The following is a 65,513-nucleotide window of genomic DNA, read 5'->3' as shown; positions in this document are numbered from 1 at the left end:
CCTCTAACATAAGAGTAGTCAACCTACTACATAATAGTCTAAGAAATGAGGAATAAATAAATAGGATAGATGGGAAGATCAGGACTGCGGACGTCATGCAGCTACCTTGATTCTCCCCGGATAAGATGCTCGACAGAGAAAGTCTCACTCAGCCTCAGTGGGTGCACCTGAATCTGCACACGGGGTGCAGGGAGTAAAGTGAGTACTTCCAACTCAGTGAGTAATAAGTATAAATAAAGACTGAGGTTAAGAAATCCTGAATAGGCACAAAGTAATTCTATAAATACAGAAACTTGAACCTAGCAGCATAAAATCAGTAAAATCAGTGAAAACAATTACAGAAATATCACAGCAGATAAGTAAATAAATGACAATTAATAGTATGCAATGCAACACATAAACCGGTACTCTCCAGTACCCGCTGCGGCGTGCAGCCCGCTCCATTTATTTATCGTCGACGGCGCTCACTGGGGGTGTGCAGACTCCGGGAGGGGCCCCTTACGGCCCAAGCGCAATAATAAGCCATATCGTGGCCTCAACTAGGCCCTCGGCCTCATATCAATATCAGTATCATGCCGCTGCGGCGTGCAGCCCGATCCCATGCTCAGTCCAAAATCACATAAGCCTCTCGGGCACAATAATATAGAAATATTCAGCCCAAACTTCATTTAAAAATATTAATTAAGTTTCTAGTTTAAGAAAAAGTGGCTGAGTTTGCAAAACAGTATTAAATACCAGGACTGAGTTCAATGATATGCAAAAATGGTAAGAAACCGGTAATAATAATCCCTGAAGGATTTAATCAATTGGCACGAAGCCCAAACATAGCAATTAGCTCAATTAAAATGATGATAAGTGAATTTCAGTCAAATACGCAGTATATTCATCTACCGGGACTGACCAAGTCACAATCCCCAACGGTGCTCTACCCCACGCTCGCTACCCGGCGTGCAAGTCACCTCAATATAGCACTACGATGTGCAAACACGGGGTTTCAAACCCTCAGAACAGCATTTACATCTATTACTCACCTCAAGCCAGCCAAAGTCCTAGCTCGCTATGCCCTTGCCTTTCGAATTGACCTCCTCGGGTACCGAATCTGATCAAAACCACAACGAATACATCACAATATGCCAATGGGACAATACCCAATCGAAAACAATCGAAAAATAGCTAAAATCTCGAAATTAGCAAAAACCCGAGTCCCGGGCCCACTTCTCGAAAATCAGAAAATTTACCATCAACGGATTCCTTATCTCGCCACGAGTCTATACATATAAAGAACACCAAAATCGGAGTCCAAATGACCCCTCAAATCCCCATTTTAACTCTCTTAAGTTTCAAACCCTAATCACCATTTTTGACATTTGATTCCTTAATTTTTCAGTCTTAATTCATGTATTTGTACCATAAAATCGTGTTTTAGACTCAGAAATTCTTACCTCAATAAAGTCCCTTGATTTCTCTCTTCCAACTCGCCCAAATTCTCCAAGTCCGAAGTGAAAATTATGAACCCTTACGAAATTTCGCGAAGATGAAATAAAACTTCACTGACCAGTTATTTCCGCATCTGCGACTCCTTAGCCGCATCTGCGATTTCCGCTTCTGCGGTGATTGTACCGCTTCTGCGGATATTTCTGCTTCTACGTCTGAAACACGCACCTGCGGCTTCCGCTTCTGCGAACTAAGCTCCGCATTTGCGGATCTCATTAAGTCTCCAAAACCCGCATATGCGGTCATGCTGTCGCACCTGCGACTCCGCAGATGCGGTCACCAAATCCGCACCTGCGGTTCTCCCTGCTTCTGCGACTCTCCACCCGCTCCTGCGGTACCGCTTCTGCGGTCCCATTTCCGCAGGAGCGAAAATACCAGAAGCAGCAGCAAATTCTTAAGTTTTACAAGCCAAAACTTTCCGTTAGCCATCCGAAATCACCCCGAGGCCCCCGGGACCTCAACCAAAAACACAAACATGATCCAACACCTTATTCAAACTTGCTCGAATCATCAAAACACCACAAATAACACCTAAACCATCAAATTACATCAAATTCAAGCCTAAGTTCATCCAAATCTTCCGAAACTTGCATTCGATCAAAAACCCGACCAAAACACCTCCGAATCAACTGAAATTTTGCACACACATCCCAAATCACCTAACGAAGCTACTGCAACTCTCGGAATTCCATTCCGACCCTCGGATCAAATTCTCACCTATCAACCGGAATTCGCCAAAATACTAACTTCGCCAATTCAAGCCTAATTCTACACCGGACCTCCAAAATTACTTCCGATCACACTCCTAAGTCACAAATCATCCCCCGAAGCTAAACAAATCATCGGAATTCATATCCGAGCCCTCTAACACGTAAGTTAACGTCCGGTTGACTTTTTCAAAACAAACCTTCCTTAAAGAGACTAAGTGTCTCATTTCCTACTAAAATCAATCCAAATCAACTCGTTCACACCCAACACTGATAATGAAGCATAAATCAGCAGAAAATGGGGAAAACGGGGTGGTAACACACGTGACGACGGGTTGGGTCGTCACACTTCGCAAATGCGACTATTGCCGCAAATGCGAACCTACCCAGAATGTCATACACTTCGCAATTGCGAGAGGCATCGCAATTGCAATACCTGACCTTCACCTACTCACTTCACAATTGCGAGGCTGGTGTTCGTAATTGTGTAGAGACACCAGCAACCTGTTTTCAGTCCAAATCTTTTTAAAACACGTCTGAAACTCCGCCTGAGCCCTCGGGGCTCCTAACCAAATATCTGCACAAGTCTAAAAACATCATACGAACTCGCTCGCATGATCAAAATACAAAATAACATCTAGAACTACAAATCGGACATAAAAATGCATGAATTTCAAAGAAAAGTTAAAAACCTCTAGAATTGCGACCAAGCGTCCGAATCCTATCAAATCAACTCCAAATGACACCAAATTTCGCAGACAATTTCCAAATAGCATAACGGATCTATTCCAAGTCCCAAAAAAAATTTCGAACTCGATAGTCAAAAGTAGACCTATGGTCAAACTTGGAAAAGACTTCTAAACCTCTAATGGCCAATTTTCAGCAAAACAACACAAATCAACCTACGGACCTCCGAATTTAATTCCGGGCATACGCCCAAGTCCAAATCACTATACGAACCTATCGAAGCCATCAAAATACTGTTCAGGAGTCATTTTTCATAAAATTCGAACTTTGATCAATATTTCTAACTTAGACTTCTAAACCAAGAACCAAAGGGTCCAAATCAACCTGAAACCTTCTTGGAGCGAAACTAACCAACCCTGCAAGTCATAAAAATATAAATACACATGTGTGAAGCATAAAAAGGGGAATCGAGGATCATATACACAAAATGACCATTCGAGTCTTTACAATTATATACTGGAGGTTTGAAGATTTTACATATGAATTCAGTAAGATCCAGTGTAATATACTGGTGTTTTGAACTTTTAACATATGCTCCAGTATAAAATACTAGTTTTCAAACTATTTCATATGAAATTCTAGTATTAAATTCATCAAATATTTTGCTATTTAATGACATCCTGCATTTAATGTTCACAAATAATTCATTCTTAGTATCTAACATTTTATTCAGGACATTCGGGGAAGATTAGGCATTCAGATGTATTTTTCTAGTAAGAATCAAAGATACTTCCAGTATTATATGCTGAAAATTTATAGCTTTTACATATGAATTAAGAAAGGTCCAGTATATTATATTGGTATTTTGAAGTTTTAACATATGCTCTAGTATAAAATATTGGTGTTCAATATGTTGTCATATGAAATTCCAGTATTTTGTTTTGCAATTCATACATGATATCGACATGCCTTTAACTGTGTTCTTTTTTAATCAAACAAACATTTACGTGTTTAATCATAACATAAAGTACTGAAAATTAAATTACATTTTATATAGGCAAAATGGCCTCCGGGTTACTTAAATTTGCACCCATTTTTCAGCCCGGTAAAGGAACTTACGTGTTTCCCATTTTAACACCTCAACTCATTCATCTGCACAATTTTAAACCTCTTTGATCGTTTACTATGCTTATGTGGAAACAATGTAGCTGACATAGCAAAAATGCGTGCTAATCACACGTATGAAGCGCGTGTATATAATGAATATCAGATTTTTTTTACTAAAATTATAAACAATAAATAAAAGAAGGAAAAGCAAAAAATAAAAAATAAAAGGAGGAAAAAGCTCCTTTCCAGCTACTTTGGGACCCTCCCCTTTCTCTTTTCTCGTCCCTCTTTCTTCTGCAGCCATTCTCCTTCATTTCATCATCTTCTTAATTCCTTTTCTCCAAATTTTTCCTCTTCCCCCTTCATCTTACTCAAAAACCACCTTAAAAAATATCACCACCACCACTTTCATCACTGCCATCCCAAACACCACTTTCAACCATTAGTATCTAGAGCACATTTTTGCAATAAGATGCAAATAGATCATCAGAACAGACAGGCGGAATAAGGACGCCGAATAATGCAAAATTGAGGAAAGAAGTATATGGGTTGGTCGGAATAGCCATCTTGGGGATTTTTTTCATTTTTCTTTTTGATGGGTAAATAAGGTTTAAAATTTGCCCAAGCCTACAAACCACTCCGGCAAGTTTGCTGGTGCCGACAAAACTTCAGACAATTGCTAATCCAATTTCAAGGGATTTGGGATCTGTCTCCAAAGGAAATATAACAAAAAAATTAATTTTTTGCTAAATGAGAAGGAATCAGAGGGCTGGCAACACTTTGCAGAAATTTCCGGCGAGATACCAACTGGAATAGTGATATTGACGATGATAAAATTGAAGAAGAATGGTGAAGAAATTATGGAAATACTCATGCAAGGCCTTTGGTCACTCCTATTGATGAATTTTCATGATTTTTCTAGTTGATTTGGGAGGTTTAGAGTGGAAGAAGGAGGTGTTCATGGTGAAAGATGCTGGTGGCCACCCAAAAAAGAAAAGACATATCTTTTTCCCTAGAATTTTTTATAAAATGGTTAAATAAATATTAGGACCCACAAATTATACGTGTCAAACAATAATAGGTGAATAACACGATGTGTCAATTATGTCATAGCGATTGAGGTACGCGCTCGTTTGAGGTGCCTATTTTTTGTACTTTTATCAAGTTGAGGTGTTCAAATGGGAAACATGTAAGTTTCTTCGCCGGGTTGAAAAACAGGTGCATGTTTGAGTGGCCAGAAGGCCATTTTGCCTTTTATGTATTACACAATCAATCACAGAATAAATTGCTGGAAACTAAAGGATTTTCATATGAAATTCAGCATAATATCCAACAATCCAACATATTTTCAGTTACGATTTCAATGAGAAATGAGAAAAATTAAAGATTAACCCCAGAAGAAATGAAGAATCTCTTATTTTCCCTTTTTTTAAGATAAGAAAGGAGACAATAAGCCCGTCAACATTGAAGCTTCCGCTTTTGGCAGCTGTTAGGCAAGTGATGTCGTACGCAAGTCCGCACCTATATAAAAAGAATAATCACGAGAAGAATAATCGTGAGAGCTTACTTGAACCTGCAAAAGGAGGCGCGAATTTCTGTAGAAGGAGGTATGAGGTTATGTCGCGTAACTTTTATAAATATAGGAGGGTATTTTTGTCACATACGTCTGAATCTACTGGCTAAATGATTTTTAAATATGTGACTAAATGTGATTGACCAACCGTAAAAATGTCTATTTACAAAATTTTTGCTTATTAGTTGACATGCCAAATGCATTAAAAGTCTAAATAATTGTAAGAGTAAAACAAATAATTATATTTTAAGAATGCAAGTTGCAAATCGAGCTATGTTCAAAGTGAGTTATATTAAAGAAATAAAAAAGAAAGGAAAGGAGAGCTGAACAAGAAAGGTAGCAATTTTCTAAGACAACTTGCAACATCGTTGTAATATTCTGTGTTTGTGCGTATATATATATATTCCTTATTCATTATCGTGCCGAGGTAAACGGTCACCGTCCTTACGCACTTTCCCACCGAGTAATTGATGTGTTCCGACTTCCGGCGATCTCATCTACTCGTAAAACCCAGCAACTCACAAAAATCAGAGCTTTATTATAGTTGCCAGAACAAAGGAATATAGCTATGAAAGCTTTGTTATATCCAGACCCATTGATATCTCCAGTACCAATTACAAAAACCAGACCTTTTTTGAATCCTCAAACTTCCGTTCGAATTCCCATTAAACGCGTCGACTATTGGGTCGGGAAAAGCAGTTATTCGGCCATTAATGCTGTATTGAATTCTGCATCGATTGATGAACAAGAACCCGATACTAAGAACCCGGCTTTGTCAACTTCGTATCGGAATTCTGAGTTACCAAAGCCCAATCAGACTGTACTGGAAGCTCAAACCAAAGTTTGTACTGGGCCAACTCAAACCAGGCCTCTCACTGAGGAACAGGCCTTCAAGGTTTTGGACACCATTTTGAAATCAGGTTATTCTGATTTGACTTTGTCTCTCTAATTTTTATTCATTTCTTTTGTTTTTCTGGTACTGTGACATGTTTTAGGATTTACGCTATATAAACAGATAAAGAATTCTTTTTACACCATCCATCAGTATAATTATTACTTATCATTTTTTCTGGGTCATGAATCATTGCTATTGAGAACTATCCTATCACGACCCAAAACCCCGTCGTGATGACACTTAATGTAACCCGTTAGTTAAGCCAACACTTATAATCAATCAAAGTAAGACAAAAATAAAGGATAATCAGCTGTCATGATATAGATAAAACATATATAAGTATGACAACATCAACTAAATGCGAAAAATACTACGTCAATCTCCCAAAAAAACGTCAATCTCCCAAAAAAACCGGTAGTACAGAATTATGAGCTACTAAAAAGAGTACAACTAGGTCTCAAATATAAAATGTTGTCTAGAACAAAATAAACATTTGGATAGATAAGAAAGGGATTCCATAAGCTGCAAATCCAGCATAGCAGCTCACCACGAAGTCTCCAAAGCTAATCAACTAAGCACCCTCCTGGATGCCGCTAGGACCAATACCAAGATCTATACAGAAATGTGCAGAATTGTAGTATCAATACATAATTAACGCACACTCAGTAAGTAGCAAGTCTAACCCCAATGAAGTAGTGGCGAGGTTTACACGAAATATACATAGTTAACCTGTTAAACTCATAAAAATATATCGTAAATGGAGAAAACAACCAAGAAACCACGGATATAAATAGCAAGGTGGCCCTGTCAAGGAACAAGTATTAAACATACCGAATCCGTATATAAGGATGGTATGCACTAAATAGCATGTGAATGCATGCCTCTACGTGAGTTAAAATGTCTATGCGTGATAAAAACTCAACTCTACTTTAACCAACACCTCCTAGGTGCCCGACACCTCCTCGGTATCCAATATCACTGCTCACATATTGCCCAAAATAACATGGATAATCACATGACTCCAATTCCATTCGCTCGAGCATTATAGCTCCATAATGAATCATTAATATCTCAGAAATTAGTCATAAAACCGTATGGAATGTACATCGTGCCAAATCGTAATAACTGCATGGAATGTCCGATCGTGCCAACATCTGTCCATAGCAGAGTAATCATATGTACGGATATATGCATATGAACAAGAAATACACATGTATATTGCATATAGACAGAGAAATCAGCATGCAGAGATATATGCATGTGTATAAGTATGACTACCACTTAAGTTGCTTGGACACGGGTGCGGATCTAGAGGTCGATTCTTACGGATCCTAGTACGGATACGAGTGCGAGATCCAGCTAAAAATTCAAAAATATAAAAATTATGAGAAATTTCGTGGAATACTTACGTGTAGCTTGTAAAGTGTGGATTTCTTCTTTATTCTCAAGTTGTAGATAAGGGTTGATTTCCTAGATAAGATATGCTATTTTCTTCAAATTTACCCTAGCGATATCTCGTCTCAAATTTTTTCGTCTGTCGTGGTCAAAGTATCCAAAAAATTTTTACCAGTTCCGGTACGGATCCCATACCCATACCCATACTGGTGTTGTGTCGACACGGGTGCGGCACAACTGCCATGTCGGAGCAACTTAGACTACAACTACAACATGTAATTCAACATGCCAAATAGCCCATCATGTCCAAATGAAGCATCAAAAGGCTAGACATAATCTCTATCATAAATAAAGTTGCTCAATCAGTCATACAACAATTAAGGCATAAAACAAGAAGAAATATATCTCGTATAAGGCACAAAGAAGCCTAAATCTACCCTAAGGCCCAAACATGGTATAACCTTGGCACCGGCATATGCGCTCGTCACCTCGTATATATGTCACCCCCAAACACATAGTATTTATCATACAAGTCCATTTTAGGAAAATTTCGTCAAATCAAAATTAGCTAGGATACTTACCTTATCCGAAATAAGCCTCAACCTTCCATAATACCTTTTCTCTATCCTTGGCCTCCAAACTCTCCAAATCTAGCCAAATAATACTTAACGAGGTCAAAATATAGGTATAAAAACTAACTCCAGACAATAAAACTTCAATCTTTAATCAAATTTTAAAAGTCAACAAAAAAGTAAACCCGGGTCCACATGGTCAAACCCCGATTTTAAGGTCAGATCCATCGACGCATAACCCCACATGTCCAAATATGTGATTAGTTTCCAAATCCGAGTCCAAATCGGCACTCAAAACCTTAAAATACACTTTTCCAACTTTTGGACAACTCCAATTTCTCTTGTTCAATCACATGTTTTGATGTTAAATATAGCAATAGATTCATGTAAAAATCATATACTTAGGTTAGAATCACTTACGCCAACCTTGTAGATAATCTCTAGGCCAAAACCTTCCAAAACCGAGTTCCACAAGCTCTAACAACTAGAAAAATATGCCTAAAACACGAAATGGGGCTATTTATACGAAGGGCTGTAGAATTCTACGGCAAAATTTGGCCTACCGCGTCGTGAGGTGCGCCGTGGTAGGTCTGCAAACCTGTAACTTTTTTCTAGCTTTGCCCTTTAGCTCCCCCGAGATCCCGAAACACACCCGAGCCCCTCGGGATCCCGTCCAATCATCCCAACAAGTTCGTATACTCTCTACAAAAGCTTGTCCAAGGGCTCAAAACACATCTCGAAACATTGCAACTAAGAATCAAGCTCCAAACCAGATATGAACTTTCTTAAGTTTTTCAAGCTTCAAACTTCACAAAATAGGCCCGAATCACTCTCGACCCCTTCGGGTCACCTCTCAACCATCCCAGCAAATCCAATAACCTATATGGACTTTTCGAAAGGCTCAAAACACAAACGAAACGCAATAACACAAAAATCAACCCCAAGTCAAACTTATGAACTCTGAAGTTCTTCAAATTGCCAACTTTTAACCAAAAGTGCCGAATTCTTCCGACCCACCCGATACCCGATCCAAATATATGTACAAGTCCAAATTATCATACAAACCTATCAGAACCTTCAAATTACCAATGCGAGCCGGTTCACCCAAAATATTGACTGTTAAAGCCTCTAGTCATGAGCCAAGTGTTCCAAACTCCTGAACCTCTTGGGACCTCAACCACTCCTCCTCGCAAGTCATAAATCATCAAATGAACCTACGAGAAATCTCAAATAAGGGAATGGGGTTCTAGAACTCACTCAAAATGACCAGTTTGGTCGTTACATATCCAAATTAGCTTTTAAATGACCTCATCTAAATAGGTACTTTTTGCACCATCAGAAAATTAGAATTTAAGCTCGTTGTTTTACCTTTCTCATTTCCTTTTGAGTAGAACTTGTTTGTATATTCAGTATAGTGTGATATTACAGAAACAAGAGAAGTCTTATATTTCCTGGTATACTGCTCTAAAAGACTTAGCTAAGAACACTCAAAGGAACCATATATATGATCAAATTGGTCAAGATTATTGCTTAGTTGTTTGTGTTATACTTTATTTTAGGTCTGATGTTTGGTGGTTACTTTGGTTGGAGATTTATATGTACATGTAAAGACAAGAGTGAGATTGCATAAAATGCTGGTTTTAGAGAATCTAAGAACATACATGTGCACGAAACACATACATATATTTGTACACACATTATATATAGTCTACGGGTCTGCTTGCTTGTACCTCACTATTCCACCAGGTAGTTTTTGGGGTCAAATGCATAAAATGAATTATTTATTCAAGCGCTATGTCCAAAAGTAATGGTAATTAATTAAACTACTGCAAGAATTGTAAAACAAATAAATAAAATAAAGGATCGAACAAAACATATGAGCAATTTAGGGCAATAATTTTTTTTTGTAAAGGAACTTAGTGTAGAAATCAATAAGAGTGAGTATTCCACGGTTATAGGCTAGCCAACAATCTTGTTGAGTTATTTGTTTAAATTGACTAACGGAATTATCTAGTTCATTGGTTGACAAGGTTAATATTGCTCGTAAGAATCTTTCGAGTTCTTACTCGCCTATTCAAGTTAACCTAACGCCTACATTCCTATTGATTAAAATTAACAAGAACGGATTAATAATTCCTGTATAACGACCAAGCAAGACTATTAGGTAGACTTCTATCCTAACCAGGAATCCATTCCTCGAGGCCCAGGTTTAGAAACTTGCTCTATTCAATTCTATTTGCAATCTAAAATTCCCTCTCCCGTCTCCCGAGTTCAATCATAGATACACAGATAGTATTCAATAGTTGGCCAGACAATTAAACAATAAGCTCGGGATTGAATAAACACACCAATACGATAAATCTATATAATCAATTGAGACGTCAAACATCAACATTCATGTAGCACCCATAACCCTAGGACTAAGAAATTAGTTACTCATAATCATCTAATTAATCATACGAATGTTTGAAAAACATCCTATAAAGAAAAGATAAACGAAAGAAAAACTCTATTGAATCCTGGCTCCAAAGTGTTGTAGCCGTGTTTCTCCTTCACAAAGGCCAAACACCCCCTCAAAAACAAGTTTAAGGTCTATTTATAGGTGTAGGAAAAGTCTTAAGTGATTTTAACCAAGTCCAACCAAAGTTAGGGTTTCACTGTGCGTGTGTACTTAGGCGTCCGTCGCGTGCCTAAGTCTAGGCTCCAAAACTCCTTTTACTGCACACTACAGGTGTGCGTCGCTCGCCCAAAATGCGGCTCCAGTTCGTTCCATTTGCTGCTTTAATGTCTTGGATCGTGTATTCTTTGACTTCAATGATTGCTCCTCTTTTTTTTGGTAGTCCTAGGCTTTGTAACTCTTGCTTTCCAAGCTTCATGCATTTATCTTTCAATTCTTTTAGTAAATCTCTTCCACTTAATTATATAATTATCCTAATTCACCATATATCAAACAATTAGTATAAACCCCATAATTGAAAAAGCGGTAAAAATGCAAGTAAATTAATATCGAAACTTACACAAATAGGCCCAACATTAGTAGTTGTCACCTTCCGCCAGTATAAGTATTGGGTAACTCTACCCATTAAAGCTGTGACAGATGCTAAAGATTTACCCAGTTTCACCTTTGTTGAGATTTGAATGTTGGTTTCTAAAGTTGTTACTCTAATTCTTTGACTGCTATGTATCACCCATGGATGGAGAACCCTATAAATCTTGGCATTAGAATGATAGACCTATGGACATAGAGCATTCAGATAGCTGGCTCCAACTAGTTTGAGATTGTATAGTTGATATTTGATCTACCACTCTCAAGGCGATAAAGGAGGGAAAAGAAACAGGTAAAAGAAAAAAAGATATGGTAAGTAGAAACAGTCTAAGTAATCCCAACTAAGTATGTTTCAAATAATTCAGGTTCGTATTGTAGCTCATAGTTATCGATGGTTAGTACATCTGGTGTCCTGATTTTGGCCCCTCTTCCAGAAATCTGCATGCCGATGTTGCTTGATTTAAATCACGGCAAGTATACCTTCAGAAGATAAAATTGACAAGGTCAAAGTAATTTAAATGAAGCAAAACCACAAAAATTATTGAGGCATGAATTCCCATATCCCAGAGTAAAACTTGCTTTGCCATTAAAATGGATATATCTGTGTAAGACTTCTTGATGACTACTGAAGTTACTTAGTAGCATAATGTTTGATTTCAGCAAAGGGAGAGCTCAAAGATGAAGAACCAGTATCAAAAGCACAACTTGGGGCATTTTTTTCTGCAATGACCATTCGTGCAAATGCCTTCCCAGAGCCAACCCAATGGAGTGAAGGGGAAAGGCGTGCAATGAACCATTATTGGCCGCAATTGATTCGAGTGCTTCCCCAGGATACCATATTTATTGCTGATCCAGAAGGCTCGATAATGGGAGTTGGCAGTTCAATAGGCCCTCAATTCGTTGGTAATGGTACTGCGGAGATGAGACTCGTTGGTGCCCTTAGGGAAGTTTTGGCTGGGGGTCATCTTGGATATGAGGAAGTTCAGGGTGTTCTAAAAGATGTCCTTCCGTTGAAAGTAGGAGAAATGGAATCATCTAGTGTAAGTGAGTCACTGTTTTCTGCATTTATGATAGGCCAACGAATGAATCGGGAAACAGACCGTGAGCTGAAAGCCTACTGCCTTGCATTTGATAATGAACTTGGTAATATACTATTTCCTTTTGTCTAAAAAGAATTGGTTGTTGCTTGTTATGTGCCTGCTGCTAAATGACATTTCTTTATTATCTGCTTTAATCTTGTCATCATCCCTTTCAGGCCCTGCACCAGTTGCTGATGTAAACTCATTGACTCACTACGGTGAGCCTTATGATGGAAATACCCGCTACTTCAGGAGTACACTGTTTGTTGCTGCTGTTAGATCCTGCTATGGTGAATCTTGCTTGCTCCATGGAGTGGATTGGATGCCACCAAAGGTGTCATATGTGCCTATATGCTGTAATAAGATGTCCATTACTTAATATCTATTTCTAAAATTTATGTCTGATATATATACTGAAAAGATTTTACTAGTAGAAAACATGAATATGCAAGGAAATATTTACTTGAAGAGGCACCTGCTGCAAGAAGCTGTCCTCAAATAGTCGCCTTTAAATGACAATTTGAGTTTGCAGAAAATGTTATGATCCAATAATAGCAGATATATTTCTACATCCGTTCAATTTTTTTTTTGAAGCAAGTGGTTTAACCAAACCTCATTTTCTTATTCCAGGGAGGCATCACTGAAGAACAAATGCTGATGTTTATGGGAGCAAACACACACTTAACCCCCTCTCAAGCTAAAAAGCTTCTTGAGGTCCATGATTTTCCCGTCTCTTGATACCTTTTTTGCATTAAACTTGCATAAACTGTTGCAGTTTATTAGTAATCCAAATTGTATTCAGGATGATGAAGTTGGTTTTGCTTATATAAGTCAACGAGAAGCTCGCCCATCTTTGTACGTAGATCCAACCTTTCAGAAACCAAATCATTCTCTCTTTATTTTTGTTTTTTTCCTTTTATTTTTTGCTTGCACGTCCTAAAGGGAAAGATAATGCCTCAATTAACTTCCCAGCAACTGTCCTAGCAGTTGAAAATAGAAAGGATATATTTCTGCTATAGAATCTGCAATCTGGTCTTCCCAATTCTGAAGGCTTTTTAAAGTTCTAGGTTCATAAAATCTGATGGTTTGAGATATTCTGTATGGCTGTTCCAAAGCCTTTCCATATGTTGGACTCCTCCCTTCCTCCAAGTTCTTAATATTTCAGTTTCCCATCTGAACGTGGCCCCTACCGTTGAGTCTCTTCTTCACTTTTGACTTTCCTTGGCTTACTTAAAATATATGTGAGATATCATTATGTCTTCTATTTGAGTACTTTTACCATGCTCTTATATATTTGTTTGTTTGGGGGGAAGGCAGTTTCTTTTTAGTGCAAGACTGCAAGTATAAAACACTAAATTCTGATATCTAGCTAGGCTTTGATCAGTTACTCCATTCCTGAATATCGTGTAAAAATTAAGAAATAAAACTATATATTTAAAATATTTATGCATAAGTTATGCTTTTATTTTTTTCGAAATGGCTTCTGCATTTTTTTTTTTTTTTGAAATGGATAATATGTTACACTTATCACTAGGGGCTAAAAGTTTCAACTTTTTTGCAAAATTACTTGCCACTAATTGGCTGACCCCAAAGGTTAAGCAGCTAGTCAGTACTTCGTCTGTATTCATATATATATGTCCATTTAAGGCACATCTCACTTGTAGAAAGAAATTGTTCCTTAGATCATTGCTTTATGAATGTAACCTGTGTTAAACTTCCATGATAATAAGAAGCAGCTAACATGATGGTCCATATGTTATTGTCTTTGCAGATACTCATTGATAGGGTTAAGGGAACATATAAAGAAACGCCCACCACTGGCGACAGCTGAGAAAGTTCAACAAATTGTGCGGGTAGGTCGTGTTACTGTTTGTTTCTTTTGTACCAAATACAAAAAATGCATTTAAGCCTACGTATTTAAATTTCTAAATTTCAAGTATGTTATTATCTTTTTCTGCTTACTTATGAGCTTAGCTTGAAACTGGTCATGAATTAATTCAATCGACTCTCAATCACATGTAGGTTCTTTAGAAAGAAGTTATAGGCTCTTAGATGGCTTTTTCTTATCTCCAATTTGTATTTATAAATGCAGAAGCTCCTTGCAGCTTGGACAAATTGATCTTTAGTTGAATTGTTCTGTTTTCTCTTCAGGCTCGGGGGAAGGAAGCAATTGTTGCTGGTTTCTATCACGAAGGTTATGAAGAACCATTGTTAATGCTTATGAGGAGAAGGGGTGTGCATGCTGGTTTGGTTGTAAAGGTACTTCATGACCTGAAAGAAGATTTCTTTTTGGGTTGGGTGGGGCGATGGGGATGGTTCCCTCTGCTGTTTATTATCATTTCCGACCTGAGAAAACCAGTGGCAACATTGATTTCGCGAGTCATACATAATCTCTGTAGATGTTTGCATCTTTAGGGTGAGGAAGGTGCACTTTCAATGACGACGAGGTTGCGGACAGCAAATGCATCAAAAGGATTTCCTGTGAATTATTGCTCAGGGTTTCGTTCAGTGAATTTGGCACCTGCTTGTGCAGTTGATGGTACGTGTTTACCATACTGTCACTGATTTTATCCCTTACTTTCTATGTTGAGTTGCTAAATTCCTGCTTCTCCAAGTACATAAAAACAACATACCCATTCTAAAGAAAATAGACAATGAGGTAGCTGGTTTTAAGTATCTTTTCAGCAAGCTCAAGCTTTTTAAGATGTCGCAGGTGTATCACGTGAGAGTTTCAATATTGAGGTTAATGCCAAGGATTATGGCTTTGCTCCCACAGATACTCCAAGAACAGATAGATCTGTAAGCTCCGTCTCTCTTGTTCTCTTTCAAATGCTTTCTGTTCCCAGGTTTCACTGTTAATTTACTAGCAGTAAATTTGTCCGAGCGATAAGTGATTTTTATCATTTTGCATGTTACACTGATTGCTCTTTGCCATTGTATATATTGGGACTACTATCTTGGTAGACAGAAGTCAAGACCAGTTGCCTCAACTTGAGTGCTTCTCTCGTATTTCCAGCCTATTCTTCGAGCTTTGTCCTTCTGGTGGTAATGTAAATCAAGATGATTAAACCTCTGTTCCTTCCTAAATTTCTTTAGGTTGCAAAGAATATAGAGTTGGGTTTAGCAGCTTTACGTGGAGAGAAGGGTCCAGCATACGATAGAATTGTCTTAAATGCTGGTATGATCGATCATTTGCTTGGGTCTGATGGAGCTCAAGACATAAGTGCAGCTTTTGATAGAGCCAGAGAAGCCATTGATAGTGGCAAGGCCTTGACAAGATTCCTGAATTACATCAAGACATCTAACAAAGTGGTATCATAGTTGAGGCATGTTGGATTTTCTCCTTCCTCGTCTAGGCCAGCCATTATCCCAGCAAATGTGTAATGGGTTTATGTCCATATGCATGTACAGATGATGGAAGTTGAAATTCAGAATTGTTTTCTTTATCTTTTGTCATTTAAATCTGTTGTACATGTCCGAAAGATTTTCACTGTTTCAATTTTGCTTAGGCAGGCTTCTCTTATACTGTTCCCCCTTTTTCCCTACTTGAAAAGGTCTCTTCCGTAGAGGACTTGAGAACTGATCTAAAGAACTGTTCTGATATTTAGTTATGAACTTATTGTCAGTATTACTATTAGCTTATTCATGTACGAGTACTTAAATGGTCTGAAAATCTGCAGGTTTGAACAAGAACGAATAGAAAAGAGGAGGTATAGATGGTAAGTTTGCAAAAGATAACCTAGAAATTAGGTAATTAAAGAGTAAAGATTCAAGTACCATGAAAATGTCATGGTAAGCACATGCAATATGCCAACAAATGATCCACTGACAAAATTGTTGCATGACTGGACTTCCTCCCCAATTCGAAAGTCGCAACACGTGTTGACGGCTAGAAATAACTGCATATCATGCAAGAAAGCAATTATATGAGAAAGAAAGGATCCATTTCTCGAGGTACATACTTTGAAAGAGTAGAAACATCTTAGTTATGCTACAATCGAAGTGTGCCTTTTTGAGAAGTAGATTAACTAAAAAAGTTGTGTCTAATCAAAATTCCTAGTTGACACACTTGAGTAGCACCAGTTATTGCGGTAGTGCTGCCTGGAAGAGCTCGCTTCTCCTTGCTTTCTCTATACATCTTGAATCAAAGGTGAATATAAAGAATGAAACAACAGCTTAGGAGGATCTGCAATTAAATCTGAAGTGCAGCTGCTATGGGAGCGGCGAGGCTCAGAACCTCAAATGGCTTTCTGTCTTTCACCTCCTTCACTGTTCGAGGGCATGAATCTGTGATCCAGAAGTAAGTCATCCCACTCTCCGGACTACCTGAAAAAGTTAAAAGGTAAACACGGATGAGAAAAATCAAAAGGAGGATAGACCAAAACTCAAGACAGACATTCAGAGTGCAGTTGTGCATTTCATTGAGAATTTTAAAACTTCTAGATATGCTAACAACTTTTAATATTAATTTGCTAAATGCAGACGAAATTTCAACCAACAAAGAGAAAAGATCATGCTGCAAACACACATGGTGCCTGAATGTGTTGTATTGCTGAATAACATCTACTACAGTTGCCAAATTTTATTAGTACATAATTTGTCCAATCTAACAACAACAAACCCATTATATTCCCACAAGTGGGGTCTGGGGAGGGTACTGTGTACGCAGACTTTATCCCCACCTTGTGAAGGTAGAGAGGTTGTTTCCGATAGACCCTCGGCTCAAGGAAAGATGAAACAACTATACAAGAAATTTTTCATGAAATGGATAGAGGCAATGCACAATTTAAACAGAAAAGGCCACCACTCGCCCAAAAGAACAGTAGAGGAAGATTTTGAAAAGAAGCACATTAAAGCATGGTAATTTAGCATTGTTTAGGGAAAAACCTGTTAAAAGATATAGGATTTTTTCCCAACAAGGGTACATGAAAGTCTAATAAATCAGAAGAGATCTCAAACGTGATGCCACACACTCGAGCCTTCTGCAAGGATTTTAAGGGCTTTGACATTTTGGCAGAAGCAATCTTATAGAAGGAAATTATTGCTACTAATATAAGAACCCGAGAACACATGCCTACCTCCTTTGTCGTGGTTAAAACGCTGCCATGATCTGTTTGGAAAAATTCCGTGGGTCACATAAGCACTTATTTTTTGAGCTCCATGTCTAGCCAACACTTTCTGCAAAAAGGCAGAGAATAGTTTTGCTACTTTAAATAACAAAAGAGAAAAAGTATATTTCAATATTCAAGTATGTCAACTCAATACAGCATGGTCAAATATTTTATACTTCTACTCTGCATCTAAGTATTTTTAAAAATGTGGATACTAACAATCAGGGTTGTTAAGAAGATACATGTGCTACTATGACCCTGTCCACATTTCATAATTTTCTCGTTGAGAAGACAACCCTTCAACAAGGAAAAAAAAGAAATCTAAATGAGTTTCTCCAGTTTTAGAGCATACAGAACTAACAACTATAAAGCAGTACCTTGAATTCATGGACCCAAGAATGGTACTTTCTGCACTTTGTTTCAGTTCTACCTTTTAAATGCTAGGATTTCATAACTTAATGCGAGGGGAAGTAAATTTGTTCAGATGTAACCAGCAGTCAGCACCATTAGCTTTCTCACCTGGCATTCTGTTAGGGTGCCACCTGATTGTACAAGATCATCCACTATCACCACATGACGTCCGGCAGGATCTCCCTCCTTAATCCGTACAATTCGTTGATCACCTTCCCTAACTTTAGCACAGACAATCTGATAATCAACCACAACAGGCCACATATAATGAGCAGTGCGAACGTGGTTCCAGATGTAAGGCAAATTGACGAGCAAAGATGTAGTCTTTCAGTAAGATGATAAAAAATCCAGCAGCTTGATTATTGAAGGACTCAACAATTTCTTAAGGAATAAACTATATTCAACCAAAACAAGTAGATGATGATGAGTTGATGACATGCACAGCCTGCCAAATCAGAAAACTAACACCCTGAATAGCATACGGTAGCGGTCAATGCAAATACAGACATGCGCGCAAACTTCGTAAGCTCACATACTGCACATTTTAAGAAGCTCATAACATAGCGGGATCCACTCCCCTCTTCCCTACCCCCTCCCCAAAGATAAAACATCAGTGAATCACCAATCATGCATTAAATCCCAAATCAGCTAGGGTTGGTATTTTCCCTCTTTATCTTTTATTTGTTTGGTAGGTAAGGGGCAGGGAGGGATCATTTTACAATGTTAGTCACTATGTACTTATTTAAGAAGTGGGGGAATGGGAAGGGTATCACCGCAAAATGAAACCCTAATTTGTGAAAAGGAGAAAGGCTCGATAACCCCAACTCTGGAGGAGTAAGTGCTCCAGAGTTGAATTCACCACACAATTCACGAAACCTGAGTACTAGTACGCTGAATTCAACACCTAAGTCAGCTGGTATGACGACTGGAGTAGTAAGCCCAGAAAATTCTACTGTAGCGAGAACGGTTGTTTCAAATGGTGAGGATCGGGAGATGCGTGGAGCTTTCACTCAAGAGGCTAAATCCAGCGCAAGCAAAATAGTTGTAAATGAAGGGCAGAGAGAGAAGAAACAACGTGATGCCATTCCAGTACCTCAGAAAAAGGTAGAACCGATCGATGGGAACGGAGAGAAAACATGGGCAAAATTGTTCTCTGGTAACAGGATGGCGGCAAGGGGAATGGACCTAGTATTTATTCCCTCTTTGATTCAGGATGGAATCAGGAAGGTACAATTGAAACAGGATGAAATGGAGATTGAGAATGAGAAATGGAAAAAGGCTATTACTCCATATGTAATTGGAGAATCTCCACCAATTGGTGCCATGGAGAGATTCATAGCCTCACAATGGAATTTCGCTGCTAAACCAAAGGGGTATTATCATAATGAGGGGTATTTTGACATACTTTTCAATACCATGGAGGACAAAAATGAGGTACTTTACTTAGGGCCACACACCATAAATAATAGGCCAGTAATCCTGAAATCGTGGTCTGCTGATTTCCTATGCCAGAGTGCTCATCGAAATGGACATTACGAAGGAGTTGCCTAAAAGCATTAGAGTGCAGGATCAAACTGGGAATTTGATGAGGTGGTAGAGTATGACTGTGTACCACAATACATCAAGTGTCTAATGGTTCTTCGTTTGAAATGCTGCCCATTTTTCACTGGAATGGTATACTGCCCTTCCTCTTATTTTTATATTCTTTATTCTTAGTTCTTATTGCCCTTCCCTTCAGTATTTTTTTTAGTATTTTTTTTAAAATTCCGCTTCACTTCAAAAAAAAGCAAGCGCTTCACTTCTCGCTTTAAGCGAAAAGGGGGTTGTCGCTTTTCCTCGCTTCACGCTCTTCACAACACTGGATAGGCCAGATTTCAACTATCATCCTAGCTGTGAGAAGTTGAACATACTACAACTAAGTATTGCAGATGATTTGCTCTTATTCTGCAGAGGTGACGTGATCTCCACTTAATTACTGTATGATTGCTTTTGTTAGATAGTTATGAAAATAAATCTAGTCCCACATGTAATAGGAGTAGAATATGTATTGTATATAGTTATAAATAGGGCTATCAAAAAACACTTAATAGAATATCAATAATATATTTTTCTCCCGTGCATTCTCGCATGGTATTAGAGCATTAATGAGAAACTTATCGATGTGCATCATTCCAACGACTTTGGGAAGAAAGACCTCGTCGCCGTTCAATTTTCCGGCGACTTAAAGAGGTTGTGCGCAACAAAGTCACTTTCGATTGGTGCTGTGCAATCGGGCTCAGGCAACCAAACCCCAGTCAACCCACCGGAAAACATCTTCCAATGGCCCTCACGCGCCGGAGAAATGAGAAATTTTCGGGCGAGATCTGACCCACGCACCGGCGCGTGAGGCCTATTCCGGCCAGATTTTGAAAAAATTTCTATTGAACAGTCTGGTCGCCTAGGAATTCCGAGCCTACCCATACCTTTTTCTTTTTATTTTGATCACTTTGAGATTTTTCCGGCAACTACACTGACTTTCCGGAGGCTACAATGATTTTTCCGACGAAGCTTCTTTTGGACAGATTACTCAAGAGGTTATTCCAAGTCTGTCTGTTCAAGTTTCATCAAATTTCGACAACCTTTTTATTTTCTGGCGAGTGAACCGTGCTTTCTCAAAAAAAAAAAAAAAAAGAGTTTTCTGATTTGGCATTTCAAGGTTAACCATACAACTTTTAGTCATGAATTTGAGAAATTGGTTGTAGAAAAATGGGATCCAATACTATGAATAGTTGGATGGTTTCTTTACCAGACTATATTGAGTTCCTTCACTACAAAGCATGTAAACATACATATTCAGAGATAGCTTCCCTTGTTTAAACACGTAATAGCGTGACTTGTGTCTCCCAATCTTCATCCTCTGAGCCTTGAGTCATTGATTCGGGTGCATCTGATCACATTTCTCGTAACAAATCTCACGTCACTACTATTTCATGTTCTCAATCTCTTCTAACAGTCACAATGGCCAACATGTCTCAAACCGTGGCAACTGGAATAGGTTAAGCAAGCCCACTTCCTTCCTTACCTTTAGATTCAGTTCTTTATGTACCTGGTAGTCCTTTTAATCTCACAACCGTTAGTCGCTTAGCCAAATCACTTAAATGCTTTGTTTTATTTCTTGATGACCTTGATTTTACACAAGAATGCAGTACGAGGCAGATCATTAGTACTGGGCGTGAATCAAATGGACTTTATTACCTTATCATTGCAAAATCACATGGACTCACATCTTATCTTCCTTCAACAACTCGTCCTGTTACTGGTTCACCAGATTTATTACATAAACAGTTGGGACATCCCAGTTTGTCAAAACTTCAAAAAATGGTACCTAGTTTATCTCACTTGTCCACTCTAGAGTGTGAGTCATGTCAGCTCGGTAAGCGTACTAGCTCCCATTTCCCTCGACGTCTTGATAATCGAGCAAAGTCACCTTTCACTTTAGTCCATTAAAATGTTTGGGGTCCTAGTCGGGTCAGTTCTACCTTGGGATTCTGCTACTTTTGTCAGTTTCATTAATGATTATTCCAGGCGCACTTGGATATTTTTTATGAAAAATTGATCTAAGTTATTTTTTATTTTTCAGACCTTCCACGCTGAAATTCAAAATCAATTTGGGGTTTATATCCACACATTTCATAGTGATAATGCCCTAGAGTATTTGTCTTCTCCATTTCAGCAGTTTATGGACTCTCATGGGGTTATTCATCAAACATCTTGTCCGTACAAATATCAACAAAATGGGATAGTTGAAAGAAAGAATAGACATCTTATTGAAACTGCACGTACCCTACTTATACAATTTCATGTTCCGTTGCGTTTTGGGGAATGCAGTTCGTACATCTTGTTATCTTATTAATCGTATGCAATCCTCAGCTATTCAGAATCAAGTTCCATTCACTGTCTTGTTTCCTCACTCACCTTTGTTCTCTCTTCCACCCGTGTCTTTGGAAGCACGTGTTTTGTTCGTAACCTTACTCCAGGAAAAGACAAGTTAGCTCATTGTGCTCTTAACTGCATATTTCTGGGTTACTCGAGAACGCAAAAGGGATATCGATGCTATTCACCTGACCTCCAACGGTACCTTATGTCTGCTGATGTTATCTTCTTCGAAGCCCAATCATACTTCACAGATCCAGGTAATCACTTAGATATTTCTGAGGTGCTACTAATTCCATCTTTTGGAGATTCAGTCACTACCTCCCATTCATCTTTCTCTGCATATCCAGCTCCACCACCTATAGCTCCAATTCCAACTCCACCACCTACAACTCCAGTTCCAATTCCACCACCTACAGCTCCACTACTCCTGACTTATCATCGTCGTCCGCGCCAAGCATCAGGCCTAGTTGATTCACGTCCTGCACTTGACCATGTTTCTAGTGTGGACTTGTCTCCTTATAGTCAACCGATTGCACTTCGGAAAGGTATATGGTCCATACTTAATCCTAATTCTCATTATGTCGGATTGAGTTACCATCGTTTGTCATCGCCCCATTATGCGTTTGTATCATTTTTGTCCTCTGTTTCCATTCCTAAGTCTACAGGTGAAGCACTGTCTAATCCAGGATGGCAATAGGCTATGATTGACGAAATGTCAGCTTTACATACCAGTGGTACTTGGGAGCTTGTTCCTCCTCCTTCGGGTAAATCTACTGTTGGTTGCAATGTCTTGGATAGCGTGCGGCGACAAATAGCAACGAGGGCCCGCTTCACTGAGGTGAGAGGCGCGCAGCGAAGCGCTCGCCTTTTTGATGTGAGGCGACAATTTATACAAAAAAATAAAATATTATATATATAACTAAAAACTCAATAACAATAATATATTAATAAATATATCAATTCACAATCTGCAATTAATTCTACTCTATAACTGAAAAAGGAGGAAATTTCAGGTTTAAAGTATTGAAGAAGTTCTCTGCCTCTGCCTCTGCCTCTGCCTCTGCCTCTGCAAAAACAAGGTGCAGTACTGCTGCTCAATAAAAAACAGAGCAACAAAAAAAAAAAAAGAAGAGAAGACCAGAAGAAGAAAGAAGAAGAACCGAAAAAAAACAGAGCATAAACAGATTCTCTATCCTTTTTTTGTTGCACTGTTGCTCGACAAAAAATAGAGCAAAAAGAATAGAAAGAAGAAGAGAAGATCAGAAGAAAAGAAAAATGAAAAAAGAAAAACAGAGCATCAGACAGACTCTCTGTCCTGCACTGTTGCTCAACAAAAAACAGAGCAAAAAAATAGAAAGAAGAAGAGAAGAAGAAGGAAAAGGAAGAAAGAAAGAGAGGAGAAAGAAGAAGAGAAGTTTACCTGGGCTTGGTGGACTTGGGTGCTCTGTTGTTTGAAGGTTGAAGAAGAAAGAAACGTATTCTTATTTCTTCGCAAGCCCTAATGTTTTAAGCCCTAATCTGCGCCATATTCTTTCTTTTTTTCAAAAGGCGACGCCATAGCTCGCCTCTCGCTACACAAGCCGAGGCGCTCGCCTTTTACAATCGCAACGCTACAGAGGCAAAATAGTGCAGGTTGCTCGCCTCGCCTCGCCTCACGCTAATAGCGCTGAGGCGAGCGCTATTTATAACACTTGGTTGGTTGTCGTTGGGTGTATGCAGTCAGGTTTGGTCCAGATGGCCAAGTTGATCGACTTAAGGTTTGTCTCGTTGCCAAAGAGTATACCCAAATATTTGGGCTCGATTACAGTGATATTTTTCTCCCGTGGCTAAAATAGCATCAGTTCGCCTTTTTCTATCCATGACTCTTGTTCACCATTGGCCTCTATCAGTTGGACATTAAGAATGATTTTCTTCACGGTGACCTTGAGGATGAGGTTTATATAGAACAGCCACCTAGTTTTGTTGCTCAGGGACTGGACCTCTAGATGTAGCACTGGATGTAAGAAAAAACTCGACTGCCAAAGCAGGGAATTTAGTGGCCTTGTATGTCGGTTGCGCCGGTCCCTCTATGGTTAAAGAAGTCTCCTCGAGCCTGGTTTGGTAAGTTCAACACAGTTATTCAGGAGTTTGACATGACTCAGAGTGAAGTCGATCACTTTGTGTTTTATTAGCATTCTACTTCAAATCTTAGTATTTATCTGGTGGTTTATGTTGATGATATTGTTATTACCGGCAATGATCAGGATGGTATTACTAAGTTGAAGCAACATCTCTTTCAGCACTTTCAAACTAAGGATTTGGGCAAATTAAAGTATTTTCCGAGTATTGAGGTCACTCAATCTAGCTCAGGTATTGTGATCACACAACGGAAGTATGCCTTAGACATTCTTGAGGAGACAAGAATGACAGGTTGTAGACCAGTTAACACTCCTATGGATCCGAATTCTAAACTTCTACCAGGAATGGGGAAGCCGCTTAGCGATCCTGCAAGATATAGGCAACTGGTTGGTAAATTAAATTGCCTCACAGTAACTAGACCTGACATTTCCTTTCACGTGAGTGTGGTGAGTCAGTTTATGGATTCTTGTCCGCATTCTTCGATATATAAAATCAGCTCCAGGCAAAGGATTATTGTTTGAAGATAGAGGCCATGAGCCAATTGTTGGGTATTCAAATGTTGACTGGGCAGGATCACCTTCTGATAGACGTTCTACGTCTGGATATTGGGTTTAACAGGAGGTAATTTGGTGTCTTGGAAGAGCAAGAAACAAAATGTGGTTGCTCGGTCTAGTGCAGAAGCAGAATATCGAGCAATGATTGTGGCAACATGTAACCTAGTTTGGATCAAACATTTGCTTAAGGAGTTGAAATTCGGTGAGATCAGCAAGATGGAACTTGTGTGTGATAATCAAGTTGCCCTTCATATTGCATCAAATCCGGTGTTCCATGAAAGAACTAAACACATTGAGATTGATTATCACTTCATCAGAGAAAAGATACTCTCAGGACATAATGCTACAAAGTTTGTGAAATTAAATGATCAGCTTGCATATATTTTCACCAAATCCCTCACCGGTCCTCGTATTAGTTACATATGTAACAAGCTCGGTACATATGATTTGTATGCACCGGCTTGAGGGGAGTGTTAGATAGTTATGAAAATAACCCTAGTCCCACATGGAATAGGAGTAAAATATGTATTGTGTATAGTTATACATAGGGCTGTTGTAAAACACTTAATAGAATATCAGTAACAGATTTTTCTTCCGTGCATTCTCACAGCTTTGAACAATTTCCCATATCATCAGGCGTGATAGCAAACCAAGACAAAAGTTGTTACCTATTTTGGAGGGATTCCATTAGATATACAGCTGCTGATTACACAAAGCCTGGGTTCTCTGTAAGTTCTCTACCTTTTTTAGATACCTAGGGGTGCCTCTAAGTACAAAAAGATTATCGGTGGCTCAATGTCAACCTCTGTCAGACAAGATGCTTGCAAAGGTGAACCATTGGACAGCAAAATTCCTGTCGTATGCGGGAAGGTTGCAATTGATTAAGAGTGTTATGATAGCCATCCAATCAGTTTGGTCACAAATATTTCCATTAATTAAGAAGATAATTTTGAAGTTTGAAACTATTTGTAAAAGATTTCTTTGGACGGGTGAATCTGAAGGCAACAAGAAGGCATTGGTGGCTTGGGAGAAGTTGTGTTGGCCCAAGTCTGCAGGATGGCTGAACATCACTGACATACTAAGATGGAATAAAGCAGCAGTCCTAAAGCACCTACGGAATCTATGTAAGGAGGAAGATAGATTATGGATACAATGGATGCATACATATTACATAAAGAAAGGTGTGGTATGGAATACATATGCCAAGCAAGCTTCATGGTGAACTCAAAAAAGACCTAAGTGCTGCAAAGTACCTAACAGAAGCAAATATAAGAGTGGAGGATATTTTGAATGCAGGAAGCTATTGCATTAGAGACATCTATAACAAACTTAGAGGAGACTTTCCTGAAGTTGAGTGGAGGAAGCTGATGTGCAACAATCAGAGTAGTCCTAAGTGGATCTTTATACTATACATAGCATTACAGGGCAGGTTATACACCAGAGACAGGCTTATCAAATGGGGCTTATTAAGATTAACCAATCCATTTTGTTCATTATGTGAAGGAGGAGCGAAGGACCATGAACACTTATTTTTCAAGTGCAGCTACTCAACAGCAATATGGAGAAAGCTGCTGTACTGGATAGGAATCAATAGGGATGGACAAGGTTGGACTGAGGAGATCAGCTGGGCTACAAAATATGCATCAGGAAGACAACCATTAGCAGCAGTGTAAAGAATGGCCTTCACTAGTGCTGCCTATCATATATGGCAGGAGAGAAATGGGAGAACTTTCCGTATGAAGAAGAGGAACAGTGATGATATTGTTAGAGCAATAGTTCAAGAGATTCATTGTCGAGGAAGTATGAGTCCCAGACTGGCCAAACAACTGCAGGAGCTAAACTTTTATCCCTAGCTAGTTTGTTTCACATTTGAATTAGGAGTATTGGTGCTGTTTAGTTTAAGATGTCCTTAGAGTTGGGGCTATATGTCCAACTTTAGTATGAAAGCTATATGGTTTTGTTTTATACTTGTACACATTTCTCTGGTAATAAAAGTTTTCTAATTACCAAAAAAAAGGAGTGGTTTATGGCCTTCATCTTTGGGCCACAGGTACTCGAGCACATTTATAAAAGTCAATAATCCTATTTGCAATCCGTAAAATACAATTTGTACTTATTTAAGGGGGTTATGACAACTTTGAGCATAGGTACTAAAGGGCATTTAGAAAGGTCAAAAGTCCTACTTGCAATTTGTAACATACAAGTGCATAACGAAGAAACTGAAGATACGAGACAATAAAAAGGGGAACTATAATTCAATCCCATATTAGAACATACAGTAGCAAGTTTACAAGCATAAAAGTATGAATATAAATGTATGATGACCATGCTGATGGAGTTACTTTGAGCAAAAAACTAGTTTTGAAGGAATACCATTGGAAAATGCTGAAGCTGCTTGTGAAAACGTTTCCATGCACCATCATCAGGAAAAGCTATAGATATCTACAGAAAGCAACAGGACGCTGATTATTAGCAGGAAAAAATAGTTAACCATTGACCACTTCCATTATTTCAATCTGTGAGAAAGCACGGGAGAAAATATATTATTGATGTATATTCATATGTTACAATGAGCCCTATATATATACACACATAACATGTCCTACTCCTAATATATATTGGATTAGGGTTATTTATTTACTCCTATTTACATGACTATTCTAACACTCCCCCTCAAGCTGGTGCATATAAATCATATGTACCGAGCTTGTTACATATGTAGTTAATACGAGGACCAGTGAGGGACTTGGTGAAAATATCTGCAAGCTGATCATTCGACTTCACAAACTTTGTAGCAATATCTCCCGAGAGTATCTTTTCTCTAACAAAGTGACAGTCAATCTCAATGTGTTTAGTTCTCTCATGGAACACTGGATTTGACGCAATATGAAGAGCAGCTTGATTATCACACACAAGTCCCATCTGACTAATCTCACCAAATTTCAACTCCTTGAGCAACTGTTTGATCCAAATTAGCTCACATGTCGCCATAGCCATCGCTCGATATTCTGCTTCTGCACTAGACCGAGCAACCACATTCTGTTTCTTGCTCTTCCAGGACACCAAATTTCCTCCTACCAAGACACAATATCCAGACGTAGAACGTCTATCAGAAGGTGATCCTGCCCAATCAGCATCTGAGTATCCAACGATCTGCTCATGGCCTCGACCCTCAAACAATAAACCTTTGCCTGGAGCTGATTTTATATACCGAAGAATGCGAACAACTGCATCCCAATGACTATCACACGGAGAATCCATAAACTGACTCACAACACTCACAGAAAAGGAAATGTCAGGTCTTGTCACTGTAAGGTAATTTAATTTACCAACCAACCGTCTATATCTTGCAGGATCGCTAAGAGGCTCCCCCTGTCCTGGCATAAGTTTAGAATTCGGATCCATCGGAGTGTCAACCGGTCTACAACCTGTCATTCCTGTCTCTTCAAGAATATCTAAGGCATACTTTCGTTGTGAGATCACAACACCTGAGCTAGACTGAGCGACCTCAATACCCAGAAAATACTTTAGTTTGCCCAGATCCTTAGTCTGAAAGTGTTGCAAGAGATGTTGCTTCAATTTAGTAATACCATCCTGGTCATTGCCGGTAATAACAATGTCGTCAACATAGACCACCAGATAAATACAGAGACTCGAGGCAGAATGCCGATAGAATACAGAGTGATCAGCTTCACTCTGAATCATGCCAAATTCTCGAATAACTGTGCTGAACTTACCAAACCAGGCTCGAGGAGACTGCTTTAGACCATAAAGTGACCGACGCAAGCGACATACAAGGCCACGAGACTCCCCCTGAGCAACAAACCCAGGTGGTTGCTCCATATAAACTTCATCCTCAAGGTCACCGTGTAAAAAAGCATTCTTAATGTCCAGCTGATAGAGGGGCCAATGGCGAACAGCAGCCATGGATAGAAAAAGGCGGACTGATGCTATCTTAGCCACAGGAGAGAAGGTATCACTGTAATCGAGCCCAAATATCTGAGTATATCCTTTGGCAACAAGACGAGCCTTAAGACGATCAACCTTACCATCCGGACCAACCTTGACTGCATACACCCAACGACAACCAACAGTAGATTTACCTGAAGGAAGAGGGACGAGCTCCCAAGTACCACTCGTATGTAAAGCAGACATCTCGTCAATCATAGCCTGTCGCCATCCTGGATGAGACAATGCTTCACCTGTAGACTTAGGGATGGAAACAGAGGACAAAGAAGATAGAAAAGCATAATAGGGTGATGACAAACGATGATAACTCAAACCGACATAATGGGGATTAGGATTAAGGGTGGCCCGTATACCTTTCCGAAGTGCAATCGGTTGATTAAGAGGAGACAAGTCCGCAGTATTAGCAGGGTCAGGTGCAGGACGTGAATCAGCTGGACCTGATGCTGGGCGCGGACGACGATGATATGTCAAAAGTGGTGTTCCTGTGGCAGGGATTCTAGGAGGAGCCACACTAGACTCCTCAACGGCTGGAATGGATAAGACTTCTATAGCGGAAGGTGAAGGAGGAGCTATAGGAGACTCGGGTAAGACTTCTGTGGCGGAAGGTGAAGGAGGAGCTATAGTAGACTCCTTAAAGGTCGGTATAGGTAAGACCTCAGATATATCAAGGGGGTCAGAAAGGTCAGAAGAGGTAAAGAAAGGTTTAGACTCAAAAAATGTGACATCAGAGGACATAAAGTACCGACGAAGATCAAGTGAGTAACAACGATATCCCTTCTGAACACGAGAATAACCAAGGAAGACACACTTGAGAGCACGAGGAGCTAACTTATCTTTCCCAGGGGCTAGGTTATGAACGAAACAAGTGCTCCCAAAAACACGAGGGGGAACAGAGTATACAGGTGATTGGGGAAACAATACTGCATACGGTATCTGATTCTGGATGGGAGAGGAAGGCATCCGATTAACTAAATAACAAGCTGTGAGAACTGCATCGCCCCAAAAACGCAGCGGAACATGAGATTCAATGAGAAGTGTGCGAGCAGTCTCAATGATGTGCCTATTTTTTCTCTCTGCAACCCCATTTTGCTGAGGGGTATAAGGACAAGAGGTCTGATGAATAATTCCTTGAGAAGTCATAAATTGCTGAAATGGAGAGGATAAATATTCTAAGGCATTATCACTGCGAAAAGTGCGAATGGAGACACCAAATTGATTTTTAATTTCAGCACAAAAATTCTGGAATATAGAAAACAATTCTGGAATATAGAAAATTCCGGTGGGGTTTACTGGGGTTTGGTCGCCGGAGCCTTGGGAACCCTGTGGTGGTGTTGGTTTTTGCACAACACTGATAATTAGTGACTTTGACGCAATTAGTCACTTAGGTCACCGGAAAATTGCACGGTGACTGAGTTGTTTCTTCCCGGATATCGTTGGAATGACGCACAACGATAAATTTCTCACGGTTGCTCTGATACCATGTGAGAAAGCACGGGAGAAAATATATTATTGATGTATATTCATATGTTACAATGAGCCCTATATATATACACACATAACATGTCCTACTCCTAATATATATTGGATTAGGGTTATTTATTTACTCCTATTTACATGACTATTCTAACACAATCGTACAAGTAGTAAGTGAAAACACGGCATCCTGCAATGTCACAAGCACATTATGCGATCTACAAATTTTAGGACCAAAAAGACCGTTACATTTCCTTTTTAATTTTTCTTCATGTAATGGGAATAGCACCCCAGAGGAATTCATTTCCTTTTTATTTTTGTTCATGTAATGGGAAAAGCAACCCAAAGGAATTCATTAATTTTAAAACCATAGTGTAGACTCATCTTTCATAACTAGTTCATGCTTGAATTCTGAACTGTTGAATCTAAGCACGAGTTTGGAAAAAATAACTATAGGCTCTGGTTATTGGAAAGCAGTACTAATACAAATTCATTCTGTTTATAAGCACATCGGAATAGAACATAAACCAAACAGTACATCTGTATGAGAGCAAATCTTTGAAGACTCTGAACTGGACATCAAAACTAGAAGAACTCTTAAGAAGCTTTACTAATTCCACGTGTATGGCCTAGCAACAATCAAGCTCAAATAACTACAGAGCAGGACTCAAATCCCATCAGAGGTGAAAATGATAGTGATTTCTTTCCATCTGTCTAAGTTTTGATGGACAAAGTTAATCGGAATATGTGCTAGTGGGAGCTAGCAGGTGTCCAGTGCATTAGTTGAGGTGTGGGGAAATTGGCCCGGACACCACAGTTACCATAAAGGAAAAAAAAACAGCTATTAAGCTTGACGTAGCTTATCTGCCAGAGAAGATGCTTTGATTCTTATTACACTCATTTTTATTAAAGAATACCGAGTCACATCCACCCAGTTTTACCCATCAGAGGTTGGGCTGAAGGGATAAAAACATTTAGCTTAAAGAGACGAGAAGTTTACTTGTTTCAATATCCTCACGATCCCTCCGCTTTATGTGCTATAAGATTCATCAACATGTTAGTTTACTGGAGTTCCTCAAAATCAGATTTTGCAAAGAAAACAAATAAATTCGGAAGAGAAACACCGCTATTTCCAGCATCGGAATGTCAAACATATGATTAACTTGTTTATGTTACCTCATACCACGATAAAAGGAAAGGAAAAAAAACTTACATTGTCAGAGTCAGGGAGTTGTTGTAGCCTATTCAGAAGCAACGGGATCCCGCTCTCGAAGCATGGTAGTATATTGTCTCCAAAGTAGAACCTCTCCTGTAATCAAAGAAGTCACATAAACAAGCGTCAGCTTAAGATTACAATGACATATAAGATAGAAAATGACCAGTATAAAAAACATCAGGTTTTTCAGGAAGGCATGAATTTGGTATACACCTGCAAGGCATGGATATCAAAGGTAACTAAACTAGTTGGTCCTCCTCGAGGAACTGGGATGTTTGACAAAATCCTGGCAAGCGTAAAAGCTGTGGCAACATCACCTTCATCCTCCATACGCTCAGATGTGCCGGTTGGGAAGAACGGAAGGACAAGTGTGAATGAGGAAACGAAGAGCTTGGGCAATGCATAAATAACTGATAATTGCTCAAAAATCACTCCAGGAGAACTAAATGAAGCCAGGAAAGCTGCATGCTGTCCACGGATGCCATGAGCATTAGATATGAATAGGTTTGGGAATCCATCTTCAAAAGTCCTGAATTTATTTAGACCAATGTTGTCAAAGGCGAAAAGCTCTAAAAAGCATTCTAGGTCAGTTGGGGCTTTAAGTGATCTTTAGTTTAAAAAGGCGCAATGCAAGAAAAAAATAAAAATATGCTCCCTCCATTTCAATTTATGTGAATCCATTTGACTGGGCACGGAGTTTAAGATAAGAGAGAAGACTTTTGAACTTGTGGTGTAAAATGAGGCACATATATTTTGTGTAGCTATAAATCATTGCATAGAGGTAAATTGTTTCCAAATACAAAAAGGGTCATTCTTTTTGGCACGGACTAAAAAGGAAATAGGTTCACATAATTGAAACGGATGGAGAATATGTAATTAAGAGAAAAGTAACAAATTCATTCATATTGTTTTCCTTAACAACTAATATACTTATTTGCCGATTAGATTTATAGTCTAGCATTATTCCATTCGAGATAGAACTCTTGGGCAATAAGGGGCAAGTCTTGGTACCTTGCCTACGCTAAAGCCAGCTTAAGTGAGGTGAAGCGCACTCCTTGAGCTTCTCTGAGCTTCAGTGCTTAAGCGCGCCTTAAATGAGCCTTTGACAACACTGATTTAGACCAAATCAATTTTGCAAAATAATACAATAAATAGTACTTGTGGTCCTCTTACTCAATTAAGTTATGTTCCTTAATAACGCAGCAAGTATAGGGGTCAGAAAATCCAATTAATTCTACGCTCTCACTCATTTTACTTAAATTCGATTTAAATTTGTTATCCAAGTCTAGATAACATAAATATCTGATCAAACTATTAGTTTAAAATTATTTTGACAAGCATGTTTCTATGGCGCCAAGAAGGGAACTTTGATCTCATCGTAAGCAGGTAAAACTCCAATTTCCAATGTATACCCTTGTGGACCTATTAACCAGAATGAATTTGGTACTTCTTTTGCCCCATTTGATGTGACATTGAACTTAACACATTAGTTTCATTTGTATATTACACAAAAGAAAGAGTGGAATAAAAAATTAGCTAAATAGTTAAAAGTTCTGGTTCAGTATACAACCCTTAATAAAAGCTAGCAATTTCCCCTTTTTATTTCTTCTCGGTCTTCCACCTCATCTACGCTCATTAATTAGTTATAAATTACTCGTTCTGTCCCAATTTATATGACACTTCCCATCTTGGGACATCCCAAATCGTTCAATAGCATTATTCCTTCATCCTGATTAATACCACAAGTGGTGTATGGGGAGGGTAGCGTACATACCCCTACCTGGCGAAGGTCTTTACAACCTTCACAAACTTTCAAGAATTTAAATTCTTTGATATGGTGTTTTATTTATCAAACTGACTTTTATCCATAAATTCAATGTTTTTTCCCACAATCACTAAGTTATTATACAAGTAAAAAAAAATACGTTTAACTCCATACTTAATCAAATACAGCCATAAAAAAATGGAACTGTGAATTTTTTTTTTAAAAAAATAACATATCACTACTTAATATGATTAGTTAAAATATATTTAAATTCTACTAATTCATAAAAATTACTTCTCTATCCCAATTTGTGTGATATTCTTTTCTATTTTGTCTGTCCAAAAAAAATACTCCCTAGTCCCTACATTAGCTTTTAGTTGTCCACTTTTGACTTTGCACTCCCCTTAAGAACTTAAGAAAAAATAAATGAAGTACATATTTTACAATTTTACCCATAATAATAAGGGAAAATGGTCATCTATATCCCTCTACTTTTTAATATTGTTTATATCTGACCTCCGTTATACTTTGTGTGCAAATATACCCCTACCGTTAACAAACTTATCACAAATACCCCTAACCCTAAAGAAACCTCCATCATCACCAACTGCCACCATTCCAATCTTATTCTCCATTCCCTCATCCGTTCACCACCAATATCTCCACCGTCTGACCAGCTAAAATGATGAACCACCATTATCTTCACGTCCAACCTCCATCATTTTAGATTGTTAGGCTCACCTCAAGCATTAACTTAATCTTCAAAAAAAGGGTAAAAATCACCGTTTCCTTTTCACCATATCCACCACTATTATTCCGCCCTTCACTGCCTAATGTAAACACAGTTAGACCTATATCTTCAACCCACAAGAGAGAAACTCGACCACCCTCTTCATAAATTTTGAGATCCGTAGTCGAGAACACTGCCAACAACCTTCCTTTGGTGGGTCTTCTCAAATTCAAAATATCCTCCGATGTTGTACGCTATTAACTAAACATTGAATTTGAATCCAACGCAAATGAAATTTTCGCGGATGTTGATACTTTGGAGCAATTAAATTGTTACAATTTTGTAGCACTAGAAATATTGGGACAATTAGAAACAAGCAGTGAAAAATATCATACTCACTAATAATTCCTTCAATCTCATTTCTCTCTTGAAATTGAGAAAAAAAATAACATTCTTTGATGTTCATTAATGTTCCATTTTGCTTATCTTGCAAAAAAATTTTATGGTTGTTTTGCAAATTTGGTGGTCTGCACTGATCTTTTATATTTTGGGTGTATAGAGTTTTGAAATTTATAATTGTCTAAGAGTTTAGCTTCTTATTTGGACTGAATTGATAATTAGTATTTTCTAGCTAAATATATGGGTTGAAATATGAAGCTGAGGTGAAGAAGGAAGTTATTGGATTATGGAGAAGAAGATTGGAGGGGCGGCAGTTGGTGATGATGGAGGTTCCGTTAGGGTTAGGGGTATTTGTGATAAGTTTGTTAACGGTAGGGGTATATTTGCACGCAAGTATAACGGAGGTTAAATATAAATAATATTCAAAAGTAGAGGGTCATACATGACCCTTTTTCCCTAATAATAATAGCATTTCAAAAAGTCTTGGAAGTAATTTGGGGAATTAGTAGTTAATGATAAGGGTAAAACACAGAAAAAAGATTGTCTTTCTCTTGATTACTAAAATGGACAATTAAAAGTGAAAATATATTTTTAGTATAGTGGGCAAATAAAAATAAACTAAAATAATTAAGTAAAAATGAAAATATATTTTTAGTATAGTGGACAAATAAAAATAAACGGAGTAATTTAACTTTAAACTTTCAATTTTACCCTCAATGACTAGTATGTCTATAACTTATTTTAGATCACAAGTTTCAAAAGTATTTTTCTTAAACTTCGTGCCTGGTCAAACAACATAGTAGAAGGAGGGAGTATAAAAGATAATTTTACTAAGAAAACAATGTTGAATAAATAAATAAATAAGGAGTTGGGCGAATCTTACCTCCAAGTGATACTACGGAGCTCAATGGCATCAGATTGAGAAGCAATTCGCTCAGCAAGATCTTTCATCTCATCGCAATAGAATAAGCAAACTCTTTTCGAATGCTTACCAGCAGGACCCAAAGCAGCAGCTGCAGACATTGGGATTGAAGGAGGTTTCAGAATAATATGAATTGGATCAGTCGCTGATACACAACCCACCGTCCACCTTTGGTTACTCTCAAATTCACATCGAATGGAAAAATCCTTATTACGCTTGAAGGATCGCGAGAGGATAAAAGTGGAATTATGGAATTTGTCAAGAGTTTTTGAGCAATGTGAAGAGAAGACGGGCGGCAACGGCGACGGCGGAGTTGTGGCTGACATGGGGTGGAAGTGTGTCAGTGTTAACGGGTTGCGTAAGGATGGAGGTATGCCTTGTCGTCCGCCGCGTGTGCGACGGAACTAAAGAGGACTATTAGAATTGCGGCTAGAGCTGGCAGCACTCTTGTGTTGTAAGGAAACAAAATATAAAAACACTTTCACTCGGACCAAGCTACATTAACTTACACTCTGCATATATACTCCTATATATATGGTTTAGGACATTAGGTTCCATATACGGATGTTGTAACAAATATTTATGTAATTTGGAAAAAAAAACCAAATATTTATGTAATCAAGTCTCATAAAAATAAATATCAACCGATAATTTAATAAACATATAATTATCATACTTACTCAAATTACACTATATCACTAATAAAATTCTTTCCATTATTTTCGTATATAACTTAGATTCTGATCATATATATAATATAAGTTATACATATTGCAATTATCCGTATTCTAATATGCAAAAACAAGTGAGTTATACCAATTAATAGGATCATAAAAATTTATTTTTAATTGCATAATATGTAAAATGATGTGTAAATTCTTTTTTGGCAAGCAACACATAACCTACACCGATAAATTAACTAGTTATAGGTTAGGCACGTTGCGCGTGTAATCTATCTCGGAAACTATAATTTTTTTTTAAGAATTACAAAAATATTATATTTAAATTATATTCAAAATTTAAAAAGCCGAACGATATTTTGTAATGCGCTTTGCATATGTACATATATCAAGTATACAATTAAAATATATTATTAAATAATATATTTGAGTATAATATAAAATTGAAAAGGTATGAGTTCTTGAAAATCATTAATATTGATTGTATTTAGATAGATCAATAAAGAAAGAAATTCTGTCATGCAGAAATCCTCAGTCATATATTACAAACACTGATAGGAGAAAATTATAAAATAAAATATTAATGTAAATATAAATCAAAACAACACTTGCATTTAACCAAAATTTTAATCAACCCATAGCTTCTTACTTTGCGTCTCACAAGAATGCCATAATTAATTAAAATTACAAGAGATATAGTTCATCATTAATGTAACGATTCAAGCGGTCGTTTTGTATATTTGAGCCATGTTTTCCCCATTTGATGCTTCTTATATGCTTGGTTATTATTTTGTGACTTGCGAGGATGGTTGGTATGGTTCTGGGAAGATATTGGAGTGAATTGGAACACTTAGTTCCTTTGTTGTAAGATTAAGTTATAAGAGTTGATCAAGATTTTATTTTTGTGTAAACAATCTCGGTTTACTGATTTGATGATTCCAATAGGTTTGTATGGTGATTGTGGACTTAGGCGTATATTCGAATTTGGAGGTTCCTAGGATATTATGACGCTATTTTATCGAAAGTTGGTAATTTGATGGTTTAGAGAGTTCCTAAGTTTGACAGGGGGTTGACTTGATGATATCGAATTCTGATTATTATTTTGAAAGCTGGAATAGGTTCATTTTATCATTCGGGCGTGTGTGCGAAGTTTGGTTGTAATTCGAATATGTTAGGTTTGAATACGCTTGGTTTGAAGTTTGAAGGTTCTTAAACTTAAGAGAAGTTCAATTTGTATTTTAGCCTTTGATTCATTGTTGTGATATTATCGTATGTGTTTGGAGGCTTTGGATAGGTCCAGATAGTATTTATAATTGGTGTGATTTGACGAGGTTCTGGGTGGTTTCGTGTGATTTTGGACCACCCGGAGCATTTTGGAAGTTGCAAATTTTTGATGGGGTCAGATCCTTCTCGAAATCGCGGAGGTTGGATCGTGATCACGGAGGGAAGCTTGGTGCTGGACAGGTTGTGCTTCACGTTCGCGACTGGGGTTTCGCATTTTGCATTGGATTGTGGCTGAATGGTCTCCATGTTTGATTGTCTTCTCTTTATGATACATGTGAAAACCTTTGTATGACTAAATGAGCTTATCCTTTCATGCTAGAGATCATATTTTAAATTTTTTTAAGCTCCTAATTAGCCAAGATGAATGTCTATGGAATTTTTTTATACTCGTCGTCATATCTTTTATCCTGAACACGGATCTGCACCTTACTATTTTCATGTCCTTGTGCCCCTTAATGATGAATTGTGATACTATGTCTTATGATGATATGTTGTTATTTGTGTTGTCATGATTATGGCATGTAGAAATGTTGGGTGCGAATATTGTTATTATGATAATATGTGGGAACAAGGGTAGCAATGTGGAGTATAAAGATGACATTCAATTGATAAAATGTAGAGTGTAAGGGTGGCATTCCTGATTAAGCAAGTGAATTCTCTATGCTTTGTTATGCACTTTACACATAATTTCATGTTGCTTTTAACATGCTACTCTATGCCTCTATTGATAATTCTTTGTCAAATATGATTTACATGTGATCGGTTGATAACTTTTATTTCGTTGTGTTGATGGTACTACATCTTGTTATATTCTTGTCGCCAGTTATTTGAGATATTACACAGGTTCTCTGATTAGTGAGTATCACAGGACTCGAACCTCGTCACTACTTTACCGAGGTTAGTAGCGCACCCCGGGAGTGAGCTTTGATATCTTTAAGAGGATTCAAGGTAGTGATGCATGGATGTCGCAGACCCTTGGAGTCCCCTTTCTTCATTTCTTACTGTTGTAGTACTTTCAGACATTATTGTACTTGTTGAGACTCATTATATATTCAGTTTAGAGCTCATGACTCTATATTACCCGATTTTGGGAATTTGGCTTACGTACCTTGTATTGGCTTTATTGGAATAGTACTTTGATGTTTATGAAAATTTCAGACTTATTATATCCTATTTTGTTGTTTTTATATCATTGTGTAATTGACTTACCTAGTCTTGGAGGTTAGGTGCCATCACGACCTTTGGTATGATTTTTGGGTCATGACAAGTTGACATCAAAGTCCTAGGTCATAGGTTCTACGAGTCATGAACAAGTCTAGTAGAGTCTTGCGGATCAGTACGGAGACGTCTATACTTATCTTCGAGGGGCTACCTGGCTGTTAGGAAACTTCACTTTCTTTCACTCTTTATCGTGCAAATTTGTTTATTCTAAAGTTTGAAACTGTACTCTCTATGCTCTCACATATTGTGAGGACACATTCTACGGGATTAGCCGAGCAGGCACAAGTTGCCCCTATTAGAGCCGCGAGAGGCCGAGCAGCTAGAGCCCCTGCTAGAGCAACAGTGGTGGAGCCATTAGTAGATTCAATTGAGGAGCTGGAGCCCGATTATATTGAGCAGGTGGGACCAGTTTGGGCACCTGAGGGGCCTATTGCTATCCCTGGACTTCATGAGACCTTGGCTTATTTTTGAGTATGTTCGAGAGCTTAGCCACGGCATGATTGATTCTTGTTGCACCAGCTACTTCACAGGATGGGGGAGAACCCTAGAATCCCGCCGCACGTACACCAGAGCAGCTGGCTCATGTTTATCAGACACCAGGTGTTATGCCAGTGCAGCCCGATGCAGGGCCAGTCGTGTCTGTTGAGGAGCAGAAGAGGTTGGAGAAGTTTTAGAGATTCCATCATCCTAAGAAATGGAGGGTCTACTGAGGATACACAAGGTTTCTTGGATCAGTGCCATCGTATTTTGCATACATTGGGTTTGGTGGAGTCGAACGGCGTCGACTTTACCACCTTTCAGTTGACGGGGCCGAAATATAGATGGTGGTAGACTTATGAGGCGAGTAGGCTAGCTGGGCGCATCACCACTTACATGGTCTTAATTCTCAGATCTTTTCTTTGGGGAGTTTATCCCATAGACCCATAGGGTCGAGTTGCACAATGATTTTGAGCATCTATGCCAGGAGGGTATGACTGTGACCCAGAATGCTATGAGGTTAACAAAGTTATCCTGTGATGCAGCTCATTTGGTTTCTACTTAGAGAGAGCGAGAGAGAGTCCGTAGATTTGTTGAGGGACTCGCCTACAGCCTTAGATTTGGGATGGCATGGGAGATGGAGATCGAGATACATTTCATTAGGCTGTGGAGATTTCTAGGAGGTTAGAGCGTATCAGCACAGGAGAAGGATGATAGGGAGCAAAAGAAGCCTCGTGATTTTGGAAGATTTAATGGCTCCTACTCTGGGAAAAGGTTCAATATGGTAGAGGTCATTTCAGCCGACCAGTTTAGTCAGCACTTCAGGTCTCACGTAGTGATCAAGCTAGCATGGATTTCAGAGTACTCGTAAAAGACAGTCATCTTCCAGTGCACCTCCTGCATGGGGTTCTTACAGCAGTTATTCCAGTCGATCGAGACAAAATCAGTTCTAACATCCACATCCGCAAAGGGATTGTTATGAGTATGGTGAACCAGGCATATTATGAGAGACTGTCTTAGGCTTCGAACGAGTGTACCTTAGCAGGGTACCCAGGATATGATTCTCGCTCCAGATGCTACACCACCTGCACAACTATCTAGAGGCAGAGGATAGACGGGTAAGGGTCACCCTAGAGGGGGAGGCCCAACCCGCTGTTGTGCTTTCCCTGGTAGGACTGAGGTAGTTGCATTTGATGCAGTCATTATAGGTATATTTCCGATTTTTTATAGATATGCTTCAACCTTAATCGATCCGGGTTTTACTTATTTGTATGTGCCATCCTACTTGCTTCATATTTGGTTAAGTCTTGTGATTCTTTTGCTACTTCTGTATATGTGTCTACACCTGTTGGGGATTCTATTATGGTGGATCATGTTTATCGCTCTTGTGTGGTCACTACTGGAGATATTAGATGAGGGTTTATCTTTTGCTACTTAATATGGTGGACTTTGATTAGATTTTGGGTATGGATTAGTTATCTCCATACCATTCTGTTCTTGATTGTCATGTTAAGACCGTGACGTTGGCCATGCCGGGGTTGCCGAGGTTGGAATGGAGGGGTTCGCTTGATCACATTCCTTGTAGGGTGATTTCTTTTATGAAATCTCAATGGATGGTTGAGAATGGACGCTTGACGTACTTAGCCTTTGTTAGAGCTGCCAGTGTTGATACTCCAATGGTTGATTCGATTCCTGTGGTAAGAGAGTTTCTAGATGTGTTCCCTGCAGACCTACCGAGTATGCCACCCGATATGGACATTGATTTTGGTATTGATTTGGCACCTGGCACTCAGCCCATATCTATTCCATCGCATCGCATGGCTCCGATAGAGTTGAAGGAATTAAAAGGAACAATTACAGGAATTATATTTCATCAGGCCGAGTGCTTCACCTTGGGGTGCATCGGTACTATTTGTGAAGAAGAAAGATGGCTCTATGAGAATGTGCGTTGACTAAAGGTAATTGAACAAGGTTAACATTAAGAATAAGTATCCACTGCCGCGCATTGATGATTTATTTGATCAACTTTAAAGTGCTAGGGTGTTCTCAGAGATTGACTTGAGATTGGGTTACCATCAGTTAAAGATCAGGGCTTCGGACATTCCTAAGACGGCTTTCAGGACCCGTTATGGGCATTATGAGTTCTTGGTGATGTTACCTCGCCACTACTTTGCTGAGTTAGTCAAGATACTTCCTAAATACATGGGGTCAGTTGTATTTATGTTGCACTTCTGCACCTTGCTTGCAAATTTTGGATTTGAGTTGTTGTGGAAGATGAAGTCTAACTTTGATAATGTATTAGTGTTCTAGTTGCAAGCTACCATTTTGTTCATGGTAATTTACGATTTCTACTTCTCTTTATGTATGTTGATGGTAGGCTATAATCTCGTGTATTAGTCGCTTATTGCACTTTAATTCTGCACTTTATGTGTGTTTTAGCTTTAATCGCTAGTATTTGTACTTATTGTGTATTTTATGCCTTGTAGGAGTGATTCCAAGTGATGTAGATGTTATGGAGCTAATTCGAGCTATTTGGAGCTTTGAAGTTTGAGTAAAAGCCCAAGGAATTATGCCGGAATCGCGTTCGGGAGTCAAAAACCACATCTAGATATCAAAAAGCAAGGAAAAAGCAGTACTCTTAGAAAACTCCATAGTCGTGGCACGTGGGGAACCGCGGCTGTACAAATCCTACTGCCTGTCAATTGTATAGCTTTATGAAGTTTCCCACTGCTTCCTCGCGTGGCGCATCGCCCTATACCGTGCGCCTGTACAATTTTTTAAAGAGTGAAAATCCTATATCGGCTAGGAGAAGGTGGTTTCGTCTAGGCCTGACCCTACTTGGTATAAATACATGGAAAAACATTACTTCTGGAGTTTTGACACATAATCGACCTAAGGAGGCTAAAGAAGAGTTGGAGGAGCAAAATCACAAGGATTTCATCATTCCTTTCTCACTCAAGACCCGAGTTTCGATCGAATCTATGTTTTCCTATCTTTTAATTATATTTGTGATGAATTACTCCATGTCTAGGGAGTAGTTCCCTTTAGGGTTTGATGGATTTGGAGTATTGATATTTGTTTGTGGTTTATAACTCTAGTTTTATGTATTGAAGCATTTTTGGATGATTTAACCGTTGCATCTATACTCACTTGTTCATGTAATCGAGAGAGGCATAACTTGTGATATCTCTGCATTATATTGTTGGTTGAGTTCATTAATTCTTCTTAGTAATCGAAAGAGGCTAATTGAGTTATTTATTAAACCTAGTTAGGAGGATAATTGGGAGAGGTTCTCCTAAAGACCAATCCACTACGCATTCTTGCATATCTTCACAGGGCTTAAATTGGTTCATCTCGTGAGGCTGAGACTTAATCGAGAGGAGAGTTTCTACTAAACAAAATAACTAATAATTAAGTGAATTCGAGAGACTCACTTGAACATTAGACGTGAATTATTTAGAGTGAGATCCCAAACAATTATCTTGCACATATCCTATCAAAACCCTATCTTCTCCCATTGATATCTTTCTTTGCTTATTCATTGCTTCGATTGTCATTAGTCAATAGCTCTAGATTCTTAGTTAATTTTAGTATTAATTACATTAACCTCAATTGTTGATCATCTTGGATAGCAATCTAGCTAAAAATTATTATAATATTGTTTAACTCTAATCCCTGTGCATACAATATTATACCATGCTATATTTGATTAGCGAGCATAATTTTAAGTGGTGTTTTGCGCTTGTTAAATTTTGGTGCCGTTGCCGAGGATTGACAATCAATAGTGTTTGAAATAGTTTGTAGTGCTAATTTAGGAATTTTTCTTTTATTTTATTTTTATCTTTTAACGGTTGGTGTCCTTTGACTATGCGAAGGTTACAGGTAAGAGTGGTGCATGATTCGAGCTTCTGGTAAAAAGAAGTGCTACTATACGAACCTGAGATAGAAAAACAACTGCGAGAGCTGAGGAAGGAAAGAAATCTCACGGAGACATCAGAAAAGGTTGGGCAATCCTCAACCAAAGGAAATATGGCTGGAGACGGTGATGAGATTGTAGATTTGGCTGCAAGAGAGGTAGCCCAACAACGAGAAAAGCTACACGAGATGCTGAGGAAGCAGCTATTAGAGATGCATAGATTATGTATGAAGAGGAGAGGGCTCGAATAATTGCTCAAAATTACCCTTGGAGGCAGACCAGTTCGGAAATATACCTCCCGGGCCCAGGAGATCACTTGGCGATTATGCTACACCGGTCTACAACCAAGGATTATCAAGTGTGAGACCACCTCCAATCGCAGCAAACAATTTCGAGTTGAAGCAAGGGTTGCTTCAAGCCCTTCAGAACTGCTGTGACTTCAGAGGGAAGATGAACAAAGATCCAAACACACATCTCATGGACTTCGAGGAGATTATGAACACCTTTCAATACAATGGTATGTCACAAGATGTAGTATACTTAAGGGAATTCCCCTTTACACTCAAAGATGACGCAAAACAATAACTTCGAAGCTTGCCCACGGGATCGATTAGAACATGGGATGAGATGACCAAAAAATTTCTTGATAAATATTTCTCATCATCTAAGACGGGCATGTTTAGAAGAGAAATCCATAACTTCTACCAGAAAGAGACTAAAATTGTGTTTGAAGCTTGGGGGAGATAGTCAGAAAGTGACAACATAGTGGAATTTAACTCTGGATGCAACTCTAGGACTTTTGGGATGGATTGACACCGGCCTCGCGTAGTACATTGAGCAATGCAGCTGGAGGCCCGTTGATGAAGAAGACTCTAGAGGAGATAGTTATAATTCTTGATGAGTTGTCTGAAGATACAAGTCAGTGGCCCTCTGAGAGTGCTGAAAGAAGAAGATCAACCAGTGTTCACCAAGTTCATGCTAATACATCTGTGCAGGTACATCTTGATGCTATGGCTAAATAAATACGGAAGATGACCTTGGCTACAATACAAAGTGAGCCTCAAGCAGCATGTGATATATGTGGAAGAGGACACCCTACTCATGAGTGTCAAGCCTCAACTGAGGAAGTGAATGCTGTGGGAAATTACAACTTTAAAGCATGGGTTAGAAGCACCCCGGTTTTTCATGGAGTTCACCTGGGGGTACTGCAAATGCATGGCAACAAAACAAACCATGATTTCAGGGACAAGGAGCTCCTGGTTTTGTGAATCAGTCGAGGCTGCAATTTCAGCCTCAATAGTCCAATCAGCCCAGTCTAGAATGTCTAATAAAGGCCTTTATTGTCAAGACAGATGAGAGGCTAGACGCTAATGGAGCAGCCATCAAGAATTGGCACATCTTTTCGAAACTTGGAGAGACAAGTGGGACAAATTGCAACAATATTATCTAAGAGGATTCCAGGAACTCTCCCTGCTGATACTGAGAGAAATCCCAAATGAAGAGTGAATGTTGTGACCTTGCGACGCGGGCAAGTGTTGAAAGATCCCACTCCAATACAAAAAGATATGATACCTGAAAAAGAAAGTGGGGAGCAGCTGGAAAATGAAGTTGATTAGAAAAAGAAAGGCCCGATGAAAGTTGAGAAAAAGAAGAAGGGAGAAACTTCGAGAAGGGAGGAACATGATGACAGGCATATACCTTTTCCTCAAAAGCTATATAGAGAAAAGCCGGAAAAGCAATTTGAGAGATTTCTGGATATGCTGAAATAGGTTAATGTAAATTTACCATTCACAGAAGTGCTCTCACAAATGCCGGCTTACGCCAAATTCTTGAAGGAGATCCTGTCAAAGAAGAGGAAGATAGAAGAGACCTCAGTGGTCAAGTCACAACGCATTGTAGCGCAATATTGCAAAATAAACTTTCACAAAAGTGTGGAGATCTAGGGAGTTTTACTATACCTTGATCTTTAGGCTCTATTAACTTTAATAAGTCATTATGTGATTCTGGTGCCTCAATTAATCTAATGCCTCTATCTATTTACAGGAAACTAGAGTATGAGATCGGAGAGATAAGGTCAGCTCCAACATCTTTGCAATTGGCAGACCAAATGACTTTGATACCCGAGGGGATAGTGGAAGATGTCTTAGTGTGGGTGGATAAGTTCGTATTTCCTGTGGATTTTATAGTGGTGAATGTGGAGAAGAACAAAGAGGTCCCCCTCATTCTTGGAAGACCATTCTTAGCAACGGGAAGAGCAATATTAGATATACACAAGAGAAAACTCATGTTTAGAGCGGGTGAGGAGACCGTGACTTTCAAGATGGATGTAGTAAGGGGGGTGAAAAAGGAAAAATTAGCTGCAAGTATTGAGTGGAAAGTGAAGGTCGTGAAAGAGAAGGCTGAAATGAGTGAGAAAGATAAGTGTGGGGTGTAACCCAAGAAGGTTGAGAAGAAGTTGTCTACATGGATATGTGCACTAGTTCGAGCGCGAAGAATGGAGCTTTACTTCGACTCAGACCCCGACTAGATATTCAGGGAAGTATCCTTTACCTTATGCTTTTTAATTGTGTGTCATTGGGACATGCCACAACTTAAAGTGTGGGGTGGGGATATACGTATGTATGTATGTATGTTAGTTTCGCTTTTGCTTTTGTTAGTTTGAGTAGTAAGAGATAGAGAAAAAATTTAAAAAAAATAAAAAATTTAAAACTTCCGATTTTTCTCGTTGATGGATATCATCGACAGGTTTCTTGAGGGATTAAAGTCGAAGGAAAAAGGAGAAAAAGATTTTCTTTTGTTAGTTAGTGTAATAACTACCCCTTGTTTTTTCTTTGGGTCACGTTCTTTTCCAAGGGTTTTATTTGAATCGGGTGTAGTTAGCTTTTATTTTTGTTAGGGAGTAGGAAACATTGTACTATGATTTGAATTGGAGGAAATATTTCTTGACTTTATTATGCCTTGAGAATATGAGTGCCTTAGTTGTGACGCTTATGCTCAGTTTTTGACTATTGTATGAGTACCTTAAATTGTATAATCTTAACTGTGCTTAACTGCGTTGACTAGAGTGTTGTGATGAGTCCAATTCTGAGTGAGTTATGCTCCATGTGTGCGTGTGAGGTTTGGTATTATTCTGTGCATTGCATTTGATGTCTAGAACTTGCCCCGTGTATTTACAAAGCGAAATAGTAGTTTTGTTTAGTCTTGAAAGTGATATAGGCATTTCCTTGTTGAGCCAGTTATATGATATTACCCACCTAATTGTTATGTATCTTAGTTAACACCTTTGAGCCTGAAATCCCGTTCTCTGGCAACCACATTACAAGCATTACCCATTTATTTGAATTTACCATCTATTTGAACCTTGTACCTCTCATGAGCGCTGGAATTTGTTATGAACTTTGTAAAAGTTGAAGTGTGGGGTGGTTGGGTTGGTTTTTGAGTGGAACTATTGAAATAAGGAGAAAGGTGCAATGCTTTGAAAAAGTAAGAGCCACTTGAATTGAATAAGAAAAAGAAAAAAAATTAGTTGTATTGCTGTGAAAATATTCCTTGATAGTGGTAACTCTTTATGTATTTGTTCTTCAAGGAGTTAGGAGTTAATGTATATTGATGTGAAGGTGAAATTATGGTTTGACATAAGTGTGGGGTTTTGAATTGTAAAAGTGTATGAATTAAAGTGCTTAGGGAGGTGTAGTCACTCTTATATCTAAATGTATCCTACCCGTCCCGCAGCCTAAATTACAGCCAATTAAAGTCCTACCTGATCCTTGATCGAATGAGCTCAATTAGTAGAGTAGTTCACTACGGACAAGCCTATGATATATCTTTTGTGGCATATGAATGTTGTTTCTGAGAGTGAGTGAGTTCTTTCTATCATGAATTCCTGATTGTTCTTAAATTTTATGGTGTGTGGAACTACTCTCGATTGTTGTGTGAGGACACTTGATTTATGAAGGAAAGGTAATGTCATTGACCTCTGTGTTAGAGTAAGTGAGCGGGTTATGAATAATGCGTGGTACTTGTGAGTCAAACTTTAAGGAAAGGATGTTACATTAGAGTGCTTAATCTATTTTAAGTATTCTTGGATGATGAGTTAGGAGAGTTATTTAAAAAAAGGTTGTGTCATTATAAAATGTAGTTTGATTGCTCGAGGACGAGCAATGGTTTAACTATGGGGTGTTGATGGTAGGCTATAATCTCGTATTTTAGTTGCTTTTTGCGCTCTAAATCACTGCACTTTATGTGTGTTTGAGCTTTAATCGCTAGTATTTTGTACTTATTGTGTGTTTTATGCCCTGTAAGAGTGATTCCGAGTGATGTAGATGTTATGGAGCTAATTCGAGCTATTTTGAGATTTGAATTCTGAGTAAAAGCCCAAGGAATTAAGCAGGGATTACATTTGGGGGTCGAGAACCATATCTGGATATCAAAAAGCAAGGAAAAAATAGTACTCTATGAAAACTCCATAGTAGTGGCGCGCGGGGCGGCGCGCGAGGCGCTGCAGCTGTACAAATCCTGCTGCCTATCAATTGTATAGCTTTATGATGTTTCCCACAGCTGCCTTCCAAGGCGCGTCTCCCCATGCGACACGCCTGTGCAATTTTTACAGAGTGAAAAATCCTATTTTAGCTATGAGAAGGTGGTTTCGTCTGGGCCCGACCCTACTTGGTATAAATACATGGAAAAACATTATTTTCTAGACTTTTGACACATAATCGACCTAAGGAGGCTAAGCAAGAGTCGGAGGAGCAAAAGCACAAGGATTTCATTACTCCTTCCTCACTCAAGACCCGAGTTTGGATTGAATCTATGTTTTTCTATCTTTTAATTATATTTGTGATGAATTACTCCATGTCTAGGGAGTAGTTCCCTTTAGGGTTTGATGGATTTGGTGTATTGATATTTGTTTGTGGATTATAACTCTAGTTTTATGTATTGAAGCATTTTTGGATGTATTAACCGTTGCATCTATACTCACTTGTTCATGTAATTGAGAGAGGCATCACTTGTGATATCTTTACATTATATAGTTGGTTGAGTTCATTAATTGTTCTTAGTAATGGAAAGAGGCTAGTTGAATTCTTGATTAAACCTATTTAGGAGGATAATCGAGAGAGGTTCTCTTAAAGACCAATCCACTACGCATTCTTGCATATCTTCACAGGGCTTAAATTGGTTCATCTCGTGAGGTTGAGACTTACTCGAGAGAGGAGTTTCTACTAAACAATTGAACTAATGATTAAGTGAATTCGAGAGACTCACTTGAACATTAGACGTGAATTATCTAGAGTAAGATCCCAAACAATTATCTTGCACCTATCCAATCAAAACCCTATCTTCTCCCATTGATACCTTTCTTTGCTTATTCATTGCTTCGATCGTCATTAGTCAATAGCTCAAGATTCTTAGTTAATTTTGGTATTAGTTACATAAAGCTCAATTGTTGATCATCTTGGATAGCAATCTAGCTACAAACTACGATAATACTGATTAACTCCAATCCCTGTGGATACGATATTGTACTATACTATATTTTTGATTAGCAAGAGTAATTTTAAGTGGTGTTTTGCGCTCGTCATATATTCAAACAGGTGTTGTGTTTTATTTGTACCATCAATGTAAATCTAAATCTTAGTAGCTCATGACTTGTACTACTAGTTCTTGGGGATAGTTGTATTGATTTTCGCATTCTCATTATATTATTTACTTGACCACCTTCAGTTCTCACTGTGCTATATCTTGGTTAGATTACCTGGCAGGTGGGGTTTGGTGTCATGACGACTTAGTGCGATTTTTGGTTCGTGACAAACATGCAACAAGTAAAGGCATGTAAAGAAGGCATAATAAGGCCAAATAAAGTACCTTAAATATTGTCATGACCCAAAATCTCACCAAATGTCGTGATAGCGCCTAACGCGCTCACTAGGCAAGCCAACACTATAGAATTATAATACTAAAGCAGATTAATCTAATTTTAACAAAATACTCAGTATGATGAAAAAACAAAATAATATCAAGTCTGATAACATAGATAAACTATCCAAGGCAGGGTCTAAACACGACCACAACTGCCAATACGATCAAAAACAGGATGTCACTATCAGCACAAACATATAACAAGAGTATGTAAAATCATCTGAATACACTTTCTGTCTGAGTAAAATAGATAGACATAAGAGATAAGTAGGTAGGGGGACTCCATGTGCTGCAAATCGATCAAGTAGAGTAGTTCACCACGAAGTCTCCATAAGTCCTCCTACCGAATTGGATGAAATTCCACTACACCAGCCTCTGAACCTGCACAAAATGTGCAGAAGTGTATTATGAGTACAAGCCACGGTACCCAGTAAGTATCAAGTCCAACCTCAAAGAAGTACTAGCAAGGGGTCAACTTCGACACTCACTAACAGTCAAATGAGAAATAATTCAACATGAAACTAGGAATGATATCATCAAGAAGTATCAAAGCTCAATAGGCATACTTTTCAAATAAAAAAGTCAATAAGATATCAACATCCCAATTCTCGAATAAAACATGATACCAGTCAACAATTCCTTCATAAATCATAGCATGGGTCTAAACAAATGTACATAGTATTCTATAAGCTAAACTCTTGCAACGTATAATGTTCTTGAAATTCTATAAGCTATTCTACAAGTTTGGTTCTTATATATCTTTCTTCCTAATTCAAAGTATTTCAAGAACAGAAGCTAAACTCAATCCAAAAAAAAGCTTCCAACGAAATTCAACCAAACAATTCCAACGAGAATTGTTAGAACTGCAGCAACGTAAAATTTTGCGATTCTAAAAGAGTACAGTGCAATCTTTTTCAAGATTATTATAAGGACTTTTCCCTACTCCAGGTATGTTAAAGCTATTCCTTCTTTCTTTTTTGGCATGATCCAAATTATACAGAAGAAACGAGAAAATGCACAGTTTTCATAAACGACTCTATTCATAGAAGTACAAGGGGTCTCTATGTTCTTGATTCCCCGTGTAACATATTACTATATCTTCTGTTCATGGGTCTCAGAATAATACGCAGTTGATAAAGTTTATCCGAAAGGATTATTGAGATTATTAACATATTTTCATGCATTTCATGCATTTATACATGTACATCGACCCATGACCAGATGGCGTTATATACGCGTATTTATATGTATATATATGTATATAGGATATGGGAAAAGGTTACGATGTTATATACGCACCACCACCTGATCAGTTGGTATATGATGATGATGTTGCACACAGTAGCAGAGATGATATGACGGGATGCCCTCAGTGGCTTGATGATGTTATGTACACCTATACCTATGCATGACACATCATTTATATGCACGTGCATGACATTATAAATGTTTCAGAATTTACAAAGTTATTCAAATTTACAGATGGATCTCTTTATTCCATGTTTCATCTATGTCTTTTATGTACTTATTTTCATCCCTTACATACTCAATACATTATTCGAACTGACGCCCTATTTCCTGGGGCTTGTGTTTCATGCCCGCAGGTGCAGGTAGGCAAGCTGACAATCCCCCTTCTTAGGATCCTTGATCAGCGAAAGTTGGTGTGCTCCACTTGATCCGGAGCTGCTTTTGATTTTGGTACGAAATGTTTGTATACATATATGGGTACGACATGGACCAGTCCCGTCATTGTACATTTGTATTTTCTATTAGAGGTCTATAGACAGCATGTATAGTTGGATAGTATGTGGCCTTGCCGGCTTCCAGTTTTGGATATGTAGTTGTCTATTGCAACCTTGTCGGCTCGCCCCACGTATTCCGCACGTATATGTACATATGCCTTTTGGGCAGGTTTCCTTCATGTATGTTATTCTCGTAATTCAGCAGATGTTATTCAGGTTTATATCTTAGACGCATGCTTAGGGGTGTTTGACAGGTAGGACTCGGGCACCCGTCGCGGCCCATAGGTTTGGGTCGTGACAACTTTTTAGTTCGCTCACAATTTTATCTTCGAAGTACCTACACATAAAATAAACTCAATTAAACATAAATATAGTATAGTTTAGCATTAAAGCACCTAAATGTAAGGTAAGTAATGCACTAAAAATATATAATTATAGACAAACATCAATTGGCCTTCCCGGGATGATACAAAATGGCAATACCATAGTCTTTTAACAGCTCTAACCACCTCCGATGGCTAAGTTGAGATCCTTTTGCTTAAATAAATACTTTAGACTCTGATAATTTGTGAATACCTTACATGACTAGCCGTAGAGGTAATGCCTCAAAATCTTCAATGCATGAACAATGGCTGCCAACTCCAAGTCATGAACATGGTAGTTCTTCTTATGAACCTTCAACTGCCTAGACACGTATAGAATCACTCTGCCATCCTGCATCTATAATGCACCAATCCCAATACACGATGCATCACAATACACAGTGTAGGATCCTGAACCTATAGGAAACACCAACACTAGGGCTGTAGTCAAGGCAATCTTGAGCTTCTGAAAGCTCAACTCACACTCATTAGACCACCTGATTAGAGCACCCTTCTGGGTCAATCTAGTAATTGGGAATGCAATAGATGAAACTCCTCCACGAACCGATAATAATAACCTGCCAAACCTAGGAAGCTCCGAATCTCTGCAGCTGAAGTAGTTCTAGGCCAGTTCTGAACTGCCTTAATCATCTTAGGATCCACTTTAATGCCCTTGAAAGATACAACATGCCCCAAAAAGGCAACCGAATCCAACCAAAACTCACACTTTGAGAACTTGGCATATAACTGACTATCTCTCAGAGTCTGAAGTACAATCCGAAGATGCTGCTCATGCTCCCCTCGACTGTAGGAGTAGATCGAAATATCATCAATGAAGACGATCACAAATGAATCCAAATAGGGATTAAATAGCCGATTCATCAATCCGTAAATGTTGCTGGGGCATTTGTCAAGCCAAATGACATTACTAGAAACTCATAATGCCCATACCGAGTTCGAAAAGCTGTCTTAGGGACATCCGATGATCTAATCTTTAACTAATAGTAGCCAGATCTCAAATCAATCTTCGAAAACACTTTGGCACCCTGAAGATTATTAGATAAGTCATCAATCCTTGGCAAAGGATACTTGATCTTGATAGTGACTTTGTTCAATTGCCAATAATCTATACACATCCTCATCGAACCATCCTTCTTCTTCAGAAACAACACTGGAGCACCCCAGGGTGAGACGCTAGGCGTAATGAATCCTTTATCAAGAAAATCCTACAACTGCTCATTAAGTTCCTTCAACTCAGGTGGGGCCATAAGGTATGGTGGAATAGAAATGGGCTGAGTTCCCGGAGCCAAGTCAATACAGAAGTTGATATCTCTATTGGGTGGCATCCCCAGCAAATCTGCAGGAACCACCTCTGGAAACTCATGCACAACTGGTACTGAATCCATGGAAGGAACCTCCATGCTAGGATCACAGATATAGGCCAAATAGGCTAGACATCCCTTCTCGACCATACGCCGAGCCTTCACATAAGAAATAACCCTGTTGGTAGAATGGCCAAGAGTCTCCCTCCACTCTAATCGAGGAAACCCTGGCATGGCTAAGGTCACCGTCTTGGCATGAAAGTCAAATATAGTGTGATAAGGTGACAACCAATCCATGCCCGAAATAACATCAAACTCCACCATATAAAGAAGTAGGAGATCTACACTAGTCTCAAAGCTCCCGATAGAAACCACGTATGAGCGATAAACATGATCTACAACAATAGAATCTCCCACAGGCGTGGATGATAACTAGGGATTCTAGCCTATTTTATGCTCCCTTTTGCTTAGGTTTTAGATTGAAAATGTGTAAAAGTATTCCCGAAAACTGACTTATTGTGCCTGGCTGCAGGGTTTGGTCAAAATGAAGCAAGAAAGTCATAACCAGCTCATAAAGGAGTTAAGCTAAGCTAAAAGCGCTGACAACAATGAAATAGTACGGCCGCGGAAGGTCCACCACTGAGGCAACCATAATTACGCTCTCAGCGGAATTGAGGTTCAGAGAAGGCAAGTTTGGGCACAACAGACACCGCTGCCCCCGGTGAAATAGCGCGGTAGCAAAGTACTTGCCGCGGCCGCGGTCCAAATAGCACTAAGGGCGAAATTGAGAATTAGAGGACTGGAAATTTGAGCTCAAATGAAGAGCGCGGTCCGTGAACATATTACACGGCCGCGGTTGAAGACAAAGCTGAGGCGGTTGGTGTTACGCTCCCAGCGAAATCAAGTCCAGACCCAGTCCAAAAGAGAAGAACCGCGGTCCGCGCTTGCTTTTGCGTGGCCGACTAAGTTCAAGCGCTAAGGCACCCATTATTACACTGGCAGCGGAACCTCCATAGGGGTATTTTTGTCCGGAAATTCAGCTGTGTATAAATAGTTCATTTTCACATTTTTAGGTCATCTTTTGTTTTGAGGAACACGTGAACCGCCGTACTTAGCTATTTTGAGTAATTTTAGAGCATCTTTAGTAATTAATCTTAGATTTTACTCTTGTAATTACTTTTTGTGGCTTATATTTCATCTCCATCTTTAATTTCTACCTTGATTATGAGTAGCTAAACCCATTAGCTAGGGTTGTGACCCAACCCTAGTGTGGGTATTTAATGGGTCTTCAATTTTAGGGCTTAATTGTTTATGAGTTAATGATATTTAGCTTGATTTATGCTTTAATTGTTGAATTGGTGGCTGCAAACACTGGTTCGTGCCTATATGACTTAGACTCTTCTTGAGAAAGAGAGGCTAAGTCTAGGAAATTCAGGCTAACAAGGAATTGGGGTGCATTCAAGAGATTGATAGCCCCAATTAAACGGTTAAACCTAGAGATAGTAATACCCGACTTGAGCAAATTTTGCTTGCATTGTTTGGACACCCAATTGGGCTTGAGAAAGCCAATTCGGGCAAAGTCACTCAAACTATCGAGAGGTATAGAGTGAGTGTGCAATGGTTATCTCATGATCCCTATTATAACAAGTTTTTCCTAAGTTTTAGAACCCATTAGATAATCGCCTAGGTGTAAGTCACTTCCCTAGTGTCTTTTATTAATTGAGAAAACCCTTACAAAAACATTATACTTAGATTACTTTCAGCATTCATTAGCATAAAAGTATAATAGAAACAAAACAAAACATGGTTAGAAGTGCAATTAAGAACAACACACATAGCTAGATTGGATAGAAACCCAATTCCCAACCAATTTTAGCTCCTTGTGGATATCGATCTCGACCTTTCCGGTAAAAACTGTATCGACCACTCTTTGCCATTTTATAGTGGTATAGGGTTGGAGCCGATCACTTTTTGGTGCCGTTGCCGGGGAGCTAAATGGTTTTGGCTATCTATCTGACTAGTTTTGTGTCTTGTTTTTCTTTCCTTCTGTTTTACTAACTTGTGTGAGTTAATTGATTCAGGTACAACATGGCAAACTAGGGGTGTGCATTCGATTTATCGATTCGATTTTGACCCTTATCGATAATTACTTATCGATTATCGATTTGTACATATGCTTATCGTTATCGTTTCAATAAGGTTTCGATTTTTTCGATTTCGATTTATCGATTTTGGGGGCTTATCGATTCGGTTATCGATTACACCAATAAGAAAATTGCGGGATTCCATGGAAAGTATATCGCTATAAACGCGCCTAACTAATATGGACAAAAAGAAGCTAAAATAAGACGAACACCATTTATAATATAAAAATTGTGTCAACAAGCACATGCAACAAAACTAAAGTAAGGGATCAAATATATGCACCAACACTCCAACGGTATAAAAAAACAAAACAAAACAAAACACATCATCACGGCTAATTCTGTTTTCCATTAATTTGAACTTCATTCCCTTGATCTTTAAATATGATCATTCCTTAAATGTGGTAGAGGAAATAATAGGGTAAGGGACTTAAGGTAAAGGAAAGGGTATAGATTAGGAAAAATAATATTGTATAGCCGCTTTCAAAATAGTAGCGGAATATATATACATTATGTATGTTATATTAATCTACACAAATAGGTAATTACTCATTTAACAAGTGTCTACAGTCTAGGGGTGTGCATTCGATTTATCGATTCGATTTTGACCCTTATCGATAATTACTTATCGATTATCGATTTGTACATATGCTTATCGTTATCGTTTCAATAAGGTTTCGATTTTTTCGATTTCAATTTCGATAACAAATAATCGATTCGATTTATCGATAAACCGATTCGAATGCACACCCCTATGGCAAACAATGATCCTATTGGAAATGTTACGGGGGAGGAGGTAGATGATAATGCTGAAGATGGGTCCCTCTAGTACCTCAAGCTCAAAGAAGAGGCCGCCAGGCCAATGACAACATTCCAGACCCTCCCCTTGTTCCTCCGCGAGTGGCTCCTCGGGTGCTTCCAAATGAAGGCTACGCAAGTGCAATAGTCCCACCCCGGTTCCGGGCGGGCAATTTCCAGATTACAAATGTTATGTTGACTTTGTTGGAGCAACGAGGGTACTTCACAGGTGCTCCCCATCAGAATGCATATAAACATCTCAAGGGCTTTTTGGATACCTGCTGGGAAAGAGACTAATGTGTCGGAGGATGAATTGAGATTGAGATTGTTTCCTTTTTCACTTAGGGGGAAAGCTTTGGACTGGCTGAAAGAATTCCCAACCATTCCAACACTACGTGGGATTAGTTGGCCGACAAGTTTATAGCTAAGTTTTTCTCGCCGGGGCATATGGTGACATTGAGAGATGAGATCCTGGCCTTCAAACAGGAACCTAGTGAACCACTTCATGAGATCTGGGAAAGGTATCAGACGATGGTGAAAGAATGTCCGAACAATGACATGACCAAGGCAATGATCCAACAAATATTCTACCGTGGCATTAACATGACCAATCAGTGTGTAGTGAACCAGCTAGCAGGGGGAAACTTTATGAACACACCTTATGCTGAGGCGTGTGAGATACTGGATGAGATGGCAGACACTTCCTCGGCGTGGCAAAGCCGAGCTAATGTGCCACAAGGTGATCCCAGAGTCATTCACCTGCACAAAGAGCTCCAGACCATGGCCAAGCAATAGCGGAGTTGACTACAACAATGAACCAGTTAGCAAAAGCTCAATTGCAGCAAGTTCAAACGCCAAGACAAGTAAATGCTATGGAAGGGGTAAACATGTTGGTCAACAAGAGGCGACAAAGAGGTCAAAAAAGTCAAGGAAATCCGGATCAATATGAGCAGGGTAGTAGTGGTTTCAACCAAGATGATGGGTATGACGATCAAAGTGAAGAAGTCCAGTATGTGAACAATTACCAAGGACAACGGGGCAATGCTCCAAACCAACAACAACAGTGGAGATCCCAAGGAAATGGGGGGAATCAAAACCAATAGGGAAATAGCAACTAGGGGAAAAACAATCAAAATTGGGGCAACCAAAACAACCAGGGCAACTGGGGTGGCAACAATAACAATTGGGGAGGGAACAACAACCGAGGGGGTTGGAATAATGGTAATCAAGGGAATCGGGGGCCGGGCTTTCAAAGACCTCCGATGTATCAACAAGCAAACAACCCGCCTCCATTCCTATCCCAAGGTCCTAGCTCGTCAAACAATGAGATGGGAAGGATTGAGATGATATTTGAGCAAATGATAAAAAGAATGCCGACTCCGATGCTCAGTTGGCGTCCCATAATACTTCTATACGAAATTTGGAGGTTCAACTTGGCCAGATTTCGCAATCTTTGAACACTCTCCCTAAGGGGGATCTACCTAGTGATACGGTAGCAAAACCCAAAGGGTGGGAATAATACCGGGCATGTGATGGCGGTAATCACAAGGAGTGGTAGAGGTGGTGAAGCAAGTACCTGCAAGCAAAAGGATGTTGTGAGTGATGAGGTTGAAGTGCAAGAGGATGATGTTCCAATAGTTGATGAGCAAGTGAGTGAAGAGAATTTGAAAGCTGAAGTGAGAATTGATATTCATGATAATGAGGTGGAGACTCAAAATGATGTGAACCCATCTAGGGAACACGTGATAGACATACCGGAAACGGTAGTCCCCAAGGCTAAGGCTCCCTTGCCAAGTCCCCCTCCACCTTAACCTCAAAGACTTGCGAAGCAAAAGAATGAAAACCAATTCAAGAAGTTTATTGAGATGATGAAAAACTTGTCGATCAAAGTTCCTTTGGTGGAAGCTCTTGAGCAATTGCAGGGATATGCCAATTTTGTGAAAGACTTGGTGACTGAAAAGAGATCTATGGATTGTGAGACCATCAAAATAACTCATCAAGTGAGTGCAATTATGCACTCGATGGCTCCAAAGCTTGAAGATCCCGGAGCATTCACCATTCCATGTACCATTGGGAGTGCGGATTTTGCAAAGGCCTTGTGTGGTTTGGGAGCAAGTATAAATTTGATGCCTTACTCCGTGTTCAAAACTTTGGGTATTGGTCAGCCGAGAGCTACTTCAATGAGATTGCAAATGGCGTATAGGACAATGAAGAGGCCACTGGGTATTATTGATTATGTTCTTGTCCGAGTTGACAAGTTTATTTTTCCTGCGGATTTTGTGATTCTCGACTGCAAAGTCGACTATGAGGTGCCTATAATATTGGGAAGGATTTTCTTAGCAACTGGGAAGGCATTGGTTGATGTGGAAGCAGGGCAGCTCACCTTCCGGGTAGGTGATGAAAAAGTCGTCTTCCATGTATGCAAATCAATGATGCAGCCGAATAGTACTGAAGTTTGCTCTTTTGTGGATCTTGTAACGGAGGTGATAGTTGATGACATGAGTGTCATGATTAATGTGGAGGATCCTTTGGAAGCTGTATTGTTGAACCATGATGCAACTGAGGATGAAGGTTTGGTAGAGTGTGTCAATGCTTTGCATGGAATGGGTTTTTATTCTTATGAGCCCCGTAAGATTTCATTGGATCTTGAGAACAGAAAGACCCCGCCAACAAAGCCCTCAATTGAGGAACCTCCCGTATTGGAGTTGAAGCCTTTGACTTCACACCTCAGGTATAAATTCATGGGCCCTAGTTTAACTTTACCTGTTATTCTTTCTTTGTGTCTTACTAACGTACATGTAGATTCCACACTGGAGGTTCTCCAAAGAAGGAAAAAGTAATTGGACGGACTCTAGCTAATATTCGGGGAATAAGCCCCGCCTTTTGCATGCACAAGATTATACTTGAGGATGATGCAAAACCCTTCGTGGAACATCAAAGGAGGTTGATGAGGCTATGGAAGAGGTTGTCAAAAAGGAGGTGATCAAGTGGCTAGCTGCAGGGGTTGTGTACCCCATCTCGGATAGTTCGTGGACTTCTCCAGTACAATGTGTGCCGAAGAAGGCTAGGATGACTGTGGTCACGAATGAGCAAAATGAATTGATCCCCACTAGGACTGTTACTGGATGAAGGGTGTGCATGGACTACCGGAAGCTGAATAATGTGATCCGCAAGTATCATTTTCCATTGCCTTTTCTCGACCAAATGTTGGATAGACTTGCCGAGCGTGCCTACTACTGCTTTTTGGATGGGTACTCAGGTTACAACCAGATTTTGATTGCACCAGAGGATCTAGAGAAAACCACCTTCACATGCCCGTACGGGACCTTTGCATTTTCACGGATGCCATTCGGTTTGTGTAATGCACCGGCTACATTCCAGCGGTGTATTATGGCTATCTTTACAGACTTCTTGGAAGTGTTCATGGATGATTTTAGTGTTGCGGGTGACTCCTTTGAAGAATGTTTGAAGAATCTTGACAAGGTGTTGGTCCAATTTGAAGAGACAAATCTAGTTCTCAACTGGGAAAAATGCCACTTTATGGTCGAGGAGGGCATTGTCCTCAGTCATAAGATCTCAAAGAACGGTATAGAGGTGGACAAGGCGAAGATTGAAGTGATTTCAAAGCTTCCTCCTCCTACTTCCGTCAAGGGGGTTAGGAGTTTTCTTGGGCATGCGGGTTTCTACCGAAGGTTCATCAAGGACTTTTCAAAGATAGTAAATCCTTTATGCAAACTATTGGAAAAGGATGCAAAGTTCGTGTTTAATGATGAATGCATGAAAGCTTTTGAACTTCTCGAGTACAAACTGACAAGCACTCCCATTATTACCGCACCCAATTGGAGCTGACCTTTTGAGCTCATGTGCAATGCAAGTGATGTTGCGGTAGGAGTGGTCTTGGGTCAAAGAGTGAATAAGATGTTTCACTCGGTGTATTATGCAAGCAAAACTATGAATGATGCCCAGGTTAATTACATGGTGACGAAAAAAGAGTTGCTAGTCATAGTGTTTGCCATGGAGAAGTTTAGGCCTTATCTCATGGGTGCCAAGGTGGTAGTTCATACTGACCACACGTCACTCCGCTACTTGATGACAAAGAAGGATTCTAAGGCTCGGTTGATGAGATGGGTTCTATTGCTTCAAGATTTGACCTTGAGATTGTTGATCGAAAAGGGTGTGAAAACCAAGTGGCGGACCACTTGTCCCGCTTGGAGGAGGAGGGGAGGCCCCATGATGGGCTCGAAATTAATGATTCATTCCCGGATGAGCAACTCCTCTCTGTATCTTTAAATAGTATGCCTTGGTTCGCTAATGTTGCTAAATTTCTTGTGACCGGCATTATCCCGTGTGAGCTCTCTTCTAACTAAAGGAAGAAGCTTAAACGGGATAGTTTGGATTACTACTGGGACGAGCCTTACCTGTTCAAGATTTGTAATGATGGTGTGATCCGGAGATGTGTTCCGGAAGAGGAGCAAATGAGTATTCTTGAGGCTTGCCATTCCTCGCCCTACGATGGTCATCATGGTGGGGGCGAGAACTGCTTCAAAGGTGCTCAGCTGTGGTTTTTATTGGCCTACATTGTATAGAGATGCTAGTGAGCTGGTAAAGACATGTGATGAGTGTCAGAGAGCTGGTGGAATTTCCAAGAAGGATGAAATACCTCTCACCACTATTCTTGAGGTTGCACTCCCATATGTGCCTTTACTATTTTATGACTTGCGGGGATGATTGGTTTAGGTTTAGAAGGGTTCGGGTTAAAATCAGAATACTTGATTCCTTAATTGTGGCCTAAGATGGCCAAGTTTGACTTGAGTCAACGTTTTTAGTAAATAATATCGAAAATGTGATTCGACGGTTCCAATAGGTTCGTATGATAATTTTAGACTTGGGCGTATGTTCGGATCGGGTTTCAGATGATCCGCGAGCGTTTCGGCACTTAACGTTGAAAGTTGGCACCTTGAAGGTTTTCTAGTTCTTTAAATTTGGTTTGGAGTAGACTTTGGTGTTATCGAGGTCCCTTTGGGATTCTGAGCCTGTGAATAATTTCGTTTGGTGATTTAATACTTGTACGCAAAATTTAGCGTCATTCCGAGTTGATTTGATAGGAATCAGACACGCGGAAGTGTTTTTAGAGGTTCTTGAGATTCATGATCGAATTCATGTGTTTGGCGTNCATAAGGCCATGTGGGCGCTGAAGAAGTTAAATCTTGAGTGGGATGTTGCAGCAAATCTCCGGGTAGAGCAACTCAATGAACTTGATGAGTTTAGGTTCCATGCCTATTCCAGCTCGTCCTTGTATAAGGACAAGATGAAGTACTTACATGACAAGTATGCCCGGAGCAAGGAATTCAAGGAGGGTGATTTGGTTCTTCTATTCAATTCTCGGTTATGACTGTTCCCGGGCAAGCTCAAGTCAAATGGAGTCGCCCTTTTGAAGTGGTGCATGTAACTCCGTTTGGTGCCCTTGATTTGAAAAACAGAAGTGGTGAAATCTTCCAAGTTAATGGGCATCGAGTGAAGCACTATCTTGGAAATTTTGATGACAGCCATGTGGTGGCAATGATCCATCTCAAGTGATTGCTGGTAACCTGCGTCGTGCCGCGACGTTAAATCAGGCGCTTCTTGGGAGGCCACCCATATGTTTTTCTTTTTTTTTGATTTTCTTCTTAGTGTAGGATTTGTTTTGGACTAACTGGTTGTGAGATGTGTGTAGGAATGTTTGGTGCCGTGCAGGACAATACTGGAAAAATTTGGCTAAGTCTGTAACTGGACCACTAACCGCGCTCATAATTCCGCGGTCAGCGGAGGCATTTTGCGGGGGCGTAATTTGGTAGCGGACGCGGACTTGAAAAGTCAAAAATGAGACCTCTCTGAAGTTTCATCCGCGTTCGCGAAGGCTTTTTCACGGTCAGCGGAGCTGTTTCGCGACCGCGCCCTTTTTTCCGCTCTCAGCGGAATTGTTGAACAGGCAGCTCTTCAGAACAGGTAAAACACGGACCGCGATGGAATTCCGCGGCCGCGCCAGGTAACATCTGTGGGTCCCAGTACTATTTAGTATAAATAGACGGTCAATAGGCTTTTTACCCTTTTCGCAATTTTGATTCTCAAAACCAAGAGCTACTGTTCATCTTCTGCCATTCTGAGCCCTAATCTGAATAACAATTCTTAGAAGTCATTTACAACACACATCCAACTACTGGTAATTTCAATTCATCATTGTTTTTTAATTTGTACTTTTCTTTTCTTTTAGTTTAACTTTTTCATCTTTTCTTTTAATTTCAATTAGGGTTATGTAGTTTGTAATTAGTTGTTGCTAAAATCCATGAAGATACTTGTTGTGCATGCCTAGGAGGGTTGAGTGGTGTTTATGATACCCGTTAATGACTAAAAAAGGTAAAATCCTAGGTTGCCAGTTAATTTCTGAATTCCGCGGTCAGCGTTCTTGTAAAATCCTGTGCTAAAAATGGTTCAAATTCCGCTCTCAATGGGGGAAATTCCGCTATCAGCGGACTTGTTTACGCGGCCACGCTTCATTTTTTGCGGTCAACAGAATTTAAGTTCAAAGAAGTGTAAAAGTGGGTCCGCGGCCACGTTTGTTTTTCCGCCGTCAGCGGCTCAATTTTTGCGGCCGCACCCAGAAATCCGCTCTCAGCGGTTGTTAAACTTCAGAGGCTAGGTAGTCTGAATCACAGTCCTCCATGGCCGTGCTCAAAATTCCATTATCAGCGGTAGCTAGTCCGCGGCCGCGCTCCTTTTTCTGCTGTCAGCGGATCACTGTTTTTGGAACACTGTCAACTTTTCATCTGTTCTTCAATGATGTTTCTTTTAACACCAATACTAATTATCTTTCACTGATTTTGTCTGCAGACAATGGTCCGATCTAGAGGTACCGGTGATGCACAAAAAGGGAGGGCTAAATCTTCCCGAGGCATGGGAAGAGGAGGTCAAGGAAGGACCAAGCTACCACTAGCGGTCCATAAATCAGTAGGGAAGCTGAGGAAAACAATCAAAGCTGCGGACAGAGCCGCATCCCATTCGGAGGGTAGCGAATATGTCCCATCCCGGGAAGTTTCGGAGGGAGATTTAGTGCTAACTCACGTCCCTACAGACTTTCCGGAGCGATTCCAGTTGCGAGATGAACCTACTCCCCCTGCCTCTTCCGATTCATCTAATGGCTCAGAGGAAAGTAGTGAGTCTTCAGCATCAGCTTCTCCTCCAGCCTCTCCACCTAGACAGGAACCCATTGATGTAGATGTTGAGATCCCTGATGACGGGAGGGGTGGTGACACCCAGACAGGAGGGTTGGAGAGAACAAGGAACCTGGGGTTATGGCAGCAAAGATTTGTAAGTGAAAAAGCCTACCACAAGTTTAGGGAATGGTAGCCTCAGAGGTCACTCACACATGAGAGGGTCTTCATTGAGCGGGATCTGCTACCACATAACCCTAATGTCACGAGGCAGTTCAATGAGTGAGTGGGGTGAAAATTCTTCACAGCAACCTATCTGATGCCAATGAACACTCGGTCAAGGAATTTTACGCCAATGTCGCCCACATAAAAAAGAGAACATTTTTTACCAAAGTCCGGAACAAGAAAATCAAGTTTGATGGCAAGACCTTGAACGATTATGCTGGGTTCAATGATGAATATGAGACCTTGTATTTAGAAAAGGTGGCTATGGAAGACTTGGCCCGCCCTTGGCTTGCATCAGCGATTGCCCTCCCGGGGACTACTCCAGCTTGGCTGACACCTGGGGTCCCAATTTACAGGAACACTTTGAACTTCGAGGCAAAGGGTGGGAGACTTTTGTGTGCAGCCGGTTAGACCCTACTACGCATGACAGTGATATGTCGGTTTCCCAGGCTATTATTGTGGGGGCTATCATGGCGGGTTTTTCCAATCAATGTTGGGAATATCATGGCCAGGGTGATTACCAGAGTGGTTAATAGGGATGAGAGCTCCTACCCTTTTCCGAACTTCCTCACCATGTACCTGGAGGATCAGGAAGTTAAGAAGGGGCTTCGACACCAAAGTGAGGCCAAAAAGGCCATTCTCATGGTACAGCCTTCAGGGTCCGGACAACCCCAATTCCAAGGGCAAAGCCTCCACTTCCACTGGCCAGTCTGAAGAGCCAGGAGTGGTGGCTAATGGTTCCGAGCCTCCCACTGCCATACCTCATCCTCCCTCCGAACCATCTACTTCCATGCCTTCTTCAGTACCCTCTTCATCAGCATACCCTCTCACTGCACTGAGGGTGAACCAGACTCTGTCTATCATCAACAACTAGATGCAGGCAGCTACATCTAAGCTGTCTGTCATATCCAGCACAGTGGCAACTCAGTCAGTTCCAGCTCAGCCTCAGGTGCCTGCCTTAGTGGAAGAATCTCTCAAGGAGCTTCTGGATAACCAGAAGAAGCTCCTGGACGACCAAAAGCTTATCATGGATGCTTTGGCGGCTCAAGGACAACCAATTAAGGACCTGAGCAAGCAAACGAAGAAGCTGAAAAAGACTCGGGCCTCAAAGGAGTTAGTGAAGCTGTTGAGAAAGGAGGTGGAAGAGATTAGATCAGCTGGCGACATCCCATTGGACCTACTATTGGAGGAGCAAGTCCCAGTAGCTCAGGCAGCATAGGCACCAGAGTAGGAGGATGATACAGAGCCCGTGAGGAGAGAGGTGGTTGCCCAGACTGATGACTTGGAGATTGAGTTGGAGGACCCTGAGGGAGGTGACTCGGGCCAGCCACAGGACCCAGAGGGAGCTGACCCCACTGATGTGCAGGATCTGATGCAGACCACATAGGGAGTTTTCTTTACTCTCTAACCCCTCTTTGATCTTATTTTTGCTTTAACATTGAGGACAATGTTAGTTCTTATTTGGGGGGGGGGGGGGGTGGTCCTATTTCTGATTTGATGACTGGAATGTAATTATAATACTTATCTTTCTTTATCATTATTTTTCACCTTTGGTATGTATATAACTTTACCATTTATTTTTCACTTTTCGTTATTTTTCAATTTCGGTATGTATATAAAGTTACTTTTCCATGTATATATTCATTCCCCTTTTATGTATATTCGTCTCAATCCCCTATTGTATATATTCAGTTTACTTTTCGTATTTTACTTTATAACTTCTTTTGCAATTTTCATTAATAGCATAGCTTCTTATTTCATTTAATAGCTTATTTTTCAGTTTGTAGCTTCTAACTTTTACAAGTTTTCGTGATTAATAAGACTTTGGTTTTCTTAATGCCACGGTTCTTTCCAAAGGTGGAGTTTGTGTGAACCGGGTGGCTCTTCCCGAGGATGGATGGCATGACAACCTTCTTAAGGGTTTGAGTCCGTTTTCTTTTTGGTTTTGTGTAAATAGTAGTAATGAATAAAAGTGTCTCGGGCAAAGCTTCACTTGGGCCTAACATATTTACCTTTGACCTTATGGTTAGAAACAAATTGATGTGTAAAGGATGGTGATAGTTGTGACCTTTAGACTCCTGTGTTGACTAAGCAATCATCGAGTGGTTTTTCGGGACCATTTGTGTTGCTCAAATATTAGCTAAGGTTGTTTTGGCCCTCGACTCTGTCTCTTTAGCAATCCAGAAGCTTGTGAGGTGAGGTATTAATTTGCAAGTCCAAGTCCCGTGCCAATAAGTCTAGAACTTGCCCTGAATGTTTGTCTAGGCGAAATTCTAAGTGTAGCTCGACTTGAGAAATGATTATAGGCTCTCCTTGATCCAAATTAAGACTTGAAAGCATCCATAGCCCACCAAATATGTTATCCCTAGTCAACCCTGTTGAGCCATAGCCTTTGTTCTTTCAATAACCATGATACAAGCCTTTATCCATTCTAAAATGATCCTCTCTTGGCACCCGATCTTTACTTAGCATAATTGGCAAAAGTATAAGTTTGGGGGGAGAGACGAGGAATGTAAAAGTGATAAAAGGTACAAAATGAAGAAAAGGGAAGGCAAAAAGAAAAAAGAAAGAAAAAGAAAAGCCAAAAAGTCAAAAAGAAAGTGAACAATGTAGAAAAAAATGATGGGATTCAATAAAAGCAATGATGAAAGGCTTGGAATGATTAGAAAGGAGAAAAAGGATTGACATGAACAAGAAAGAGTGACAGTGTGTCTCTCTAGTCCCCTAAGGAAGAAGAAAATGACTCAAAGAGTCAAGAAAATGTGAGCCGAAATGAAGAAAATGAAGTGCTTAAGGAAAGATGAAACCTTCATAGACCGACATATCCTACCTTGAACCAAAAGCCTTCATTACATTCCCACAAAAGCCCTATATGATTTCGAGTTGAGTGAGCTTACATTAGTGGTGATTCACATAAGAGGCAAGTTTATGGTACTTAGAGCCGGACATGTGACCTTACTTTGAGAGAGATGAGTGTCTTTTCCACAATCCTCGTTCTGAGTGCTACAATCTAAAGTGAGGTTTGCATATGGAGAGTCGAGGAGTATGAGTTTGAGTTCCACAATGACCTGTGTAGTAGAAAGCGTTTCCTTGATGAGTTA

General features: G+C 39.5%; 2 protein-coding genes across 3 annotated transcripts; one reads left to right on the top strand and one right to left on the bottom strand.

Annotated features, from left to right (window-relative positions):
- The first annotated feature begins 5,889 nt into the window (after window positions 1-5,889).
- Window positions 5,890-16,183, top strand: LOC109217545 (anthranilate phosphoribosyltransferase). Its single transcript, XM_019381804.1, has 10 exons — window positions 5,890-6,488; window positions 12,137-12,619; window positions 12,732-12,889; window positions 13,186-13,269; window positions 13,358-13,410; window positions 14,327-14,408; window positions 14,707-14,814; window positions 14,971-15,094; window positions 15,269-15,354; window positions 15,652-16,183. Exons 1-10 carry the CDS (start codon window positions 6,137-6,139, stop codon window positions 15,874-15,876), a joined length of 1,755 nt encoding a protein of 584 aa, XP_019237349.1. The 5' UTR covers window positions 5,890-6,136; the 3' UTR covers window positions 15,877-16,183.
- A 198-nt stretch (window positions 16,184-16,381) lies between these two features.
- Window positions 16,382-35,650, bottom strand: LOC109217546 (ribose-phosphate pyrophosphokinase 4-like). Of its 2 annotated transcripts, XM_019381805.1 has the most exons (7): window positions 35,100-35,649; window positions 31,536-31,851; window positions 31,320-31,415; window positions 27,038-27,106; window positions 18,186-18,314; window positions 17,634-17,733; window positions 16,382-16,881 (listed from the first exon to the last, which is right to left on the bottom strand). In XM_019381805.1, the coding sequence occupies exons 1-7, from the start codon at window positions 35,462-35,464 to the stop codon at window positions 16,748-16,750; spliced, it is 1,209 nt and encodes a 402-aa protein (XP_019237350.1). In that variant the 5' UTR covers window positions 35,465-35,649; the 3' UTR covers window positions 16,382-16,747. The 2 variants fall into 2 exon arrangements, with proteins under 2 accessions (XP_019237350.1, XP_019237351.1); XM_019381806.1 differs by lacking the exons at window positions 16,382-16,881; window positions 17,634-17,733 and adding an exon at window positions 17,814-17,963 and having other exon boundaries at window positions 35,100-35,650.
- Between the last annotated feature and the right edge of the window lie 29,863 nt (window positions 35,651-65,513).

The sequence above is a fragment of the Nicotiana attenuata genome, unplaced genomic scaffold, assembly GCF_001879085.1.
Source record: "Nicotiana attenuata strain UT unplaced genomic scaffold, NIATTr2, whole genome shotgun sequence".
NCBI lineage: Eukaryota > Viridiplantae > Streptophyta > Magnoliopsida > Solanales > Solanaceae > Nicotiana > Nicotiana attenuata.
Note: the sequence above shows the minus strand (reverse complement) of the source record. Positions and strands in the feature narration are given on the sequence as shown.

What these genes read in the sequence shown, in the direction of transcription:
- LOC109217545 (XM_019381804.1), top strand. Translation starts at nt 6,137, where the DNA reads ATGAAAGCTTTGTTATATCCAGACCCATTGATATCTCCAGTACCAATT. An exon ending in CGAGAAGCTCGCCCATCTTT is followed by an intron (nt 13,411 to 14,326) that starts GTACGTAGATCC and finishes TTGTCTTTGCAG; the next exon opens with ATACTCATTGATAGGGTTAA. An exon ending in ACCTGCTTGTGCAGTTGATG is followed by an intron (nt 15,095 to 15,268) that starts GTACGTGTTTAC and finishes AAGATGTCGCAG; the next exon opens with GTGTATCACGTGAGAGTTTC.
- LOC109217546 (XM_019381805.1), bottom strand. Translation starts at nt 35,464, where the DNA reads ATGTCAGCCACAACTCCGCCGTCGCCGTTGCCGCCCGTCTTCTCTTCA. An exon ending in TTGATATCCATGCCTTGCAG is followed by an intron (nt 31,416 to 31,535) that starts GTGTATACCAAA and finishes CTTTGATTACAG; the next exon opens with GAGAGGTTCTACTTTGGAGA. An exon ending in GCACCCTAACAGAATGCCAG is followed by an intron (nt 17,734 to 18,185) that starts GTGAGAAAGCTA and finishes GCCTTTTTGCAG; the next exon opens with AAAGTGTTGGCTAGACATGG.